Source organism: Aegilops tauschii, chromosome 4 (genome assembly GCF_002575655.3).
Source record: "Aegilops tauschii subsp. strangulata cultivar AL8/78 chromosome 4, Aet v6.0, whole genome shotgun sequence".
NCBI lineage: Eukaryota > Viridiplantae > Streptophyta > Magnoliopsida > Poales > Poaceae > Aegilops > Aegilops tauschii.
The window spans coordinates 33,472,782-33,544,870 of record NC_053038.3 but is presented as its reverse complement, the minus strand read 5'-3'; the positions used below and the strand labels follow the sequence as shown (position 1 = coordinate 33,544,870).

The 72,089-nt window shown below is 44.8% G+C and overlaps 2 protein-coding genes, 3 non-coding genes and 1 pseudogene across 5 annotated transcripts; all 6 read right to left on the bottom strand.

The window, feature by feature from the left end:
- Nucleotides 1–34,889: 34,889 nt before the first annotated feature.
- LOC109737640 (chlorophyll(ide) b reductase NOL, chloroplastic) lies at nt 34,890–41,080 on the bottom strand. Its single transcript, XM_020296766.4, has 10 exons — nt 39,500–41,080; nt 39,347–39,395; nt 39,186–39,259; nt 38,706–38,763; nt 38,116–38,166; nt 37,827–37,877; nt 37,685–37,726; nt 36,959–37,069; nt 35,193–36,854; nt 34,890–35,095 (listed from the first exon to the last, which is right to left on the bottom strand). Exons 2-9 carry the CDS (start codon nt 39,362–39,364, stop codon nt 36,807–36,809), a joined length of 453 nt encoding a protein of 150 aa, XP_020152355.1. The 5' UTR covers nt 39,365–39,395; nt 39,500–41,080; the 3' UTR covers nt 34,890–35,095; nt 35,193–36,806.
- A 7,554-nt stretch (nt 41,081–48,634) lies between these two features.
- LOC120963214 (uncharacterized) lies at nt 48,635–57,575 on the bottom strand. The gene is made up of 7 exons (XM_073497485.1): nt 57,135–57,575; nt 53,683–53,865; nt 52,286–52,381; nt 52,046–52,202; nt 51,837–51,971; nt 51,704–51,762; nt 48,635–48,978 (listed from the first exon to the last, which is right to left on the bottom strand). The coding sequence occupies exons 1-5, from the start codon at nt 57,573–57,575 to the stop codon at nt 51,883–51,885; spliced, it is 966 nt and encodes a 321-aa protein (XP_073353586.1). The 3' UTR covers nt 48,635–48,978; nt 51,704–51,762; nt 51,837–51,882.
- On the bottom strand, nt 52,664–52,751 carry LOC120963712 (small nucleolar RNA snoR118). The gene has a single exon (XR_005755460.1). It is a non-coding gene; the product is annotated as a small nucleolar RNA snoR118 (small nucleolar RNA).
- LOC120963646 (small nucleolar RNA R66) lies at nt 52,864–52,935 on the bottom strand. Its single transcript, XR_005755397.1, has one exon. It is a non-coding gene; the product is annotated as a small nucleolar RNA R66 (small nucleolar RNA).
- Nucleotides 53,147–53,243, bottom strand: LOC120963616 (small nucleolar RNA SNORD96 family; annotated as a pseudogene).
- On the bottom strand, nt 53,346–53,437 carry LOC120963615 (small nucleolar RNA SNORD96 family). Its single transcript, XR_005755372.1, has one exon. It is a non-coding gene; the product is annotated as a small nucleolar RNA SNORD96 family (small nucleolar RNA).
- Nucleotides 57,576–72,089: the final 14,514 nt, after the last annotated feature.

Sequence of the window (72,089 nt, the reverse complement as noted above, 5' to 3'; positions counted from 1 at the left end):
GGAAGGCAAAACAAACATAACTTTAAAACTTTAAGCACATAGAGAGGAAACTTGATATTATTGCAATTCCTACAAGCATATGTTCCTCCCTCATAATAATTTTCAGTAGCATCATGAATGAATTCAACAATATAAATATCACATAAAGATTTTCATGATCTACAAGCACAGAATTTTTATTACTCACCACATAAGAAAATTTCTTCTCATCAATAGTAGTGGGAGCAAACTCAACAAAATAACTATCATGTGAAGCATAATCCAATTGAAAATTGAAATCAAGATGACAAGTTTCATGGTTATATTTATTCTTTATAGCATACGTGTCATCACAATAATCATCATAAATAGGAGGCATGCTATCATCATAATAAATTTGCTCATCAAAACTTGGGGGACTAACAATATCATATTCATCAAACATAGCTTCCCCAAGCTTGTGGCTTTGCATATCATTAGCATCATGGATATTCAAGGAATTCATACTAACAACATTGCAATCATGCTCATCATTCAAAGATTTAGTGCCAAACATTTTATAGATATCTTCTAGCACTTGAGCACAATTTTCCTTTCCATCATTCTCACGAAAGATATTAAAAAGATGAAGTGTATGAGGCAAACTCAATTCCATATTTTTTTGTAGTTTTCTTTTATAGACTAAACTAGTGATAAAACAAGAAACTAAAAGATTCGACTGCAAGATCTAAAGATATACCTTCAACCACTCACCTCCCCGACAACGGCGCCAAAAAAGAGCTTGATGTCTACTACGCAACCTTCTTCTTGTAGACGTTGTTGGGCCTCCAAGTGCAGAGGTTTGTAGGACAGTAGCAAATTTCCCTCAAGTGGGTGACCTAAGGTTTATCAATCCGTGGGAGGCGTAGGTTGAAGATGGTCTCTCTCAAGCAACCCTGCAACCAAATAACAAAGAGTCTCTTGTGTCCCCAACACACCCAATACAATGGTAAATTGTATAGGTGCACTAGTTCGGCAAAGAGATGGTGATACAAGTGCAATATGGATGGTAGATATAGGTTTTTGTAATATGAAAATATAAAAACAGCAAGGTAACTAATGATAAAAGTGAGCACCAACAGTATTGCAATGCTAGGAAACAAGGCCTAGGGTTCATACTTTCACTAGTGCAAGTTCTCTCAACAATAATAACATAATTAGATCATATAACTATCCCTCAACATGCAACAAAGAATCACTCCGAAGTCATTAATAGTGGAGAACAAACGAATAGATTATGGTATGGTACGAAACCACCTCAAAGTTATCCTTTCTGCTCGATCTATTCAAGAGTCCTTAGTAAAATAACATGAAGCTATTCTTTCCGTTCAATCTATCCTAGAGTTCGTACTAGAATAACACCTTAAGACACAAATCAACCAAAACCCTAATGTCACTGAGATACTCCAATGTCACCTCAAGTATATGTGGGTATGATTATACAATATGCATCACACAATCTCAGATTCATCTATTCAAACCAACACAAAGTACTTCAAAGAGTGCACCAAAGTTTCTACCGGAGAGTCAAGATGAAAACGTGTGCCAACCCCTATGCATCAGTTCACAAGGTGAACCCGCAAGTTGATCACCAATACATACATCAAGTAGATCACATGAATATCCCATTGTCACCACAGATAAGCACGGCAAGACATACATCAAGTGTTCTCAAATCCTTAAAGACTCAATCCGATAAGATAACTTCAAAGGGAAAACTCAATCCATTACAAGAGAGTAGAGGGGGAGAAGCATCATAAGATCCAACTATAATAGCAAAGCTCGCGATACATCAAGATCATGCCAACTCAAGAACACGAGAGAGAGAGAGAGAGAGATCAAACACATAGCTACTGGTACATACCCTCAGCCCCGAGGGTGAGCTACTCCCTCCTCGTCATGGAGAGCGTCGGGATGATGAAGATGTCCACCGGTGAGGGTTCCCCCCCTCCGACAGGGTGCCGGAACAGGGTCCTGATTGGTTTTTGGTGGCTACAGAGGCTTGCGGCGGTGGAACTCCCGATCTATTGTGTTCCTTGATGTTTTTAGGGTATATGGACATATATAGGTGAAAGAAGTCGGTCAGGGGAGCCACGAGGGTCCCACGAGGGTGGGGGCGCGCCTCCCTGCCTCGTGGCCACCTCAAAGCTTCCCTGACGTCTACTCCAAGTCTCTTGGATTGCTTCCATTCCGAAAATAACTCTCCCGAAGGTTTCATTCCGTTTGGACTCCGTTTGATATTCCTTTTCTTCGAAACACTGAAATAGGCAAGAAAACGGCAATTTGGGTTGGGCCTCCGGTTAATAGGTTAGTCCCAAAAATAATATAAAAGTGTATAATAAAGCCCATAAACATCCAAAATAGATAATATAATAGCATGGAACAATCAAAAATTATAGATACGTTGGAGACGTATCAGTAGCACACAAAGTGTTCCTCCGGTATTCGGGAGTTGCATGATCTCATAGTCATAGGAACATGTATAGTTATGGAGAAAGCAATAGCAACAAACTAAACTATCATCGTGCTAAGCTAATGGATGGGTCAAGTTAATCACATCATTCTCTAATTATGTGATCCCGTTAATCAAATGACAACTCATGTCTATGGTTAGGAAACATAACCATCATTGATTCAGCGAGCTAGTCAAGTAGAGGCAAACTAGTGACACTCTGTTTGTCTATGTATTCACACATGTACTAAGTTTCCGGTTAATATAATTCTAGCATGAATAATAAACATTTATCATGATATAAGGAAATATAAATAACAACTTTATTATTGCCTCTAGGGCATATTTCCTTCAGTTGTCATAACGGTTCGACCGATAAAGATCTTCGTAGAATATGTAGGAGCCAATATGAGCATCCAGGTTCCGCTGTTGGTTATTGACCGGAGAGGTGTCTCGGTCATGACTACATAATTCCTGAACCCGCAGGGTCGCATGCTTAACGTTCGTTGACGCTAGAGTAGTATTGGGATATTTGATGAGTGGTAAACAAATGATGTTCGGAGTCCCGGATGAGATCTCGGATGTCACGAGGAGTCTCGGAATGGTCGAGAGGTAAAGATTTATATATGGGAAGTCATATTTTGGGTTCCGGAAAATGATGCATTTTTTCGATATTGTGCCGGGAAGCTTCTAGAAGGTTCCGGAGGATTCCAGAGGGGTCCAAAAGTCCAAAAGTGGTTCCACCACGACCCAAGGGCTAGCATGGGCTGCGGGGAGGCGCCCTGGCCTTATTGGGCTAGGCGCACTAAGTCCTCAAAAGCCCATGTGGCCAGGGAAGGCATAAAAGGAAGGAGTCCTGGTAGGAATAGGATTGGACTTGGAGTCCAAGTCCTCTCCCCCTTAGTTGTGCCCTAGGGCTTGGAGGGGCTATTTACCACGCCCCTCCACCTATATATAGAGGGAAGGGGTGCCCCAAGAGAACGCACCAATCCCTTGGCGCCCCTCTCTCTCCCGTTACTCCGTAGTTCCACCGCCTCGTCCCGGCGACGCTTAGCGAAGCGCTGTCGGTGTTCCATGACCACCATGCCATCGTGTTGGTTGTGATCCCATCTACTTCTCCTCTCCCGCTTGCTGGATAAAGATGGAGGAGACGTCATCGAGCCACACGTATGTGTGCTAAACTCGGAGGTGCTGTCCGTTCGGCACTAGATCGGTTGGATCGTGATCGGATCATGACGAGTACGACTACATCAACCTCGTGATAAACGCTTCCACTTTCGGTCTATGAGGGTACGTGGATACACTCTCCCCCTCTCGTTTCTATGCATCTCCTAGATAGATCTTGTGTGATCGTAGGAATTTTTTTGAAATTGCATGCTACGTTCCCCAACAGCAGGTTCACGCAAAGATTCTTCGTCACGTGCATCACGTCAATTGCAGAGCGGACCTCTAGGTCTTTCCAATAGGGTAGGTCCCAAAATATAGATTTATTCTTCCACATGGGTGCGCGTCCCTCAGCGTCATTCGGAACAGATAGTCCGACGGGACCCTTTCCAAAGATTACTTGTAAATCATTGACCATAGCAAGTATGTGATCACCGGTACGGACGACGGGCTTCTTCCGGTGATCTGCCTCGCCTTTGAAATGCTGGCCTTTCTTTCGACATTGATGGTTGGTCGGAAGAAATCGACGATGCCCCAGGTACACATTCTTCCTGCATTTTTCCAGATATATATTGTCGGTGTCATCTAAACAGCGCGTGCATGCGTGGTATCCCTTGTTTGTCTGTCCTGAAAGGTTACTGAGAGCAGGCCAGTCATTGATGGTTACAAACAGCAACGCATGTAGGTCAAATTCCTGCTGGTCTTGCTCATCCCACACATGTACACCTTTTCCATTCCACAGCTGCAAAAGTTCTTCAACTAATGGCCTTATAGGTACACATCAATGTCGTTGCCGGGTTGCTTAGGGCCTTGGATGAGAACTGGCATCATAATAAACTTCTGCTTCATGCACAGCCAAGGAGGAAGGTTATAGATACATAGAGTCACGGGCTAGGTGCTATGTTTGCTGCTCTGCTCCCCAAAAGTATTAATGCCATCCGCGCTTAAAGCAAACCATACGTTCCTTGTGTCACCTGCAAAGTCCCCCCACTTTCTCTCGATTTTTCTCCACTGCGACCCGTCAGTGGGTGCTCTCAACTTCCCATCTTTCTTACGGTCCTCTTTGTGCCATCGCATCAACTTGGCATGCTCTTTGTTTCTGAACAGACGTTTCAACCGTGGTATTATAGGAGCATACCACATCACCTTGGCAGGAACCCTCTTCCTGGGACGCTCGCCCTCAACATCACCAGGATCATCTCGTCTGATCTTATACCGCAATGCACCGCATACCGGGCATGCGTTCAAATCCTCGTACGCACCGTGGTAGAGGATGCAGTCATTAGGGCATGCATGTATCTTCTACACCTCCAATCCTAGAGGGCATACAACCTTCTTTGTTGCGTACGTACTGTCGGGCAATTCGTTATCCTTTGGAAGCTTCTTCTTCAATATTTTCAGTATCTTCTCAAATCCTTTGTCAGGCACACCATTCTCTGTCTTCCACTGCAGCAATTCCAGTGTGGTACCGAGCTTTGTGTTTCCATCTTCGCAATTGGGGTACAACCCTTTTTTGTGATCCTCTAACATGCGATCGAACTTCAACTTCTCCTTTTGACTTTCGCATTGTCTCTTTGCATCAACAATGACCCGGCGAAGATCATCATCGGGCACATCATCTGGTTCCTCTTGATCTTCAGCTTCCCCCATTGCAGCATCACCGTATTCAGGGGGGCACATAGTTGTCATCATCCTCTTCTTCTTTATTGTCTTCCATCATAACCCCTCTTTCTCTGTGCTTGGTCCAAACATTATAGTGTGGCATGAAACCCTTATAAAGCAGGTGGGTGTGAAGGATTTTTCGGTCAGAGTAAGACTTCGTACTCCCACATATAGGGCATGGACAACGCAGAAAACCATTCTGCTTGTTTGCCTCAGCCACTTTAAGAAAATTATGCACGCCATCAATGTACTCGGAGGTGCGTCTGTCACTGTACATCCATTGCTGGTTCATCTGCTGCATTATATATAATTAAGTGTGTCAAAAACCATTACAGAACATCATGAATACAGAAGTGACCAAATTAATAGAAGTTCATCATCACATTAAAACCAAAGTACAGTAGTGATCAAATGTTATTACTAAAAAAAATAAATACATAAAGTTCATACATATATAATTCTCATTGAACAACATATATATAGCTCTCTAGAGCATCTAATTAAACCATACATTGAAACTATGTAAAACATTTCAATGCAACAACAAATGCGATCATAATCGCAACTAAGGTAACAATTGATCCAACGGCATAATGATACCAAGCCTCGGTATGAATGGCATATTTTCTAATATTTCTAATCTTCAAGCGCATTGCATCCATCTCGATCTTGTGATCATCGACGACATCCACAACATGCAACTCCAATCTCATCTTCTCCTCCTCAATTTTTTTCAATTTTTTCTTCAGGTATTTGTTTTCTTCTTCAACTAAATTTAACCTCTCGACAATAGGGTCAGTTGGAATTTCCGGTTCACATACCTCCTAGATAAAAACATATATGTCACGTTGGTCAGCTTAATTGTCATAAACACTAAATGAACCAAATAGTTTATAAAAGATGATATATACCACATCCAAATCATAGACAGGACGAGGGCCGACGGAGGCGGATACCAAAACCATCGCACTATATAATAACAAACAATAATAAAAGTAAGAAAATTACACAAGTATCTATCTAAATCATACAAGTAAGAACTTTTTTCTTTTAGAAAGAAGATAAGAACAAGAGGCTCACCACGGTGGTGCCGGCGACGAGATCGGCGCGGGCGATCTACGGCGGTGAGGATGGGGACGGGACAGGATGGACCGCCAAATCTAGACAAATCTTGAGGAAAATGGAGCTTGGACAAGGAGCTTCGAGAAGAGAAAGCTTATGTGTGGCTCGGGCATTTCATCGAACACCTCGTGTGCATAGGAGGTGAGCTAGAGCACCACAAAGCTCTCCCGCGGCCGGCCAAAAAAACAGAGCAGTGCATGATACGTCTCCAACGTATCTATAATTTTTGATTGTTCCATGCTATTATATATTCTGTTTTGGATGTTTAATGGGCTTATTTATACACTTTTATATTATTTTTGGGACTAACCTATTAACCGGAGGCCGAGCCCAAATTGCTGTTTTTTTGCCTATTTCAGTGTTTCGCAGAAAAGGAATATCAAACGGAGTCCAAACGGAATGAAACCTTCGAGAACGTGATTTTTGAAACAAACGTGATCCAGAGGACTTGGAGTGGACGTCAAGCAACCAACGAGGAGGGCACGAGGCAGGGGGCGTGCCTACCCCCCCCCCCAGGCGCGCCCTCCACCCTCGTGGGCCCCTTGTGTCTCCATCGACCTACTTCTTCCTCCTATATATACCTACGTACCCCTAAACCACCGAAGAGCACCACGAAAACCTAGTTCCACCGCCGCAACCTTCTGTACCCGTGAGATCCCATCTTGGGGCCTTTTCCGGCGTCCTGCCGGAGGGGGCATTAATCACGGAGGGCTTCTACATCAACACCATAGCCTCTCCGATTATGTGTGAGTAGTTTACCTCAGACCTTCGGGTCCATAGTTATTAGCTAGATGGCTTCGTCTCTCTCTTTGGATCTTAATACAAAGTTCTCCTTGATTCTCTTGGAGATCTATTCGATGTAATCTTCTTTTGCGGTGTGTTTGTAGAGATCCGATGAATTGTGGGTTTATAATCCAGATTATCTATGAACAATATTTGGATCTCCTCTGGATTCTTTTATGTATGATTGGTTATCTTTGCAAGTCTCTTCGAATTATCAGTTTGGTTTGGCCTACTAGATTGATCTTTCTTGCAATGGGAGAAGTGCTTAGCTTTGGGTTCCATCTTGCGGTGTCCTTTCCTAGTGACAGCAGGGGCAGCAAGGCTTGTATTGTATTGTTGCCATCGAGGATAAAAAGATGGGGTTTATATCATATTGCATGAGTTTCTCCTCTACATCATGTCATCTTGCTTAAAGCGTTACTCCGTTCTTATGAACTTAATACTCTAGATGCATGCTGGATAGTGGTCGATGTGTGGAGTAATAGTAGTAGATGCAGAATCGTTTCGGTCTACTTGTCACGGACGTGATGCCTATATACATGATCATACCTAGATATTCTCATAACTATGCTCAATTCTATGAATTGCTCGACAGTAATTTGTTCACCCACCGTAATACTTATGCTATCTTGAGAGAAGCCACTAGTGAAACCTATGGCCCCCGGGTCTATTTTCCATCATATTAATCTCCTGTTATTTCCATTACTGTTTACTTTGTTTTCTTTACTTTTACTCTTTTTCACAAAATTACCAAAAATATTATCTTATCATCTCTATCAGATCTCACTCTCGTAAGTGACCGTGAAGGGATTGACAACCCCTTTATCGCGTTGGTTGTGAGGTTCTTATTTGTTTGTGTAGGTGCAAGGGACTTGAGTATGACCTCCTACTGGATTGATACCTTGGTTCTCAAAAACTGAGGGAAATACTTATGCTACTTTACTGCATCACCCTTTCCTCTTCAAGGGAAAACCAACGCAGTGCTCAAGAGGTAGCAAGAAGGATTTCTGGTGCCGTTGCCGGGGAGGTGTGCGCCAAGTCAAGTCAAGATTTGACTCCCAACAACAAGCCATTTTTGGCGCCGTTGCCGAGTCTACGCAAGTCAAGACATACCAAGTACCCATCACAAACCCTTATCCCTCACATTACATTATTTGCCATTTGCCTCTCGTTTTCCTCTCCCCCACTTCACCCTTGCCGTTTTATTCGCCCTCTTTTTTCGTTCGCCTCTTTTTCGCTTGCTTCGTGTTTTCTCTTGTGTTGGATTGCTTGCTTGTCACGATGGATTTGCCTAGATTTGGTGATCTTCACCTTAAAAGGTTAGAAGAGATTGAAAGCAACGTCAGAAGTTTTATGACTCTACAATTTGAGCATAATAATCTCTTTAGAAATGAGCTTAAGGAACAAAAAGGCTTTATGGGGTACATGAATAAAGAGCTCGATGATATGTCTAAAGAATTTTATGGTTTGAAATCTCAGATTGCCCATCTCGAAATATTAATAGCTAAAATCTCGGATAAGCAGGCCACCTTAGTTAATAAGATGGCCGCTAAACCAAAAGGTTTTTATGAGAATAAAGATGAAGATCTAAAAGTTATTGATGTGTCCACTATTAAATCCTTGTTTTGCAATATGAATCTTGATAATGATGGGACTGGAGATGAGTCAACTTTAGTTAAAAGGCGTCCCAAAAATTTGGAGTTTTTAGATCTTGATGCAAAAATTGGTAAAAGTGGGATTGAAGAGGTCAAAACTTTAGATAGCAATGAACCCACTATCTTGGATTTCAAGGAATTTAATTATGATAATTGCTCTTTGATAGATTGTATTTCCTTGTTGCAATCCGTGCCAAATTCTCCTCATGCTTATAGTCAAAATAAAGCTTTTACTAAACATATCGTTGATGCTTTGATGCAATCTTATGAAGAAAAACTTGATTTGGAAGTTTCTATCCCTAGAAAACTTTATGATGAATGGGAAACTACAATTAAAATTAAGATTAAAGATCATGAATGTTATGCTTTGTGTGATTTGGGTGCTAGTATTTCCACGATTCCAATAACTTTATGTGATTTGTTAGGTTTCCGTGAATTTGATGATTGCTCTTTAAACTTGCATCTTGCGGATTCCACTATCGAGAAACCTATGGGAAGAATTAATGATGTTCCTATTGTTGCATATAGGAATTATGTGCCCGTAGATTTCATTGTTCTTGATATAGATTGCAATCCTTCATGTCATATTATTCTTGGTAGACCTTTCCTTAGAACGATTGGTGCAATTATTGATATGAAGGAAGGGAATATTAGATTCCAATTTCCGTTAAGGAAAGGCATGGAACACTTCCCTAGAAAGAAGATTAAATTACCATATGAATCTATTATGAGAGCCACTTATGGATTGCCTACCAAAGATGGCAATACCTAGATCTATCCTTGCTTTTATGCCTAACTAGGGGCGTTAAACGATAGCGCTTGTTGGGAGGCAACCCAATTTTAAAAAAAAAATTGCTTTTTGGTTCTGTTTAGTAATAAATAATCCATCTAGCTTCTTTTTAGATGTGGTTTTGTGTTTTAATTAGTGTTTGTGCCAAGTTAAACCTATAGGATCTTCTTGGATGATAGTTATTTGATCTTGCTGAAAATTCCAGAAACTTTCTGTTAACGAAAACAATTATTAAAAATCACCAGAATGTGATAAAATATTTATTCCAATTACAGAAGATCAATAAACAAATTTTCTAGGTCGTCCTATTTTGGTAGAATTTTTTGAGTTCCAGAAGTTGGCATTAGTTACAGATTACTACAAACTGTTCTGCTTTTGACAGATTCAGTTTTTCGTGTGTTGTTTGCTTACTTTGATGAATCTATGGCTAGTAAAAGAGTTTATAAACCATAGAGAAGTTGGAATACAGTAGGTTTAACACCAATATAAATAAAGAATGAGTTCATTACAGTACCTTGAAGTGGTGTTTTGTTTTCTTTCGCTAACGGAGCTCACGAGATTTTCTGTTAAGTTTTGTGTTGTGAAGTTCTCAAGTTTTGGATAAAGATTTGATGGACTATGGAACAAGGATTGGCAAGAGCCTAAGCTTGGGGATGCCCATGGCACCCCAGGGTAAAACTCAAGGACAACCAAAAGCCTAAGCTTGGGGATGCCCCGGAAGGCATCCCCTCTTTCGTCTTCGTCTATCGGTAACTTTACTTGGAGCTATATTTTTATTCACCACATGAAAAGTGTTTTTCTTGGAGCGTCTTGTATGATTTGAGTCTTTGCTTTTTAGTTTACCACAATCATCCTTGCTTTACACACCTTTTGAGAGAGACACACATGATTCGGAATTCTTTAGAATACTCTATGTGCTTCACTTATATCTTTTGAGTTATATAGTTTTTTCTCTAGTGCTTCACTTATAACTTTTAGAGCGCGGTGGTGGTTTTATTTTATGGAAATTATTGATCTCTCATGCTTCACTTATATTATTTTGAGAGTCCTTTAGAACAGCATGGTAATTTACTTTGGCTATAAAATTCCAAGGTAGTTATAATAAAAACTATCATAAAAAGTGCATTGAATACTATGAGAAGTTTGATACTTGATGATTGTTTTGAGATATGAAGATGGTGATATTAGAGTTAGGCTAGTTGAGTAGTTGTGAATTTGAGAAATACTTGTTCTAAAGTTTGTGATTCCCATAGCATGCACGTATGGTGAACCGTTATGTGATGAAGTCGGAGCATGATTTATTTATTGATTGTCTTCCTAATGAGTGGCGGCCGGGGACGAGCGATGGCCTTTTCCTACCAATCTATTCCCCAAGGAGCATGCGCGTAGTACTTTGTTTCGATAACTAATAAATTTTTGCAATAAGTATGTGAGTTCTTTATGACTAATGTTGAGTCCATGGATTATACGCACTCTCACCCTTCCACCATTGCTAGCTTCTCTTGTGCCGCGCAACTTTCGCCGATACCATATACCTTCCTCAAAACAGCCACCATACCTACTATTACGGCATTTCCATAGCCATTCCGAGATATATTGCCATGCAACTTACCGCCGTTCCGTTTATTATGACACGCTTCATCATTGTCATATTGCTTTGCATGATCATGTAGTGGACATCGTATTTGTGGCAAAGCCACCTTCATAATTTTTTCATAAATGTCACTCTTGATTCATTGCATATCCCGGTACACCACCGGAGGCATTCACATAGATTCATATTTTGTTCTAAGTATTGAGTTGTAAGTAAATAAAAGTGTGATGATCATCATTATTAGAGCATTGTCCCAAGTGAGGAAAAAATGATGGAGACTATGATTCCCCCACAAGTCGGGATGAGACTCCGGACGAAAAAAAAAAGAGAAAATAAAAGAGGCCATAAAAAAGAGAAAAGGCCCAAAGAAAAAAAAGAGAAAGAGAAAAAGAAAAAGAATGATGAGAGAAAAAGAGAGAAGGGACAATGTTACTATCCTTTTTCCACACTTGTGCTTCAAAGTAGCACCATGATCTTCATGATAGAGAGTCTCCTATGTTGTCACTTTCATATACTAGTGGGAATTTTACATTATAGAACTTGGCTTGTATATTCCAATGATGGGCTTCCTCAAAATGCCCTAGGTCTTCGTGAGCAAGCGAGTTGGATGCACACCCACTTAGTTTATTTTTGAGCTTTCATACATTTAGCTCTAGTGCATCCTTGCATGGCAATCCCTACTCACTCACATTGATATCTATTAATGGGCATCTCCATAGCCCGTTGATACGCCTAGTTGATGTGAGACTATCTTCTTCTTTTTTGTCTTCTCCACAACCACCATTCTATTCCACATATAGTGCTATGTCCATGGCTCACGCTCATGTATTGCGTGAAGATTCAAAAAGTTTGAGAACATCAAAAGTATGAAACAATTGCTTGGCTTGTCATCGGGGTTGTGCATGATTGAATACTTTGTGTAATGAAGATAGAGCATAACCAGAGTATATGATTTTGTAGGGATAACTTTCTTTGGCCATGTTATTTTGAGAAGACATGATTGCTTTGTTAGTATGCTTGAAGTATTATTATTTTTATGTCAATATTAAACTTTTATCTTGAATCTTTCGGATTTGAACATTTATGCCACAATTAAGGAAATTACATTGAGAATTAGGTTAAGAAGCATTCCACATCAAAAATTCTGTTTTTATCATTTACCTACTCGAGGACGAGCAGGAATTAAGCTTGGGGATGCTTGATACGTCTCCAACGTATCTATAATTTTGGATTGTTCCATACTATTATATATTCTGTTTTGGATGTTTAATGGGCTTATTTATACACTTTTATATTATTTTTGGGACTAACCTATTAACCGGAGGCCGAGCCCAAATTGTTGTTTTTTTGCCTATTTCAGTGTTTCGTAGAAAAGGAATATCAAACGGAGTCCAAACGGAATGAAACCTTCGGGAACGTGATTTTTGGAACAAACGTGATCCAGAGGACTTGGAGTGGATGTCAAGCAACCAACGAGGAGGGCACGAGGCAGGGGGCGCGCCTACCCCCCCCCCCCCCCCAGGCGCGCCCTCCACCCTCGTGGGCCCCTCGTGGCTCCACCGACCTACTTCTTCCTCCTATATATACCTACGTACCCCCAAACCACCGAAGAGCACCACGAAAACCTAGTTCCACCGCCGCAACCTTCTGTACCCGTGAGATCCCATCTTTGGGCCTTTTCCGGCGTCCTGCCGGAGGGGGCATTAATCACGGAGGGCTTCTACATCAACACCATAGCCTCTCCGATTATGTGTGAGTAGTTTACCTCAGACCTTCGGGTCCATAGTTATTAGCTAGATGGCTTCGTCTCTCTCTTTGGATCTTAATACAAAGTTCTCCTTGATTCTCTTGGAGATCTATTCGATGTAATCTTCTTTTGCGGTGTGTTTGTAGAGATCCGATGAATTGTGGGTTTATAATCCAGATTATCTATGAACAATATTTGAATCTCCTCTGGATTCTTTTATGTATGATTGGTTATCTTTGCAAGTCTCTTTGAATTATCAGTTTGGTTTGGCCTACTAGATTGATCTTTCTTGCAATGGGATAAGTGCTTAGCTTTGGGTTCCATCTTGCGGTGTCCTTTCCCAGTGACAGCAGGGGCAGCAAGGCATGTATTGTATTGTTGCCATCGAGGATAAAAAGATGTGGTTTATATCATATTGCATGAGTTTCTCCTCTACATCATGTCATCTTGCTTAAAGCGTTACTCCGTTCTTATGAACTTAATACTCTAGATGCATGCTGGATAGCGGTCGATGTGTGGAGTAATAGTAGTAGATGCAGAATCGTTTCGGTCTACTTGTCACGGACGTGATGCCTATATACATGATCATACCTAGATATTCTCATAACTATGCTCAATTCTATGAATTGCTCGACAGTAATTTGTTCACCCACCGTAATACTTATGCTATCTTGAGAGAAGCCACTAGTGAAACCTATGGCCCCCGGGTCTATTTTCCATCATATTAATCTCCTGTTATTTCCATTACTGTTTACTTTGTTTTCTTTACTTTTACTCTTTTTCACAAAAATACCAAAAATATTATCTTATCATCTCTATCGGATCTCACTCTCGTAAGTGACCGTGAAGGGATTGACAACCCCTTTATCGCGTTGGTTGCGAGGTTCTTATTTGTTTGTGTAGGTGCAAGGGACTTGAGCGTGACCTCCTACTGGATTGATACCTTGGTTCTCAAAAACTGAGGGAAATACTTATGCTACTTTACTGCATCACCCTTTCCTCTTCAAGGGAAAACCAACGCAGTGCTCAAGAGGTAGCAGTGCACTGCTCTGCTCGTGGGCAGGGGGTATATACATGCATTTCCTTGCTCCGGGTTTGTGGCTGGAACCGGGACCAAATGGTCCTTTAGTCCCGGTTCCAGCCACAAACCGGGACCAATGGTTGTGGGCCAGGAGCGAGGACAATTGGTCCCGGTTCGTATCTGGAACCGGGACCAAAGGGATCAAAATAGCCACGTTTCTGATGAAACACGGACTAGCGAGACGCTAATTGGCGCGTGTAGATGGCCCGATCTTTCACGGCGATGCTTGATCAACAGTTTGTCCCCCTGCTCCTCCTCGCAACCTTCAAGATAATTTTCACCCGCATACGAAAATACACGAATAAAAATAATGACCCCCTTGGATCAGCACGTAGGCGTCGATGTGATGATCAACCCTCCGTCGCTAGTAAATTTCCACGATGAGAAAATCATAAATAATACACAAGATATGGCCGCCCATAACTCGGAAGTTTTTCTGTATATCCCATACTCAAAATAAAACTGAAAACTGATCTCTCGTACAAGGCCGAAGCCTGGCTTTTATATGCCAAAGAGTACGTAGCTTGACTATCAAAAGAAAAGCTAACGTAACTACCTAAGACTCTTCCTAAAATAAACGTGTACAGGTGGACTACCTAATAAACTGGAATATAAACTGACCGGTGGATTTTCTAGCAACTAAATCAAACATTTAACCGTCGAGGTGGCGTTCTGAAGTTTGGCTCCACTTTGGCAGGTGCAAAATCCTTTTTGATCTCCTTTCTCTCACCAAAGCGTACATGCATTACGTGGCAAGGTTGTTCCCTTATAAATACATCAAAAGGATATAGTTCCTTCGTACTTGATCTGTACCATGTGTGTATTCTTGATTTTGAACGATCAGAACATGCCACACTAAGACATCTTTTGCTAGATTTCTTGGGACGCCATACTAATTTATTTGTATCACTTATTTCTGGACCACATAATACCCGCATCTTTCCGTCGGTTCCTCGGCGAAATCTCACCGCCTGGAAAATATTATTTTCTGTAATTTCTTCATTGCTTGATTTTTTAACTGACTCAACTTCAGTAGCATCAACAATCACCATGCCTATATCATCCTCCCTCTCTTCAAACGAAACCGTCCTCGGTTTCAAGTCTAATTTTTGTATAACCTTCCTCTCTGGAACTTGCATCTCTTTTGTGATTGCACTGTCTGCCATTGGTTTCAGCACGTGCTTCCTTCCGTCATGCATGAATGTGTATGTGTTGGATCTTCCAGCATGGACTGCATCATGATCAAACTGCCATGGTCTACCCAATAGCAACTGACAAGCATCCATCGGCACAACATCACAGTCCACTGTATCAATATAATCTCCAACTGCAAACTTCACACGTACCTTATGGGTGATCTTTAATTTTCCGGAGTTGTATAGCCACTCAACGTGGTGCGGTTGAGGGTGCCGCCACATAGACAAACCCAATTCTTTCACAAAATCTTTGCTAATGGCATTGGTAAAAGTGCCACCATCAATTATCATCTTGCATGCACGGTCCTTGATCTTGCATTGTGTCAACACTCCACCGCTGCCCTTTTGCACCATCCCCTGTCACCTTTTCTATCAAAAGATTCAGCCCCTCTATCGGTGCATCAACTTCTTCCTTTCCTTGTTCCGGTCGTTCTTCTCTTTTTAGCAAACGATTTTTCCAATCTGTCCGGAACACATCCGTTGGCATGGGAACAAAACAGATTTGTTGGCCCTTCCATGGTAGAGTAACTATTTTTCTTGCAATCCCGAACAGCCCCTACACGTTTGCACCATGGGTTCCCAAGTAGCAGATGACATGACACCATAGGCACAGGACAAACGTGAAAAAATTCCGCACAACAATATTTCCCCAAAGTAAAAATTAGCAAAATCTGGTGCGTGATTTGGATTTCACCTTCGAACCACTTCAGCGTGTATGGTCTTTCAAGAGGTGTCATCTTCAGCCCCCATTTTTCCACCACCTCGATGCTCACCATATTGACCGCAGTACTCTCATCGATTGTCAGATTGACACGTCGTTCGTTCACAACGCAACGAGTGTGAAAAAGAACGACCTCACCAATGCCTTCCTCCTCCATCAATATGTTCCTGCTCAACATGTTGATGCTCGCCTCCGCAGACGATATTGCAAATTGAATCGCCGTGACTAACCTTAGCTCTGATACCACTTGATGAAACACGGACTAGCGAGACGCTAATTGGCGCGTGTAGATGGCCCGATCTTTCACGGCGATGCTTGATCAACAGTTTGTCCTCCTGTTCCTCCTCGCAACCTTCAAGATAATTTTCACCCGCATACGAAAATACACGAATAAAAATAATGACCCCCTTGGATCAGCACGTAGGCGTCGATGTGATGATCAACCCTCCGTCGCTAGTAAATTTCCACGATGAGAAAATCACAAATAATACACAAGATATGGCCGCCCGTAACTCGGACGTTTTTCTGTATATCTCATACTCAAAATAAAACTGAAAACTGATCTCTCGTATAAGGCCGAAGCCTGGCTTTTATATGCCAAAGAGTACGTAGCTTGACTATCAAAAGAAAAGCTAACGTAACTACCTAAGACTCTTCCTAAAATAAACGTGTACAGGTGGACTACCTAATAAACTGGAATATAAACTGACCGGTGGATTTTCTAGCAACTAAATCAAACATTTAACCGTCGAGGTGGCGTTCTGAAGTTTGGCTCCACTTTGGCAGGTGCAAAATCCTTTTTGATCTCCTTTCTCTCACCAAAGCGTACATGCATTACGTGGCAAGGTTGTTCCCTTATAAATACATCAAAAGGATATAGTTCCTTCGTACTTGATCTGTACCATGTGTGTATTCTTGATTTTGAACTATCAGAACATGCCACACTAAGACATCTTTTGCTAGATTTCTTGGGACGCCATACTAATTTATTTGTATCACTTATTTCTGGACCACATAATACCCGCATCTTTCCGTCGGTTCCTCGGTGAAATCTCACCGCCTGGAAAATATTATTTTCTGTAATTTCTTCATTGCTTGATTTTTTAACTGACTCAACTTCAGTAGCATCAACAATCACCATGCCTATATCATCCTTCCTCTCTTCAAACGAAACCGTCCTCGGTTTCAAGTCTAATTTTTGTATAACCTTCCTCTCTGGAACTTGCATCTCTTTTGTGATTGCACTGTCTGCCATTGGTTTCAGCACGTGCTTCCTTCCGTCATGCATGAATGTGTATGTGTTGGATCTTCCAGCATGGACTGCATCATGATCAAACTGCCATGGTCTACCCAATAGCAACTGACAAGCATCCATCGGCACAACATCACAGTCCATTGTATCAATATAATCTCCAACTGCAAACTTCACACGTACCTTATGGGTGATCTTTAATTTTCCGGAGTTGTATAGCCACTCAACGTGGTGCGGTTGAGGGTGCCGCCACATAGACAAACCCAATTCTTTCACAAAATCTTTGCTAATGGCATTGGTAAAACTGCCACCATCAATTATCATCTTGCATGCACGGTCCTTGATCTTGCATTGTGTCAACACTCCACCGCTGCCCTTTTGCACCATCCCCTGTCACCTTTTCTATCAAAAGATTCAGCCCCTCTATCGGTGCATCAACTTCTTCCTTTCCTTGTTCCGGTCGTTCTTCTCTTTTTAGCAAACGATTTTTCCAATCTGTCCGGAACACATCCGTTGGCATGGGAACAAAACAGATTTGTTGGCCCTTCCATGGTAGAGTAACTATTTTTCTTGCAATCCCGAACAGCCCCTACACGTTTGCACCATGGGTTCCCAAGTAGCAGATGACATGACACCATAGGCACAGGACAAACGTGAAAAAATTCCGCACAACAATATTTCCCCAAAGTAAAAATTAGCAAAATCTGGTGCGTGATTTGGATTTCACCTTCGAACCACTTCAGCGTGTATGGTCTTTCAAGAGGTGTCATCTTCAGCCCCCATTTTTCCACCACCTCGATGCTCACCATATTGACCGCGGTACTCTCATCGATTGTCAGATTGACACGTCGTTCGTTCCCAACGCAACGAGTGTGAAAAAGAACGACCTCACCAATGCCTTCCTCCTCCATCAATATGTTCCTGCTCAACATGTTGATGCTCGCCTCCGCAGACGATATTGCAAATTGAATCGCCGTGACTAACCTTAGCTCTGATACCACTTGATGAAACACGGACTAGCGAGACGCTAATTGGCGCGTGTAGATGGCCCGATCTTTCACGGCGATGCTTGATCAACAGTTTGTCCTCCTGTTCCTCCTCGCAACCTTCAAGATAATTTTCACCCGCATACGAAAATACACGAATAAAAATAATGACCCCCTTGGATCAGCACGTAGGCGTCGATGTGATGATCAACCCTCCGTCGCTAGTAAATTTCCACGATGAGAAAATCACAAATAATACACAAGATATGGCCGCCCGTAACTCGGACGTTTTTCTGTATATCTCATACTCAAAATAAAACTGAAAACTGATCTCTCGTATAAGGCCGAAGCCTGGCTTTTATATGCCAAAGAGTACGTAGCTTGACTATCAAAAGAAAAGCTAACATAACTACCTAAGACTCTTCCTAAAATAAACGTGTACAGGTGGACTACCTAATAAACTGGAATATAAACTGACCGGTGGATTTTCTAGCAACTAAATCAAACATTTAACCGTGGAGGTGGCGTTCTGAAGTTTGGCTCCACTTTGGCAGGTGCAAGGATATAGTTCCTTCGTACTTGATCTGTACCATGTGTGTATTCTTGATTTTGAACAATCAGAACATGCCACACTAAGACATCTTTTGCTAGATTTCTTGGGACGCCATACTAATTTATTTGTATCACTTATTTCTGGACCACATAATACCCGCATCTTTCCGTCGGTTCCTCGGTGAAATCTCACCGCCTGGAAAATATTATTTTCTGTAATTTCTTCATTGCTTGATTTTTTAACTGACTCAACTTCAGTAGCATCAACAATCACCATGCCTGTATCAACAACGTCGTGGGCGACACTGATGAGAGGCAAGTGGGAGCTCTACTCCTGCACGAGTTGGACGCCTCCGCAACTGCTCGATGAGGAGGTCAGGCCGCACGACGGGGCGGAACGGCGGAGGGAGTGGTGTAGGGTGAGGTGGCGGGGTGGCGTGGGCTAGACCATGTGCTGCCTGCTCCTCGCCATGGCTTTGGCGTCCACCCCGACGGCGGCGTCAACTATTTAGCATTGTCTCCCCAAATATAAATTACCTCCGTAGGTACATGGGCTGCCTCCAAACAGCACTCCCCATCCCGTCTAGCTTGCTGCAGGATCTACATAGTGGTGAATAACTGAATACTGAATCGAAGTTGCATATGTGATATGCCTTATGCGTTACTGGTGTTCCTTTGCGTGAAGCGTGCTGAATCGGAGAAATGGAGATGCATATGTATGTGTTTTGCTCGTGCGTGCCTGATGTATGTGCCCTGGTGGTCGGGCGCGGCTCCGGGACGAGGAGCTGCTGCAACTCTGCAAACTCTTCCTCTGCTTCAATATCGAGACTGCGGCACGGGGGCAGCAACTTGCTCGAAATAGCCACGTTTCTCTGCTCATTTGGCCCCTGCCCTGCCGCGAAGGATGGAATCAGCATGACGATGGGTAACGGCACCGTGGAGTTCAACTAGCTCGCGTCATCCCAATGGGTGGCGTGCAGCTACTCCTCTGGCCCTACCCCTCCTCCGTCGTCGACCACGTGCAGCTCGCCGAGGCCTTCGTCGTCTTCATCAGAGATGGCAGCAGATACATCTCAACTGCCGAGCTCGTGCACTCCATGGCACGCATGGGGCATCCCAACTGTTACACCGAGCTCACCTATATGATGCGGACAGCCCACCCAGTCCTCGCGCGAACGACAACATCAGGCTGCCGCCGCTGCCTACTCGACGCCAAATACGATTTTGTTACTTATTCATCAAGGTAGGTTGCTAGCTAGGTAGTCACTGAAACAAGACCAAGTGATATTTTTAAAAATTATTTAATTGTTCCAATCATAATTAAGTTCATCATCAGGTAAGCCAGATTTGTATAGTTGGTGCTAGGGATGATAGGGGCGTTAGTAAGTGTTTGAGTAGTTGTTGATTTCTAGCACCCCTTGATGGAGATCACAGTCAGGGGCGCCCTCGCAATCAGTTATCCTTTCATTTAGTCTCACAATATGAAATATTATTACAACCAATACATGAGCATATTGACTGTAATATAACATCTCATGTTATGGGGCCCCGGTGGTGGTTTTTACGGCGGGGCAAAGACTCTGGCTTTACTCAAATAACAAATCTTTCTTTTAGTCACTTATGTTGTATGATTTGCATTGGATGCTAAGTAATACAATATTGGTTGTATGATCTAAAGTGCTCCCTTTGTAAGAAAATATAAGAGCGTTTAGATCAGTAAAGTAGCGATCTAAACGCCTTCATATTTCTTTACGGAGGGAGTAGTTTGTTTTGGTGGTGATGTGCTACACTAGCTAGATATTCTCTCAGGTTCTCCTACGTACACTAGGTAAGCTGTCATTGTGAATTAATATGTAGGTCGCACAAACCTTGTGTTGGATGCTCGAAAGAGCAGTCAACTCATGAGCCAACACTTTTGATCCCAAAAATATTCAGATGGAGGGTAAGTGTTCACATGCGAGTGTCAGAAATTTATAATGTGACTTATAATGTTCTTTAGTGGCTCAATTCATCCACTTACGTGTGTCCATTGAAAAGGACACTTAGCCGGTTCAGCCCTAAGCATGCTCTTTTCATGGTGAGTTACTTCTAAACATTTTATTTTTATTTGCTTGGTGCTCTTTGAATTATGCAAATTTTGTTTGTAGTTTTTTGTCAAGGTAAGTTGAGGCAGACAACAAGGACAAAGGTTGAAAAAAATAGCCGTTGTGATGGTAAATAAAATGTTAGGTTTTTTGTTTGTAAATGACTACACAATTTGAACACGGTTTAGTTATGTCTCCCATTGCAACGCACGGGCATATGTGCTAGTATATAAAACAAAAATAACAAAAGTTCATCATACACAGATCATCCTACTCCAGTTTTCTCTAACATAGATGACAAATTAAAAGTTATTCAACACCCACTGATTAAAAGCAGTGGAATGTTTATCTTTGATCTTGTGCTGGAGAAGAAGCAGCTCTGCTTTGAAAGATATCTTCCAAGCTTGAGGACTGTGTTGAATGTTTCTGAAGACCTTTCCATTTCTCTGAGTCCAAATGACCGGTTGCTCCATCCTATATATAGTGCATGCGTGGGGCATGCTTAGCTATCCCATTGCACCATCACGATCTCGTCGCCAGCTACACACAAACGCAAGCACTCCGCGTAGATCATATACAGAGAGAGTTGGACGACCAAAACTATCTCGCTGCAATCAAGGCCATCATGGCTTTGCTCAAGTCTCTGTGCACCTTCCTCGTGGCAATTCTTGTGATCTTGTCTCGGCCGGGAATTCCCTTGCTGCTGTGGAGGCGAGGCCCATACCACTCCACGGTGCCGACACGGAGGCGTCGCTCGGTGAACGAGGTGGCCGGAGGCTGCTGCTGGCGAGGAGGGATGCCGAGACGTTCAGGGCGTCCAAAGGCGCTACACGATCAGATACTTCGAACAGCGGCAACAACACGCCAAAGAACCACCCATGAATCCTCAATTCAAAGATTCACCTATAAATTAGCTCTTCCCTCCGGCACCATCAAGTCTATTCTTTTGCTCTTGCTCGGGACCTTAGGATAAGGGAACAATTTCATTAATTTCATGGTGTCATCTTCTTGTTCGTGCTGACTGCTGTGGCCTGCTAATCAAGCTAGCTACGTAGTACATCCACATCAATCAGTTTCCACGTGCTTTTGTTACCATGCATTTTCAAGCATTTCAACGGGATGCAATTCCAATCTGTGCACTCTTGTACGGAAAAATTTACTTAAGCACTCTCAAGCTCCATATTTCCTAGTCTACACTGCATACATGATTTAGCTTATCCTCTCTATATGGATCTTTTGATACTTTCTGTTTTGTCAGGATAGGTTATTGGTGGATAGATCAACTTCTTGCCCACCTAATATATGGAGTTTTACTTATGTCTGGTTTGAGAAGAGGTATGTGAAAATCAACTTTACCTTTCATCTCATATGAAAACATCATTGCAACATATTTCTTGCAAGTGAGTAACTTATGTTTCTCGAAAAAATAATTATCCTATACATATTTATTAAATGCAATTTAGGCATGCTTATTATTATTTCGATGTTATATTAAGGGCCCCGAGTTCTAGTTTCGCCCCGGGCCCCCCAAATCTCAGGACCGGCCCTGCCCATGATCGATCGATCGGCTATACTCTGGTGGCGCGCGGTCGGCTCGAAACTTATTTGCGTATGGTGATTCAGTGTATAATCGAACTATGATGCATGCATGCATGCATGCTAACTCGTACTATAGCATTTACATACTGTATATGTTCGTGTGTTGGTTTAGCTTTGTGTATGATCACGCATGCATGGACATGTACGTGAATATGTACACAAATATTAGTAGTACGCATGCGTGTTTCATTATTGCTTGTACGGTTTGGGATTGAGATTACTTTGTAAGCTGGACTTGCTTGAGTTAAGTTCTATGTAATATTGCCCGAAAATTCGCAGCCTGTTGCATTCTTCTACAACTGTTGATCTGCGCCGTCATCCAAAAAGTTGTTCCGACAGAAATTGGTTAAAAATGAATGCAAATTCTCAACACTCTCAATACGAGACAATATACAATTTTTTATCTTGTACAAATACTTCGGCGGACTGTTCTTGTACTTCTTCCCTCCTATGTACATGGTGCATCCCCTGTCCTATTAGATACCTTTTTTCTTATTTCAACTCTGTTCGAGCCGTCCACTTGCACTGTTCACCATCTTCTTTCTTGGTTTCAGTACTATTCCACTCTAAGTGAGGTTTCAACACTCTTTGATCGTCTTGTTTCTCTATCCGATTTCCTTGTGTGCAATTAATTTCTTTTACCTGATGTGAACTCATCGGTTCATCTTATTATGTCGCTTTGCAAGTTTATGTCATCGTTTTCCCATTAAAAATTGCTACACTCTTTGTGCCAATTTTTTATTCCTAAGATATGTGATGTCGTATCTCAAATATCCACTCTTTGATTCAACAATTCTATCCTTGTACAACCAAACCTCAATTTCTAGACTGAAAGTGCTAGTTATCGACTAGAGGGGGAGTGAATAGGCGATTTTTATGAAAGTCTTCAAAACACGAGGGCTTTGAAGACAGGCAGTAGAAATGAACCTATTGATATGCAGCGGAAGGTAGACTACACTAGACAAGCCATAGTCAAGTAAGCAATGAAGTGAAAGCACGAGGACTATCAGCAGCTAGGCAGTATGGATCGGGATGGAAGATAGTATGAAGTTAAACAACAACAGTCTTCACACAGTGAAGTCAATCAGATCATGCAAGCAGGCAATCATGAAGACAAACTGTAAGTAAAGAGAGGTAAAGGATGGAACCAGTTGCTTGGTGAGGACAAGAATTTGTTGGACCAGTTCCAGCTGCTGTGATAACTGTACGTCTGGTTAGGGAAGCTGAGATTCAACTCGGAAGACCGCGTCTTCACCTTATTCCCCTTGAGCTAAGGACACACAGTCCTCGCCCAATCACTCTGGCAAGTCTTCAAGGTAGACTTCCAAACCTTCACAGACTTCGTTCACCGGCGATCCACAATGACTCTTGGATGCTCAGAACGCGACGCCTAACCGGCTGGAGGATTCACAGTCCTCAAGTGTAACAAGTCTTCAGATCACGCAGACAGAAAGACTTCAGCGATGCCTAACACTCTTTGGCTCTGGGTGTTTAGGGCTTTGTCCTCGCAAGGATCTCTCTCTCTCAAATGCTTCGGAGGTGGGTTGCTCTCAAACGACAAAATCCGTGCACTAACTCTGAGCAGCCACCAATTTATGGTGTAGGGGGTTGGATATTTATAGCCAGGAGACAACCCGACCTGATTTGTCTGAATGACCCTGGGTCACTAAGGAACTGACACGTGTCCAACGGTCAGATTTCAAACACACGCGGCAGCTTGACTTGGGCTACAAGTAAAGCTGACACATCCAGCTCTGGATAAGTTTTGCTCTCCTTGTCTTTGCTCGAAGATATAGGATTTGGTTGAGCATCACTTCAGTCACTCTGACTTTGTTCACTTGGACCCCACTTAACAGTACGGTGGTTCCTATGACTCAACAAAGAAGAAAAGGAAACTACGAAACAACTATGTCTTCACAATCCATAGTCTTCATGCGATGTCTTCTCATGTCATAGTCTTCAATGTGAATCTCTTCACAGACCACCATTGTCTTCAATGTCTTCACACATTTTTAGGGATCATCTCTGGTAGGTAAACCGAATCAATGAGGGACTACTACCCGTGTTATCCTGCAATTATCACAAACACATTAGTCCCTCAACCAAGTTTGCCGTCAATACTCCAAAACCAACTAGGGGTGGCACTAGATGCACTTACATGGACGGATTTGGATGGTTTCCTTCTGATTTTTTTCATACCAGCTATCATTACGATTTTGTGCTTCCAACCGCAATGATTTTTCGTACCACTTGATTTAATTTTCACTTCTAAGATTTTAGTTCTTATTCTAATAAGTTACGTACTATGAAACTTAGTTTTCGTTTCCTCGTGATCTTATCTCGTCCCTTAAGTTCTATCCCTCGGAACTTGCATCCGCCCGGTTCTCTAGAACTTATCAAGACATGACTGTCTTCGTCAATATCGTAACTCTCCTTAAATTTCTAATATTTTATTCCTGCGTGCATCCAAGAGGTGGTCACCCGAGTTACTACCTAACATTTATTTCGCGGTGCGTAGTCCGCAGACACATCAACTTCTTTCTCCCCGTTCTTTCCCCCTCGTCTTCTTCCTTTCTATTATCATCTTGTAGATCTGCTCTCTTCTGACACCTACCGGACATTGCTATCATAGGTTGTTGGAAGTTTACAGTCCCAACCATCGATACTGACTACAGGTACTCCCAGTGATCGTCTGCATTGCCCTTCCAACTTGCCCCACGCAAGATCTCAACAATCCTCAATGCAGTTCATGAAATGGAGGTAAATTACCATGTATCCCTTAATCTCGTCCAAATCATGTCCAAATGCTTATTTTCCACTAAATTGACTATTGGTACTTTTCCAGTGCTCAATTTGTTATGACTCTAGAGGATTGTGTGGCGGTGACAATTTTGTGAAGAACAAGTGCTTCTTGCTCTTTTTTCCACAAGACTGCAAAGAAAGAACGCCAAGTTTGAAATAATTATTGATATCTTGTTCATGAGATATTTGATTAACTTGTTAGTTCGCTATAGATTATTCACAACTATGTGGGCCCTTGTTGACTGAACAAGATGTGGATCCAACTTATGTCCAATTCATTTCATATGAAACATTCAATCAAGTGCTTTTCATTAGTTGCTCAAGATTGCAGAATTATCCTGATTAGTCCAACACACATTTCCTTTAACATATACTCATTTCATATATATTTGAAGCTACCACTCGTACCAGTATTTTACTATTGTCGCATCAGTACCTAACGATGCATAAATTTTGTTCTGCATACCAATTTCATTATCATATCTACCTATCTGTAATTTTCACCTTTTGTAACATCACACTTCTTCCATTTCAAAATTAAGGCTACATATGCTTATCGCAAATACACTCTCTAAGCAAAATAATCTCACCAAAATATTAAGTCAACGCTATCTCATTGAGAAAGTTCATTAGCAAGTCTTGGAAAGAGTGAGATTATCCAGCTTAAAGAGTGACATTATGTTTCACTGAAATATTAAGTCATTGACTTAATATTTCAAAAAAGTGTTATAAGAACATTGACTTAATATTTCTTTGTGAGAACACTTCTTTATTTGCTTTCATTTTTTCAGGTCATCCCTTATTTTGCAAGAAATGATTTCTTAAGATGATCGACACTACAAAGTCAGACATAACTCAAGTTACAACTGTGCTTGAGACAAAAGAAGGGTTCACTTTCGTTGTGAAAGTCTGCAATAAACAAGAAAAAACCTATTTCACTAGCAAGTCTTGGAAAAAGTTCTTGAAATTGTATCACGTGTGAGTAGATAAGGAAACACATCTCTCTTTAGCTGTTGATCCTGATCGCTCCATATCTTTCCAGCTGCCCAATGATCTAGTTAGTCATCCATGTATGTACCTTTTTAACCATAATTTTATCTAATTTTCGTCCCTATTACATCCATCTTTGTATGTGTAACCGTTACTTACTATTTGTATTGATTCCACATTCATTACTACTTGACCTGAACTTGCACCTTACCATGTGACTAACTTTCCTTATGTACATGTCATAGCTAATTTCAAACTAGATAAAACACACTAGGAAATTGCGAGGAGGATTGATACTACATGGGACAACTAAAAATTCGGAAGACATTGTTGTGCAATTAAGTTTATTAAGCGTATTTAATGGTTTCTAAAAAACACAAACTGGATACCCTGATCATCCATACGTTTTACTGAAGGAAATATGCCCTAGAGGAAATAATAAAGTTGTTATTTATATTTCCTTATGTCATGATAAATGTTTATTATTCATGCTAGAATTGTATTAACCAGGAAACTTAGTACATGTATGAATACATAGACAAACAAAATATCACTAGTATGCCTCTACTTGACTAGCTCGTTAATCAAAGATGGTTAAGTTTCCTAGCCATAGACATGAGTTGTCATTTGATGAACGGGATCACATCATTAGAGAATGATGTGATTGACATGACCCATCCATTGGCTTAGCACTTTGATCATTTAGTTTATTGCTATTGCTTTCTTCATGACTTATACATGTTCCTATGACCATGAGATTATGCAACTCCCGAATACCGGAGGAACACTTAGTGTGCTATCAAACGTCACAACATAACTGGGTGATTATAAAGATGCTCTACAGGTGTCTCCGATGATGTTTGTTGAGTTGGCATAGATCGAGATTAGGATTTGTCACTCCGATTGTCGGAGAGGTGTCTCTAGGCCCTCTCGGTAATGCACATCACTATAAGCCTTGCAACCAATGTGACTAATGAGTTAGTTGCAGGATGATACATTACGGAACGAGTAAAGAGACTTGCCGGTAACCAGATTGAACTAGATATGATGATACCGACGATCGAATCTCGGGCAAGTAACATACCGATGATAAAGGGAACAACGTATGTTGTTGTGCGGTTTGACCGATAAAGGTCTTTGTAGAATATGTAGGAACCAATATGAGCATCTAGGTTCCGCTATTGGTTATTGACCGGAGATGAGTCTCGGTCATGTCTACATAGTTCGAGAACCCGTAGGGTCCGCACGCATAACGTCCGATGACGATATGTATTGTGAGTTATGTGATTTGATGTACCGAAGGTTGTTCGGAGTCCCGGATGTGATCAGGGACATGACGAGGAGTCTCGAAATGGTCGAGACATAAAGATTGATATATTGGAAGGTTATGTTTGGACACCGGAAAGGTCTTGGATAGGTTCGGGCATTTTCCGGAGTACCGGGGGGTTACTGGAACCCCTTGGGGGGTTAATGGGCCTTCATGGGCCTTAGTGGAAGAAAAGAGGAGGCGGCCAGGTGGAGGCGCCCCCCCCCCCCCAAGCCCAATCCGAATTGGGGGGGCTTTCCTTCTCTCCCTCTTCCTCTTTCCTTCCCCTCCTAGTTGGACTAGGAAAGGGGGAACCTACTCCTAGTAGGAGTAGGATTCCCCCCCTTGGGGCGCGCCCCATGAGGCCGGCCGGCCCCCTTCTCCCCTCCTTTATATACGGGGGAGGGGGCATCCCATAGACACACAAGTTGATTTCTTAGCCGTGTGCGGTGCCCCCCTCCACAGATTTCCACCTCGGTCATATTGTCGTAGTGCTTAGGCGAAGCCCTACGTCGGTAACTTCATCATCACTGTCACCACGCCGTCGTGCTGACGAAACTCTCCCTCGGCCTCAGCTGGATCTAGAGTTTGAGGGACGTCACCGAGCTGAACGTGTGCAGATCGCGGAGGTGACGTGCGTTCGGTACTTACTTGATCGGTTGGATCGCGGAGACGTTCGACTACATCAACCGCGTTACTAAACGCTTCCGCTTTCGGTCTACGAGGGTACGTGGACACACTCTCGCTGCTTGTTGTTATGCTTCTCCTAGATAGATCTTGCGTGATCGTAGGATTTTTTTTGAAAATACTACGTTCCCCAACATCTACTCCTTCATAGCTTGACGAAGTCTAACATTAAGAACAAACTTCTTGCAAGATTTCTATTTAATATTATGTTTTTATCACATTTGTCTTAGAATATATATGATTGTTGCTTTCTTACACTACTTTAATTGTAACAGAAACTGCCGAAACATGCCATGCCTAACCTGATAGATGAAGTAGGTTTGGTCGGGATAATTCTGCATCCCACTACCAGCTTCCTATGTACATGCATGTCTTCTGTAGATGATCACATAATCATCAATGGCGGGCCACAAGTACTGAATAAGACCAAATTTAATTACAAATTACAAATACATCAATTATGAATCCTCAAATCCATACAAGTATAGGCAATGTGAACCTAATCTTGAACAAAGCTCGCCCGGCTCTGCCGTGTCCATGTACGGTAGTCGGTTGCGCCCCTCGGAGTATTGGTGTTGTCACCGGCGAGCTAGAGTAGGACATGGGACACACATTGGCTCACGGGACTCGAGGCGTCGTCGTCCCGCCGTCTCCCATGCCCTACTCTTTCTCGTTGGAGCCGGTGGCCTGCACATCGTCGGTCGATGTGAGGTTGACAATGGATCCATCATGGTTGGAGCCCGACACGTCCACCATGACGTGGTTGCGGCGCAAGAGGATAGCGGCCACCTGTACCGGTGCCAGGGAATGCGATTCTGCCTCGCCGACGTCTACCGCGAGGGTTGCCGCGGCCTCCCGCCCCTCTTCCTCGCACGGCGGGCATGCCGCGTCATAGCCTCAGCGAACGGGTCAGTGAGGGCCTCTGAGTCGGCGTGCCAACGAAGGGGCTTCGTGTTCGCCACATCGTTCTGACGCCAGACGGACCACGTCACCCATGTGAGGCAGCGGTGATGCGCCTCACGCCATTTCCAAGTGCCATTTGAGCGGATGCTCTGGATTCCCGTCGGATTGAGTTCGGCCGCTGTTGGGCATTTTCCTCGATGGCGCGGCAGAGCGCAATGCAGACGGCCACCTCGCCACCTCCGGCCAGGGATGAGGTCCCAGTTACTAGATCGGGTAACAGAGAACTCGGATCCACTGCTCGTGATGCCGAAGAGGCCCAGAGATCGCCGAAAGGGAGCTTGGGGGCGGAGCGAAGTGGAGTGGAATGGTTAGGGTTTTATCTGGGGTGTGAACAGGAACAAATATATGTGGGATCAGGATGAATCAGCATGGGCTGGATCCGATGTGGCGGACGCGCCCGGACCTTCCCTTATTTGCCTTGGATTTGAGCTGCATATAAGGGCCGCCATTGATGATTATGAGCCTGTATGGGTCACAACTTTTTAATCGGGCCGTACCTCGGAGCGTATAGAAAACGTTTGAGGAGTCGGACTATAAATATTCTTACGAAAACACTAACGCCCACACGTGTGGGCGTCTGGCAACTCGCCCACACGCATGGATTCTCGTTCAACCAACTCTGCACGAATCTTGGCGCGTTCTAGCAGTTTTTGTGTGCCACGTAGGACTAAGCTGGTGTGTGGGCATTCATCCGGTCGTCCACAGGTCCTTTTTCACCACACGGGGGCTAGTGTGTGGGCGTTTAGCAATTCGCCCACACACCTGTTTTCACGCACGCAGAGGGGGCTGGTGTGTGGACGTTTATCACTTCGCCCACACGCCCGTATCCTCGCCCACACCCAAAGCGGCAGTTGCCATGTGTTTCTGCAGGGTACATGGCAACTGCCCTAGCTTTGCTTATAAGCAGATGGCAACTCTCTTTTACCCGAGTTGCCATGTGTTTTTGCATGGTACATGGCAACTGCCCTAGCGTGCACGTAAGCAGATGGCAACTCTTTCTTTTTACATGGCAACGGCCCTAGCGTGCTTGTGAGCACATGGCAACTCTCTTTTACCCGAACATGTTTTTTTGCCATGCCTTTTTGTAGTGCTATATGGCAACTGCCTAATGTTAGTGGGTGGCAACTCCTAAAGTTTTGAAATCATGACAACTGCAGTAGACCAGACCATACATGACAACTGTAGTTGAGCAACCATGGCAACTGTAGTTGTCCGACATGGCAACCGAAGTTCAGCGACATAGCAACTACAGTTAAACGAACATGGACGAGGGTCTGGACCATGGCAACTGCGGGACGCGCGGTGACTGTCACGCGGGACGCGCGGTGACTGTCACGCGGGACATGCGGAACCACGAGGTACGAGGCCTGACGTATGTGGCGTGTGGGCGTTATCTATTTCGCCCACACACACGCGTGTGAGAGGGATCGGGAGGAAAAAAAGAGATGTGTGGGCATTACTTGTTTTGCCCACACGTAAATGTGTGGGCTGTTCCTCTTATACACCACACAAAATGTGTGGGCAGATCCCCTAACTCCCGCACGTGTAGCACTTATCGGCGTCCATATTCTTAAATTTAGAGAAAGCAGCAACACGGCAGGGCTCGTGTGTCCAGCTATCGTCATCGGCAAAGGAGCGAGATTAGGGATTCCGGAGTACTGAAACGATCAACAATTCAGCTCGTGGCTCATGTGTGCATGCATATGCCTTAGCTAAGCCAAAAAGGGCATGCACTTTAATTATCATACGTGATCGTTGCCACACACGTCCATATATGCGTTCACAAATACTAGATCAGACTAGTGCTCCATCGTTGGATTGATGTCATACGTGGGGAACGTTACGTACGGAGAAGGGCGGTTGGTCGGTCGGTCGAGGAAGGAAGGAGGAGCCAAAACGGTCTCCAGACACCGACTCGTTTACTGGCACGGGGAAAAGGAGGCCGAGTCAAGGACGACGAGACGAGCGAGGGAAAGAATATATATATATATGGTCACGGGGACAAGGAGGCAAGTCGCGACCAAAAGACGAACTCATCCCACTCCATATATATATATATCTCCCCACCCTATCGACCGACTCGATCGATCTGCTCTTCTCCCCGCAAGACGGTCGACGACGCCCAGAGAAAAACGCCAGCTCCGTCCGCCGTCTCTGCTCGCAGATGGCGTCTGGATCCACTTCTTCCGGCGGCTCCGTTCCACTTGGGTCCTTGTCTGGATCCACTTCTTCCGGCGGCTCTAGCTCTCGGAGGGGGCTCATCTCGTGCTTGCACAGCCTCAACTGCCGCCACGAGTATGGGCCTCTTCCCCACGACGACGATTTGCGCCAAGCCACGCGCAAGCTCATCGTCGGTCTCTACGACGAGGCGTTCCGCCGGCTCCGCCTGCCCTGCAAGGCCATGCCCGACCTTTACGGCCTCCTCAGCACCGACAGCCTCTGCCTCGGCCCCCTCGACCCCGTCTCCAACATCATCCCCACCACCCTCGCCCTCCTCCCCACCACCCTCGTCGAAGTCGAGGCCAAGACGGAGTCCGATGAGACGGAGTCCGACGATGAGAGCACGAGGTCCAAGAGAAAGAGACGCAGACCCGGTTTTGACCCCTGGCACGAGGTTGCATGCAGGTCCGCCCACAGTCTCATGGCTTTCCTTGTGGCATACTTCGGATGCATCAACGAGGCACAGGCCTTCCGCTACCTCTACAGGGCCGGCGCCAATCTCCTCCTCGCCGTCATGCTCGTCCAGCACGACCTCTACCATACCAAGGAGGAGGCACTGGACCCTGAATCCGACAGGACCAAGGCCGCCCTCGAGTGGGCGGCCACCAGCGCAGGCCACTGTTCGCCCGCCACCTTTGCTCAGGTCATGGCAATCCGGCTCAAACAGGGCGACCTCGACCTCTTCAACAAGCATCTGTTTTCGGCCAATGACCCTCTCACGGCTGAGGATGCCCAGGAAATCCACCGTGGGTTGCACATGATGATGACCCCGATGTGTGTTGCCAACATTAGCAACACCAAAGATGGGCTGGTTGTCCATGTCCGTCACAACCTCGACGACAGCGCTATCTGGTCCGAGACAAAGCCCCTTGTCTCTTCTAGTGCAGCAGCTGACACCAGGATCACCTCCACCACCTTCCGCTGCGATGGGACCGCCATCACGTCTCTGCAGTCCGGACTGCCTAGCAAGCTGCAAGATTGCCTGACGATAGCAGATTTCCAGAAACACATTCTCATCGCCTCGTGCGGTGGCGACAACTGAGATTACCTACGGTCTCTCAAGATGTACCTCTATGGCATGATTCACAACCTGTACGTCCAGGCCTTCAAGATGCTGCACGCACCCTCGGGCTCCATCATGCGCAGCATCCTCATGGCCGGCCATTGCTATGGCCCCTGTGACCCTCTCTCCAACATCATCATTAACTCAGTCTGGCATGAGACGTGTGGCTCCATTCTCCCGGCTTCTGACCGCATGATGTTGAAAGAGTACAATGACATCCTGGACCCCCTATCTCTGCTCCGCCTAGTTGTTCGTTCCCTCGAGGGGCTTGCAAACCTTGCCTTGTCCGTCGACCCCCAATCCTCAATTGCTCGTGCTCTGGAGAAACTCTGCAGTGCAAGATGCGACCTTGTTGACATGTTATCGTCTGCACCAAAGATTGATGAAATCCCCTTCCACGAGGCGGCCATGGCTGCTAGACAGCCGCTGCCCCTTCAGCTAGGTGAATTTCACCGGATGCTGCTGCTCGATCCCGAAGGCCGAAAACTCCTGGTCTCACATATAACCAAGGCGCAAACCAGCGGTGTTGTGTTGTTCTATGATAAAATCAGAGAAGATGTTGTTGCGCTGTGGCGTGATTACAAAACAGCACCCTGGTATCAACCCCCCGTGCAAGCTCCTGCTCCTGAACTTAGTGTAGAGGCCTTGAGGCGGGTATCAAGCGTGAGATCACAGTATGAGCATTGGAGGAGCTGGCTGCGTTCAAAGATTGAACAGGTGCTCAAGGATTACACGGACCATCATTTTTGGGTAGGCATTGGACTTCCTCTGTTTTCAATCATTAGCTGCTACTTACGTACGTATATTAGCTTTAACTTGATTTGACCAACAAACACTCTTGCTTCTTAATTTCTTGCTTGCTGTAGGGACCAAAGTATGAACTTGATTTTATAATTGGTATGGATCAAAGACGGGAAGGCTGCGCCCCCTTCACTGATACGTGCTACCTAGTGAACTTCATGGCAACTTCTGATGAGAATGTTCCGAGGACCCTATTTTACGCCGAGTTGTGGGGCGTAACACGCAAGCCAAGGACAGCAGCATTCTGCTGCCCTCTGCCCTATGCATATGCGGGTAAGTCCATCTACTTCTCTACCGCGGCACGGCTGATTAGCAAGTGATAGCATTTGATTAGTACTTTGAGTCACGGCGATCTGCTTCTCACGATGCTTGAATGCACTACTCATCATAAATCTGAATTGGCTTATTATCATCTTACTGATCCGGGTTTTATTTTGTTAATAGGACGTTGCTACTATGACATGATTTGCGCAAGGAAGATTGTGTATCCAGATGACGCCAAGTACATCCGTGATGACGACATCACCCATAAGGGAACCCGCAGCGTGGATGGCATGCTAGAGATGGACCTCGTGCACTTCAGTTCCGAGTTGGATGTGGAGCTCGCGCGGAATTTGAACATGTCGGATTCACAGGATGAGCCGAATGAGCCCAGTTCAGATTCATGGGCGCCGGATGAGAGCAGTCCAGATTCAGATTCAGAGGATGAGTCTGTGTCTCGGGATGAGCGAGTCTTCTCTCCTCCGTGGCTACGGCTAGATAGGAGTGTGTGATGCTATCAGCTGTGAAGTGAGACCATATATGATGCTTCCTGCTGTGTGTGTTATGATGTCCTAATTAATTAGCGAGCATTCTGCCATTAGCAAGTGGATGACATTGCGCTGTGACATTCTGTACTGATGCACGTTTGGTTTCCATAAACTAGCTAGCTGCTACTACTGTTATGCGTCGCTGCCTTAATTTGTTCACTGCTTGGCCTTGTTAAATGCGCTATTCTTCAGTCGTTGGATTCACATTTCCCCCTTCTGTTGACATATATCCTTGTTTGGCGTTGTGGTGCTGGGATTTTGTTGGGCTGGGGGCTTTTTAGAGTGGGTGGCCAGCTGCAGCGCCGCGTCCACCGCCGGGATCAGGTGGCCGTGGTGCATCAGCGGGACGAACACGAAGTGCGGCGTCGTGGTGGCCTTGGCGGCAACGTCGTTAGAGCTTGCTCCCTGGCGTGGCACGCCATCCTACTACTAGAGCGTGACATCCTACTCCTAGAGCGCGACGGTGAGGCAACGACGGTGTGCCCTCGTGCTTAAAGATGGCCGGGTCTGGGGTTGGGTTGCCACAGATACAGATACCTGCAGGCGGCAGCCATACTATGATCCTAACCTTCCTGGCATGGTATGGCAAGTGTGTTCCCTCTACTGTTATATGGCCCTGAAATGTACTAAGACTGACCAGGTCTTGCCTTTGGATGATAGTATATGCTTGTCCACTGTCCAGGCCAGGCTATCAACGATGATGAGGAGTACCTCCATTTCAGTCAGATTCGTTGCTGCATCACTGTCCACCACTGTCTCGGTCTCAGATGTCCTACACACCAGAACAAGTTACAGAACTTATGAACAAGCTCAATAATCAATCAGTCAGTCAGTTCTAAAATACAAATAAATAAATAGAGAACACAAAGGCATGCAGATCCAACAATTCCATTGCATCAGAGAACCATACACATTATCTCCAGCCTTCCTTGGTGATGCAGTGCCTCGGACATCCCGAGGAGGTTCAGGTCCTAAATTGCACTTCTCCCTGTATCTCTGGCACACAAGAGCAAGCCAAGTGCGTTGAGACCCCGCACCGCAGAACGAAAACCCTCAAAGTATCTATGAAGAGCTGCAAGAGGGCAGGAGGTACCTGGAGGTGGCTTTTTATGTTCCAGATTGTGAGGCCTGTGACTCCCATAGCTTCCATTTTCTCCTTCACCGCAGTTGGCTTCACCTCTAAGGAGTTGCGACGGTTGAGTAGCACAGCATCAGTTTCATCGAGAAGTTTCAGATCCAAGTAACAGAGAATGAATTGTTTGACATCGTATGCTCAAAGTTCAAGAAACCAAACCATAGGGGCCTCCTTGATACTCTACAGCTTCCAGGAAGATCTTATGGAGATCATCGGTCCAGCGAAGTAAACTACTTGTCGGCTGCATTGCCCTGAGAAAGCAACAGACCGGTATGCTCGACATGTAAGAAGAGTCACTGATATGTCGGCTTGCCGTTGGACATCAGTCAGCAAATCAAGCTCACACCTGTCAAAGATCAAGGAAATCAGAAAGCTTGAGACACCTTTTAAAACCAAGGCAATGCAAACCAGCAAAACGACAATACAGCAGCTCGTGTAACTACAAGAGACAGAATCCATCAAAATTTGTTTATTTTTTAAATGTGCACATATGCCCATATAGATACAGAAAAATATTTTCAAATACAAATTGGAGATCAAGCAGGCAAATCAATGCTCTGGCCATCCTACATTAGAAAAAAGAATGCACAAAAATACCAAAAAAGAAACTAAAATCATTAACATGCGCATACTGGTATGTGCGAGGAAGCAAAAGGAACTGGGAATGTATGTCATATCTTTTAGTGAGAAGAGAGAGTGATAGTCTCCTTCTCTATCAAGCCAGTCATCCCTTTATACAGTTCTTGTAAGAGACTAGAGATACTGCACTATCTTTGTGTAGCCAGCCATATTCTATCACACTACATAACACGTCACAATTCACAGTTGGTTTGTATGGGTGGAATGATTTGCAGAGAAATAAAGCCTTCTGAATGGCAACAAACCAACAAGAGTTGATGTTGCGATAGCACGAGCAGACTCTGCCAAATCCACGAATGGTGCACATCACATTAACTTATCAGGAATGTGACAGAGAAGTAAATAACCAGAATGATAATTTAGGTGCAGTAGTAAGTGTTGAGGTTGACTTATCAGGCAATCTGGATGTGTGAGATGTGATCAAAGTCCTACCCTATGCTGCCAAACACCAAGCAGCAAGGTAGCAGCATGAGTGCATGACCATGTCTTGTCATTGCAATGCCATCTGCATGCCTTTCAATGAAGAGGGAAAAAAAAGTTGTACAAACACAATAAATCTATCATAGGAGCTTAATTGCACGACGAACTTGTCCCAACAGATAAGTTAGGCAAGACTACACAAGTTATAGGAAGTAACAAGGAAAAATGGTTTTCAGCCTTAATGTGTAGGTGCATAGATGTATCATGGGCTCCTCTTGCATTGAAAATGCAACATGCAACTAGATCATAAGGTCCATAAATAATCCAGATGAACTGTAATTTGATGAGGTGTAATCAAATTACATGTATTGTATATATGAGGAGTACATTGCTGTGTTCTCAAGATGCCCTCAGTGATACATCCTATTTTTACAGGAAAAGAATGGACTTCTAAAATATGATAACAAGAATATCCCTAGGTTTCTTCTGGGTTGGAAGATGGCAGTAAGAAAACTAATCCTCGGCAACATACTTGTTCCTACGAGCACCAAAAGCAATTCTCTGCAAATAAAATCAGGAAGAATGATTATTACAGTAAATTTGACATTGGTTGGGGATGTCCAAGATTAATAAAAGACCCTCCCCAGGTTTCAGAGAGTTCTTACTGAAAATATTCTGGAGTAGGCTTTCAAGCCTGTGAGAAAGCGAATGTAAGTCGGCTTCATGGATTGCTTGGTAGGGATTTCTCTGATGTTTGGAACAAGGTAATCCGCAACCTGTTTTAATAGTCAACATTGATTATTATATTACCATATTACCAAACAGATAATATGATTAAAAAGTGTACATAAATAACATTAAAGGCAGGTATGCTGAATCATTAACAGATATCCATCGCAAATGAACCTAGAGGCTACCGGTCATTCGCTGTACAAAGAAAACGTGCCTGTCATGGATAGACTGTAAGATTTTTAAGCAAAGTTATAAGCTTCGAAAGCTAACTTTGTCAGTTTATATTAGATCAACTATTTATTTTTTGTTCAGAACTTCAGATCGACACATTTGATAACACATGTCTACCTTGCGACATCATATGAAGAACTTCAAGTTGCCATTTTTTTAACTTTGTTAAAGCAAGCACAAAAGGTTAACAGCCCTTCGACAATGACCAAATCACAAATTTTAGGAACGTATAAACAAGTCTGGAGACCACGTTCAAGCTAAGTGGTCGGACGGTTCTACACGCCAAATGGACACAGGCCTAAAGCAGCTAAAAATTATTACTACTGCTGCCAAACATAAGCTTTAGAGTTTAGAAGAAGAGTCAACATTGTTCTGGAGGAAAAGGACCAATGGCCCTGTAAAAGAAGGAACAATGGCGTAGCTCTCACCACATCAGGAGTTTCAGCTAATATATTGATGAAAAACTTTGCCTGCCATCAGTAAAATTTACAATTTAGTAACCATGAATTATCTTATCAACAATGGCAAAAAGAAAAAGAATGTCAGAAAGAGATTGTGCTTATCCCTTACTTGCTTTGCGGTAGCACCAGACATAAGAAGATCAGTCGTAACCATGCCAGGCTGCACAAATTAGTTATGTACTTACTGTTAGTGTGTGACTATCCTTTTCAGAGTTATAAACAGAACTTAGAAACAAAAGGCGATCATTTACTTATACGGATATTCCATGGACCAATGCTTAGAACCTTACACAAACTAGTTAGTTAAACCACACCAACTTCTAATTATCTTTATGCGAGAGAATAGTTAGGAACTCTAAAATATAAAAGATAACTAAAGAAAGGGTGGAGCTGTATACCGATAAATTATGCACCACGACATCATTCACTTCATTCATCTGCAACTCAGCCTGCAATAAGAATCATGTTATCTTCTCCACACAGTTTCTAATAAAGCTGCAAAGCTGTGACCTGCACCAGTATACTGCCTTGATTTATTTTGCTTGTTTGCACTTTCTGTCTTCTCTTTTGGGTTCTCACAGTTTTTGTGGGGTTTCATCTCTAGCCTGCCCCAATGTGCTTGGGACAAAAGGCTCTGTTGTTTTTCTGGAAATAAATGTAAACTTAATAAAAATTTGTGCCACTGAGCCAAGTTCAAGCACATAGCAATAAATCGCCTATTATTTTCTCTATGGATGATTACAGCTTTACGATGTCCCAAATATGAGTTTGAGGGAGCAACTACTTGGGAATTTAACATGACTCTAACTAAATATTGATAAAACAGTAGTTATCTCATTGTACTGTTGAATGTTTGTGCTTCGGGTCTATCGACAATTTCATGAGGTTACAATACAGCAAAGAGTTCGTTATTTCAAAATGCTTCATTGGAACTGCTCAAACAGAAACTAATCATTTCAGGTTAAATCGTCACACATGTTACCTTTACCTGTAGAGACTTTGTAAGGTGCACCACACTTCTCTTCGTTGCACCATAAGCTGCAAACCTGGTGATTATAATAATGATTACCTAGAATTCAAGACTAATACTCCCTCCGTAGACAAATATAAGAGCATTTACATCACTAGTTTAGTCATCTAAACGCTCTTATATTTCTTTACAGAGGGAGTAGTTACCAAAAGATGATTGAGTTTGTCTCCTTAGTATTTCGTTTTGTGCACAACTTTCATTTAATACAAATAACTGATACTGCCATATGGCCATGCAAATTCAGTATGTCAAGTACAATGCACACATGTGGAGAAGAACGAAAGGAGATACTTATATCAGCGTCAAAAGAACAGGATATATCAAACTATGTTCAATTCCACAGATTTAAACTATATGAGCAGTTAAACGAAATCATGTGACAGCACACTCAGCTGAGTATCCAGAATTACTACATATGAGAACAAATGGAAATGGTACCTTGGGGTTGGCCTTCCATCATCAATGTTAAATATGTGACCACCTCGAGGTTGGTTCCACATCATATTTATTGCCTAAGATAGCAAGACGATGAGTGTTGGAATTCTTCAGCAGTCACCATGCTATACGACAAATATCTAATATTGAGTGGAAAGCAATACCTCACGACAACATAGCATCAATCCAAGAGTGTTAGTGGTGATCACCTCACTGTTAAATCAAAGAAAAAAGTCAATGAACTATTGGCACTCGAAACTACGACTGAATGAAGGTGTGCATGTTCAAGCCTTGCCAATATAGAGATAGAGAATTACTCCCTCTGTTCTGAAATAGTTGTCGTTGAGGAACTTCTCCGACCAGGTGAAAACAGGAAAAAGTACCAAACTACCCTCAATTTGAAATTCTTGTCGCCGGGGATCTTCGTCTTCCTCCGTCGCTCCTCCCCTCCGCCAAGCTCCACCCCACTGCTGCAGCTCCGGCGTCCGTCCGCGCCGGCCGCCTTCCTCCGCTCCAATCAAGAGCCCAAACTCGTACGCAGGTCCCTCGCCGTCCGCCACAGCCTCCAGCCGCCCGCGACTCCTGGCCGTCGCGCCGCCCGTGCTCCTCCTCCTCCTGCCTGAGCCTTCCAGCTCCTCGATTCAGGCACTGGAGCTCCGGATCCGGCCAATTGACCTCCGTCCGTGCTCCTCCCCGCACTGACCAACAGCAGCAGCAACGCAGCCTGTGCTCCTCCTCCTCCTGCCTCAGCCTTCCAGCTCCTCGATTCAGGCACTGGAGCTCCGAATCCGGCCAATTGACCTCCGCCCGTGCTCCTCCCCGCACTGACCAACAGCAGCAGTAGCGCTGCCTGTGTTGCTGTTTGAATTGATCAAAATTGTTAATCGCCAAAGAAATTGATCGCCGGAGTTGTACCACTTCTTCTCGCCACAGACAGAAATTGATCAGATGTGGTGATTGACCAGGACGTCTTCTCGCCAGTCACAGCAAGCTTGAATTGATCGCCAGAGCAATTTTGAATTGATCAGCAAGGAGCAGCCACTGTCCATCTGTTCACCTGTCAAAACTAGCAGATCAACAGTAGGAGCAAGGATCAGCAAGGAGCAAGGAGCAGCAAGGATCAGCAAGGAGCAGAAAATTGACTAATTAGCAGATCAACAGTAGGTGAGCTACTCCATTTTTATGTGCTCCATCTGCTACAAGAAATTCAGTGTACTCATGCTTGTAATTGTACTCTTGCAAAAAAATTACTCCATGCTAGTACTCCAGATCATGATTAAGTACTCAAGAAAACAATGTTAGTTCTGGCACTAAGTGTGGCTCTGCATCTGTGAGATCACTTCTGGTGTTAGTATTGGGTCATGCAACTTCGGCTAGGATGTTCTTGGTTGCTTCCCTGCTTGCAATTCGTAAAGACCTTTTCAGTCATTTTGAGATCTTGTGAAATATGCTGATATCAGAATGAAGCAAAGATGTTTTGCTGTGAAAAAAGAACTGAATATCATCTAGAAATTGAAATGAAGTGGGTACTTTCCAATAACCAGGGTCTAACTTGATCTGAAAAAGATACCAGGTTTAGTTGGTCTCCGTACATTGTTAGTTGGTCCTGCATATGCTGCCATTTAGTGGCAGAATGCTGTTTGGCAAGGCGGTGCTGAATTTTGAACAACAAAACTGAAAGTTATCTGGAGTGCAGATGATATCTGTAGTCCTCTCTGCAAGGAAGTCAAGATCACTCGCACTAGTAAAACCTACAGCAACAACAAAAATCAGTATTATTTCCCTGCTTTTGCTGAGCTAGGAGCATTCTGAAACATGCTTGAATTCCAGCAATCAGTAAAACCTACAGTAAAATTCTGTTGCAACAAAGTCATGATGCACAACAAAGTCTGTCAGGATCATAACTACTACTACTACTACTACTACTACCACCACCACCACCACCACCACCACCACCACCACCACTACCACCACTACTACTACGACTACCTTTATAAGGCCAGCACCCCGTGAGCCAGGCCACCATGGCCGAGCATGTATACCGCCAGACGTGTGACATGGTGCCATGTCTTTTAATCTACTGATCTCTTTTTGTCGTCGCTGAGCTAGGGTTTGGAATGTAGCTAGTAAGGGCATGTACAATGGTCCTATCTTAAGCATGTCACGTATGATAAATGATGAGGTGGGGAAGAGAGAAATCATAAGGAAAGGCTTGTCTTCTCTTATTTAAGAGAAGACAAGAGATGATCTCTTAGCACAATGTCTCACCAGTTTTTAGGAATAACTAGTTATTGAAGATAAGGCTAAGAATGCAAAGGTTTTCTCCAGGCTAGGCTTTCCAGAACAGCCACGGCCCTCAAGAAATGGAGCGGGGATATGAGAAAGAAGGCTAGCTTGGCCACTGAAATTGCAAATGAGGTGATATTCCAACTGGACCTGGCAATGGAGCATAGAGAGCTCACTGCTGAGGAGTGGGCCCTTAGGAGGAACCTTAAGTCCAAACTTGTGGGAATCGCCGCCTTAGAACGGATCAGATGGAAACAGAGATCCAGGCTAACCACCATCAGATCGGGTGATGCTAGTACAAAATTCTTCCACCTAAGGGCTAATGGCAGACGCCGGAAAAATCATATTGCCACTCTTATTGGGCAGCACGACGAGACTTCTGACCACAAGGAGAAGGAAAATATTCTACTAGACCACTTCAAGAACCTCATTGGCAAAGCTCCACCCAATGTTTCGCATCTGAATTGGGACTTCCTAGGCATTCAGCGGGCTGAGCTGCAACACTTGGATCAGGCCTTCACTGAAGAAGAGATCAAGGCTGTTGTTTTTTATGGGCAAGCTGAGAAGTCACCTGGACCCGACGGGTTCACTGGGGCTTTCTATAAGAGGTTTTGGCTACTAATCAAAGATGACTTGATCGAGGTTTTCAAGAGCCTTTTTCCTTCTAAAGGGGAACCAATGGAAGATTCTTAACTCTGCCAACCTGGTGCTGATACCCAAGAAAGAGGGAGCGACAACACCTTCTGATTATAGACCGATCAGCTTGATGCATAGTGTTGCTAAAATCATCTGTAAGGTGCTTGCTAATCGGCTGGGGCCTGAGCTACACAAACTCATTTCGGTCACCCAAAGCGCTTTCATTCGAGGCAGATCCATCCGAGATAACTTTCTCTATGTCAAGAATGTAATCAAAGATGCCCACCAAAAGAAGAAGAAGCTGCTATTCCTCAAGCTTGACTTCGCAAAGGCATTTGACTCTTGGTTGGGGATACTTGTTGCAAGTTTTGGAACAATATGGGTTTGGGCAAAAATGGAGGGACATGATCTGTATGTTGCTGGCCTCGGCCACTTCTAGGGTGCTGCTCAATGGAGCTGCTGGCTTGCCTTTTCAGCACCGACGAGGATTCCGGCAGGGAGACCCCCTGTCACCGATGTTATTCATCCTAGCCCTGGACCCCGTCCAAAGAATTTTGAACAGAGCCACGCAGTTGGAGATCCTCTCCCCCCTGTCGACGCCCTCTGCTAGGCTAAGGGCAAGTTTCTATGCTGATGATGCTACTCTTTTCATTCAACCGTCTAGTTTGGACATTCAAGCCGTGCTACAAATTTTGGAATTCTTTGGTGACGTGTCCGGGCTCAAGATCAACCAAGGAAAGTGTGTGGCTTATCCTGTCCGGTGCGAAGGGATTGACATCGCCTCTCTCCTGGAGGGTTTTGGAGGAACTCTTGGGGCCTTACCGTGTCGCTACCTTGGACTGCCGCTCTCACTTAGAAAGCCGAGAAGGGTTGAGGTACGCCACTTCTGGATAAGATTGCCGGATGCCTACGACCGTGGAAAGGAAGGTTCTTCACCAGACCTGGCCGACTACTCCTTGTTAATTCGGTCCTCACCTCTACGCTTACGTTCTACCTCACTGCGTTTGCACTAGATAAATGGGCTGAGAGGCAAATTGATAAACTGCGAAGAAAATTCCTTTGGAATGTTGAGGATGAGGCTTATGGTGGGAAATGCTTGGTTAACTGGAAGCGCATTTGTGCTCCAAAATCGGTGGGGGGCCTTGGTATCAAAGAAATCGCCGCATACAGCAAAGCCCTTCGTCTGCGGTGGCCTTGGTATGAGTGGGACTGTGTCGGTCGCCCTTGGAAAGGCACCCCAACCCCTTGTGACCACACTGATCGTCAATTATTTGCTGCATGCACTAGCATTCAACTGGGGGATGGTAGGAAAGCGCGTTTCTGGTCGGATAGATGGCTGAATGGAATGGCTCCGATGGATATTGCCCCTACTCTGTACAAGTTGTCTCGTAGAAAGCTTGTGTCTGTACGGGACGGCATGCATGATAATCAATGGATGGCTGGGCTGCAAAGGATCAATGACGCTCTGACTCTAGACTCCCTTCTGAACCTCTGGACGGCCCTACAGCAGGTCCTTCTCACTGATCGGGAGGACGAAATCTCTTGGATTCACTCCTTGAATGGAAGATACAGCGCCAAATCCGCTTACAATATACAGTTCATCACTCGAATTGCAATGCCGCAACTTGAACAGGTTTGGAAAATCAAGGCTGAGCCTAAGATCAGATTCTTCATTTGGACCTTGCTCCAAAACAGGTTGTGGACTGCTGATGGCCTGTCGGCTCGAGGATGGCCACATAACGATCGCTGCAACACTTGTGATCAGCTTCCGGAGTCTGCGAGACACATCTTGATCGATTGCCCTTTTGCGATGGAGATTTGGCAATCCTTTCACTTTTCCCACCCTGATGTTGCTTCTGCTGCCCTTGCTGCCACTTCTATTAAATCCTGGTGGACGACTTCAATCAGATGCAAGATCTTGCATGACAATCTTCATGCATCTACCGTGGCGGCATACATCGCTTGATATCTTTGGAATGAGAGAAACAGAAGGTTTTCCAACAAAAGACGGCATCCGCGCCGGGAGTACATAGGATGATTAGAGATGAGATTGGCCTCTTTGCTGGGGCTTGGGAGATTTAGTCGATCCTTTTCTCCGGGTCTGGTTGCCTCCTGGTAACCTGGCTCCTCTTTTTTTTCAAACTCCGACCTTCTCGGTGTTAATATGTACAGTTTTTCCCTCTACTAAATGAAAAAGCAGAGCACCTGCCATTGCCCGTCAAAAAAGAAGATAAGGCTAAGAGATGACTCATTGTAGACATTTTTGTCATCTCTAAATCACATGCAAGACTTAAGATAAGACTATCTTATCAACCATTGTATATGCCATAAGTCGTGTTTCGTTACCAACTTAGTTATCGCCGTTACGCAGGCAAGATGTCGGGCATGTATGCTGAGCACCTTGCGGTCTCGTGACATGATGTAGATCCTGTTCATGGCCCTTGAAGCATTATTATTATTGTCATATAGCGGTCGGTTTCTTAGGTTTGTGAAAGATATATTATACTCCCTCCGTATCAAAATTCTTATTTTTGATTTGTCTAGAAACGGGTGTATGAAATCACGTTTTAGTATTAGATTCTAGACAAATTTAAGACACAAATTTTGGGACGGTGGGAGTACTACGGATTGCCTAATGAAAACATGACGCTTCACATGTTTCGATGAGTTTTACTGCAAGTTTTCAGTTTTTGGACCTCATGCCAATGCACCTGAAATGAAATTTTTTTTGCTGAAAATGAAAAAAAATCCTGAAACTTTTTGGAAACACACATGATGTAGTGTTACACTCATGTGAAAAGTTTCGTGAAAGAATGACTTCCATGGTAATCTGTGCGAAAGAAAAATAAAATCGACACTACGTTAAAGTTATACTACCTCCGTTTCAGTTTACAAGTCCTGCGCGTATACCTAGATTACCAATTTTATCACCCTAATATAAACTATATAACACAAAAATTATACCTTTTGAAAGTAGAAACTCCGTAGTTTATGTTGGTATATTTTTTGTAATATATGACTTGTATTAGGTTGGTCAAATTGACGACCTAGGGGTACGTGCACGCCCTGTAAACTGAGAGAGAGGTAGTATAAAAGTTTCTATTTATGGTTTTGTACCAACACATTTTTATGGCCTTGAAGTCAATGGAAGTCATTCCTTGGACAAACTTTTTCCTTGTTTATTTTTTTTGCAAAAAAAAAATCAATTCAGGTGCATTGGGACCCGAGACCCACAGAATATTTCCACGCAGTAGCGGACTTTTCTCGAGAGACGTTTTGGGGGCTTGCGGCTGTGGATATGGAATAAGTGCTTTTCATCGTGTACGCATGTCGACATGGAATCCGATTCGATTCTACTCCCCAGTAATAGTTGTGTCGAAACGAATCTTTTTTGAGAATCGAAAAGAAGGGGAACGACAGGAGAAAACAGGAACAGAATATGGAGAGATAGTGGAGCGCAATTTGCATCCCATCCTCTCGCTGAGTTTGTATGGGGACGACGATGACGGGGTCAGTACGGGGGATCGCTATACCTATCATGGGAGCATCAGTACAGATTCTAACTCCCTTGAAATCCTGCGTTTTGGTGAACTGAGGCTTTGAAGGCCCAGTTGTAAGCGAATGACTCGCTGCTGTTACCGCTCGGGCCCCACCTGTAAGTTGTTGACTCGTGCTTGCCATCCGTGTGAACTTCCTTCCCCAAACGTGCCCCACCACAGCAACCCTCCCGATGTCTCTTTCTCCTCCTCATCCAGCGCCCCCTGCCACACTAGGGTTCCGGCCGCCGCCCCAACAACTCTATTGCTCCACCTTCCGCCGGCCTATTCTCCTCCCCATGTGTCGCCCCGATTGCGTGCTGCACCACCCTTGGTCCCAGCGCGATGCTTGACTCCCCGGCCGTCGCAGCCTCACAGTCACACCGGTCATCGGTGGAGCTTTGGGAGGGGCGACGACTGGTGTTCTGGTCTAGAGCTCGCGAGCTCGAGGTGGGAATGGACACGGCGGGCGTGGATTGCGTGCGGCCAACGGTGGAGCTCGGGCGGTGCCGACGACCTCATCAATGAGACGACAGTGGCGCGCCGCAGATCGGGTACGGCTGGCGCTAGCGAGCTCCGGACGGGGGTGAGGTGGAGTCGTCCACGGATGACGGTGCTACCGGTGGATGGGGTAACAAGTTGCTGATTTGGATCTTCTTATTTATTTCCTTTTGAGGTAAATATGACACAAGTACATAAGCTTGCGCGGAATGCTCAAATTAGTCACAAAGTTACAAAATACACATCTTTGGTTCAAAAACTTGCGTGTACAGTTGACCGTGAGTTCAGAATATTAAGTTATGACAATGTCAAAAGTTTAGGAGATTCAGTTATGACAGGAGAAAAGTTCAGAAGGTTCAGTGTGCATAAAATTCATAGAATCATTTAGCAAAACTCAGTTCACAATCAGTACATTCAGTTAAAAATGCAGCACATTCACTTTATCATTTAGTTCTATCAATGTAAAAACTACAGCAATTTTAGTTAACAAGTTCACAGAATTCAGATATCTAGCTCATTGAGTTTACATGACCGATTGACTTCACCACTACATATGAACAACAGGGTACAATCAAACACCCAATGCGTGACCAGATTTGACAACTTTCAAACACATGGCACGGTATTTGGCCACCTCACAAACCCCCTATAAAACGGTAAAACCTAGCACTATTCAGTACAGGCACAATCAGTAGCGGGAGGAAATGCTTACAACGAATGTAAATCACACGAAGCACAACAGGACATAGATACGAACCACAAATGCATTGGACCGAAACTTCCTAACCAAAATTTAAGTCTCTCTTTTTTATGTCAGCGCAATCCATACTTTGATTTCTCCATGGTCTGTTTGAAAATACATGCAAGAATTGCTTTGCCGTGATGAATAATATGCAGAACGGGAGGAGCAAAGTCTAATAGATGTCAGCTTACTGATCAGAACTATGTACATGATTGTTGAGCTGGACAGATCATGTAGCATTGCCACCTAGCAATGATTAGTTATAAGAATAATGTTAATTTTGACAGCAATAGATGTCTATTTTGGTTTGTGTCAATTTTCAGTGTACCAGCCACCAGAACACTTCTGCTGCATCTACTATTTTGATGTTGCCTGAAAAGGAAACATTTTAGTGAACCAACATATTATATGGCTTTAAATACAGTTACTACTAAGTTTTCTTTGCTGAAGTCAAAAGATAGTTTTCTGAAATCTTGGAATCTCTAGGCCCCAGGTTACTTCTGTTATAGCAATTGCAGTCTTATAAAGGTTGGATGAAGTGAGAACTTCAGAAAGTATATGACTAATATAGTTAACCGCTATATCCTTCTTTTTCTCTTCAGCGTAGATGTGATAATAGTTGATTGTTATCCAATCTTTGTTGCCATCACAATTTTTTTTTTCTCTCTCGACCGCACATCTAAGAAAGTGTCATTGTATATTAGAAGTTATCAGCTTCAGTTTTGTTTTCAATCCACTTAGTCACCACATCTCAAATACCCGTTGCTTCTCTTCATCTCCGTCTCTTCCTGCTTTTGCCTTTGGTGCATCTATGATCAGTAATTGACAATGACCATCTCAAATGTTTTAAGCTTCATACAGTTGCATTTCAAAAATAGACCTTTAGTAGATTGCCAAATATTGGTATCAGTTTGCCATTGTTTATGCCATGCAACTTAGGAAAATGGGAAAAGGTGCTGTAAAAATAACAATAATTCACTCATAAAACTAGTACAACACAAAGGAATTCTGGTCCAGTGGGAATAATATTTTTTGACCAGGTCATAAAATGTTGTGTGATAATTCCTAAAAGAAAGATAAGAATATAAGATGTCGTCTTAATGGTTATTTTCACATACCATTGAATATAAAACTTATTTAACATTTATTTGGATTTGTAACACAAGTGTGTAACCTCTTTCCACTGAAGTACAGTCGGAAATTGGAGAGCAGGTATCGATGGAAGCTTCATCACAACTAGAACTGGGGAGGTTGTTCACCGGTCACTATCTTCAGAATATATTCCATTTACTTTTGTTATTTTTTCCTAATACATAGAAGCATGCCTAATTCCCTAGGGAAGACAGAAATTTGTAATACAGTTGTATCAAGTGGCTTGTGTTCCATAATGTGATGTATTAATAAAGATTGTCATGTGGTAGTGTTTATTTTAGCACTGCTGCTTGCAGATCTTCTTATACCGATGCTCTCTTTGTATGCTGGTTATTTTGTTATGTACAAACCATTTACCAATTGCACAGTGGTCAACGTAGGTCTGAAGTACTGGTATATCAAAAATAGGCATTATTTCCAGTTCTAAGCCTCTCAAACAAGCTATAGGTAGAATTTGGTCTGATCCATATCTCTGTTTTGCTGCGATATTTACTTTGAGTTTCTAAAGGATGTCAAACCTACATCTATATGTTTCCCGGCGCAGCAAAAGCGCGACTAATCATCTAGTCTTCAATGGCACACACAAAAAAATGCATCCATTTGGTAAAAACTGAAAATTTGGGTTTCTGGGATAAAAAACAGCTTCAACAACAGACCAAACCTGCATTTCGACCAGTTTTTTTTTAGGCTATAGCATATATGCTTGGAAATCTAAACTTGAATAAAAAAGACTACGAATACTTCATGCATGTCTATTGCACAGTAAGCTCTAGGAGACAGCAGCTCTACCAAAAAAAAAGTAGTGAAGGGACGAATCCCACAATTCCACAAAAAATGCACTTTTCTTTTAAGAAAAGAGAGCCTTGAATGTCTTGTTTCTCGACAAGAGAAAGAGAGCCTTGAATGTCTTGTTTCTCAACAAAAGATTCTTCTACTCCTGGAGCTGCAAACATGTTGAAATGCCATAATAAGTCATTCACGAAACACAAAAATCGCATGTAAGAAGAAAGCAAGCAAGCAGCAAAGCATAAAGGGGGAATGACGTAGTACTAGATACAAAAGGGACGCAGAGTATGTGAACTCGAGCACACTGGCGCTCGTTATCTGTCCCGTTGGTCACGTCTTTGTGATTCGTTGAATTGAAGCATGTGACAGGGCCAGGGTCCACCAAGAATTAGAAAACTCAGATATACACAATGAACGTTGAGACGCCGTGGAGAGAATGGGACAGGGCCGTGGCTCGAGTGGGCTCGAGACGTAATTCCCTTCCTGATCCGTGGATCAGATTTGGTGCTTTCCGGTAACGGCGGCAGTGACTGAAGTAAATGCAGCCATGGGTCGCTGGAGCACCTGTCTCCTAACTGCCCGAGCATGGATCTTCTTTTGGTGAGAGCGGCGACCGGTGGAGCCACCGTCTGTGACAAGGCGACTGCCCACTCCGGCGTACATGGAGTTCTTGATGCAGCAGATTAACAGGTACAGATCTGTTCCTTAGTTCGAGTTACTCCGCAGGGTTTGAATTGGGGATTTCTAAAGATCTAATTGACGCTTGTTGGTATGCAGCAGAACTCCGCTAGAGGAGGTGAACGACAGCGACATACCTATCACCTATGGAGCCCCTGCACTAGGGGCGAGCTGCCGGCCACGACGGCGTCAACTGTGGACGCCCAGATCTGTGCTGCGGTCGCGGCTGCAGAGCCAGCGACGGGAGACAAGGCACAGACATCTGAGCAACCCATACATCAGATTGACCCCAAAAGTCCTGGGTGGATGCGAAGGTATGCAGAATTGCAGATTGACAGAAGATATGATTTGTTGGTAATTATATCTCGCAAATTTGAGTAGTAAAGAATTGCTGGCTTTGGGATTCAGCAAGTGTGGGCAGAAAACATCTGTAAAAATGAGTCATTTACCATGGCTGCTGCAGGAAATAAGATTTGTTGGTAATTAAACGTTGCAAATTCCAGTAGTAAAGAGTAGCTCGTTCTGCGATTCAGCAAGTGTGGGCAGAAAACTTTTGTAAAAATGAGTCATTTGCCATGGTTGGCTATATTTTCCATGCAACTGTATGTCTAAATTAAGCTTGGGAGCTTGGAGCAAAATATTTGAATTTGTGTTATTGTCTGTTGGTCAGCCTGGCATCGACACAAGCTGTATGTCTAAATTAAGCTTTCGAGGTAGTACTAGTACCGGAAGTCCGGAACTGACACAAGCATACGGTGTACTAGTACCGGAATCGACATAACCAACAGAATTGACGCTTTTGTTTTGCAGGAATTTCTTTGTGCACGAGAATCTAAGGTTCGTATGGATAACAGGGGTGGCGTTGAAGGAGCAGCTTGGTGGCGACGCGCCAATCGACCACGAGCTGATGTTAGTTATTCTTCGTCGGTATTGTCAGGCTGGCCAGGAAGCAGACGGAAGGATCGCCATACCTAACCTGGAGGCACCCACTTGAACCTGAATTCTTGGTGAGTGAAGTTCTGCTGGCGACATACTGACAAATAGCTAACATTTTTGAATCAGCTGCTGACATATTGATGCATTATCCACCAGACACTTGTGTTACCTGATTGCGACTATGTGCACACTTTATGCGTTTCAGAACCAATTAGCAGCTCATGCACTGAAGTATGACATCACATCAACACAACTGCTATGGGAAATACAAGCTTCTTGCACGTCGTATCGGCTTTCCCCTTTACATTATTCTGATGCGGGTCACATTTATGTGGTTATTGTTTTTGTTCTTCACTCCTAACCTGTATATAACCTGAAGGTTGGATGGTCATATTTCGGGACATTGTTACATGATCGATGACAGACATTGATCCGATGTACACAGAGAAATGTCCAGGCCTACCTACTCAGCAATGAGACGAGATCCTAGCATGAAAGCTACATTATGCTTTGTTCCAGTGCCTAACATACTACTATGCCGGATGGCCAGCAAGCAAACAAGGCTGGAATGTGAAGTTCCCAGCACTCGCTGAGACCAAATTCACATGGTACTACAGTAAACACCATTATGTTTGCATTCAGGCGACCAGTTTAACATTTGTTATGTTTGCATTCAGACGACCAGTTTTAACATTTGTTATTTTGATTTTGTTCGGTCCAGCGATGAAAGCGCTGCTCACAGGCGCTATCTTTGTAAACAGAACCAGAACGAGTTACTTAGTTCTGATTCTGTTTACCATCATCAAGTAAATCTAGAAGATATTCAAGTATAAATATAACCTGTTGGTTTTAGCTACAGTACGTGTTAATGAATGAATTTACTTTTTTTAAACAGCCATCAAATTGATGGTGACACGAGATAGCAAGGTCATTGCGGCGGCTGGAATGTACGTGTGACATCCTGGGCAGGGGCTTTATTGCGGTGGTGTGGGCAATGGCTGCATGCATGCCCCCGCGTGAAACGGCGGCAGCGCCACCGCGCTGGTAGCTGTCTCATTTGCTGGAGGGCGGCATCCTAGCAGGGCCTGGCGCCGGCGCCGCGTGCTTTCTGGCCGGCGAAGGCACTCCTACTTGATCGGCGACCTCTCATTTACTATCTCGTTGCAGGGAAGAACACACACGACCAGCAACGAATACGAGGGAGATACGCATACATGCAATACGAAGGAACATGTGCTTAATTTAAAAGTTGTGCTCGAGCTGTTTACCAGAATGTTAAAATCATCGTAGTCACACCTTGGTGGGTCATACGAAATTTGTGCTGGTCCTGTATTGACAGAAGCGAATTATTTCTCGTGAAACCAATAAGCAGGCTCAAGATTTACTTATACTTATCATTACCTGTAAGTGGATTGTCTGATATGTTTGCTTCAGACCAATAAGCGAATTATTTAAAAGTTGTGCTCGAGCTGTTTACCAGAATGTTAAAATCATCGTAGTCACACCTTGGTGGGTCATACGAAATTTGTGCTGGTCCTGTATTGACAGAAGCGAATTATTTCTCGTGAAACCAATAAGCAGGCTCAAGATTTACTTATACTTATCATTACCTGTAAGTGGATTGTCTGATATGTTTGCTTCAGCCCATTCAATGGTCATGTTTGGGATTTTGCAGTTCTGCAATGCATCTTCAGCTTCTTCTTTAAAAAAGAACTCTGCCTCAAAGTAGTCTCGCTGACGTCCCTCTGGACTCGTCAAACGAGCTGTCTGAAAATAGAACAGGAAAACCATTCAGCCTGGGGAATTGTAATGCGAACAACTGAACATAGAAATGTAATCAAAAGGGATACCCTGCCAAAAGACTTTAGATAAAGCTGAAGAACATCACAGGTCCGCCAGATCAGGGGAAAATTCTTCTTTGGTGTCAATTTCAGAGTCCTTAGCCCCTGAAGTAAGAAAACAAAAGAAAAAAAATCAGAGTCCGCCCAGGAGAAATAATCTGATCTGAACCTCTCTAGATGCCAAAATATATAGCTAATCAAACACCCTAACCGTAAAAAAATCAAAAACCGGAACTAAGAATCAGGCCACTACTTTTTAACATCACAAGTCATCACCGGGTTCCATAAACAATAATCTCCAATTAGGAAAGAAAAATCAAACAGAAACGTTACACAGATTACTCAGTTAAGGTAAGAATTTGTAAAGAGTTTAATAACACAGTTGACACGTCAGACAATGCTTTCTAGGCAAATGCATCTCCATCAGACTGCAGCAATGTTCACTGCTCGGAGCCCAGTGCATATCATCATCCATGACATCAAGACATATACAACCAAACAATAGCCGAAGAAAAGTGAAGGAATAGAATCAATAAACAATAGAAATCAAATCAGTGGACCAGGAACAACAGAAGATCAAATCAGTAGCCCTCGGGGATTATGCTTATGATTTTCATCAAGGAAGAAATCTCAGGTCTCAAAGATGTGCCATCCCTGGACTAAAAGAACTGAACTGCAGAGAAGGCAAACTAAAAAGCCATAAAACACATTTCTGATAAGAACAACATGAGCAACTTTTGGAGAATGCTATTCACCTCACCTCACCTCACAAGTAGCAGTAAGCAATTCAAAATTGCAGTCTCTAAATTTCTAGCCTGATTAACATTTCACCATAAAATTCAGTCTCTAAAATTATAGCATAGCCAATGTGGACATCAGAATTGCAGATTTTCACAGCATGGCACACAGAGTGCACCTATCAGTCCCGAAAGATGGTGTGTTTTGTTCATGGTTTTCATCATTGTCCAGCCATATTCTATCCATAGTAAACAACAGAATAGAAAAACTGAAAAGTAAATGACATGTAAGTTCAGAAGTATTTAGAAAAATACACTAAAGCTGTTCAATTTGTCCTCAGAATTGCAGAATGACAGCATGGGCGCACAGCGACCAATCAGTCCCGAAAGATGGTATGATTAACAGGTTTTTCATCACCGGACTAACAGAAACAGAAACAAAAACAAACAGGTCTACAAAACAAAACTTAAAATTACTACAGAAAACAAAAGAAGACAAAAGAAGACGGGAGAGGAATGACACTAACAGTGAACTAACATTATGACCTCTGACATCAAAGGAAGGATCTAACAGCATTAGCTCTCAAGCCTGGCAAGGCGAAAGCTCTTAGATCCAAGGAAGGAAGGAATTAGCAGCATCAGATCCAAGGAAGGAAGGCGACGGCGAACCTGAGGCGGCGGCGGAGGCGGCGGCGGAGGCGAGGAAGAAAAGGCGACGGCGGCGGAGGCGAGGAAGAAAAGGCGACGGCGGCGGGACGCTTCCGCGGACGGGAGACAGAGGAGGAGGAGGCCATTGCGAAGGGCGAGGGCAACAGATGCTCGCTGCGCCGCCGCCGCAAGAGCTCCTGTGACCTGTGAAGCGAGGTGGGACTCCTCGTTTTAGGGCTTTTATAATCGGGGGATGCCCAAACGGGCCGTCGAGTGGGCTGGGCTGGGCTGGCAAACAAGCCTGAAATACTCGGTTAATGAATGGGGGGAGGAGTTGGGGATGTTCCTATTCGACGCATTCTGCGTCAAATTCTCGGGGAACCGCACATGCCTCGACAGAGACGGGCCGGCCCAAAACCGAGGCGTGCGCTACACCGAATCCCGATTTTGGGAACGTTCTGGAAGGTTCCAGCCGGTTTTCTCCGGTTTTTCTGTTTTTTCATTTTTTTTCCTTGTTTCTTTTTTCTGTACCCTCCTTTTTTGTTTTCTTGTTTATTTCCCTTTATTTTCTCTTTTTATTTTTCATTTCCTTTTCTTTCCTTTTTATTTTTTTACTTTTTCTTTTTCAACAAATGTTCAGAAATTTTGGAAAATGTTTGCATTTTTATTTTGTTCATAGTTTAATTAAAAGATGTTCCTATCTTGAAATTTGTTCACAAATTCCAAAAAAGTTCTGATTTTCAAATATTTGTTCGCTTTTGACACAATTTTTTCCCAAAATTTAAAATATATGTTTTAAAATTTTAAAATGTTTGCATTTTTATAAAATCAGAAAATGTTCCCACTTTCAAAATTTGTTCACAAATTGTTGAAATGTTCATGTTTTGAAAATTTGTACGTAAATTAAAAAAAATCCCACTTTATAATTTTGTTCAAAAGAATTTAAAAAAGTCATGTTGCCGAACAATTTTTTAAATGTTTCCACTTTCAAATTTTGTTCACAAAGAAACGCGAACATATTTTGCAAATTCAAAAAATGTTCAGAAATTACAATAAATGTTCCGGCTTTCCAAATTTGTTCACAAATTGAAAAAAAAAGTGCTTTCGAAAGAAAATCATAATTTCACAAAATGTTCCTGTTTTCAATTTTTGTTCCTGTTTTTCAGAAAATGTTTGCGTCTTTTAAAAAATTCTTCATAATTTCAAAAAATGTTCTAGTTTTAAATTTTGTTCCTTTTTTAAAAAATGAGAATCCCAAAAATGTTCACAATTTCACAAAATGTTCGAGGTTTTAATTTTTTTCACAATTTTGAAATGTTTGTGTTTCAAAATATATCTACCATTTTCAAAAAGAAAATCACATTCAAATTTTCAGAAAAAAAAATACTGTTGTTGCTCTTATAGTTCATATATAGTAGGTTTGGTTTTCAGATGTAGACACCAGAGTCACAGTGGCTAGCGAGCTTGTTCACCTACAGGAGGTACTTTGTTCGATCCCTCAGATATACTGTACTTTATTTTTGGGAATTTTTTGAATAGTCAAGTTTTTGCCGCTGACTTGTTTCTTCAAGTGTTGTGATGGACAACTAGCACGGGAACCAGCCTGGCGCAACGGCTAGCATAGTGCGAGCACGACTACGTTGTCAGCGGTTCTAATCCTCAGATATCGCTCTTTGTTTTTCGCATTTTTCACCTCGCGAACGAGAAATGGGGAGGCTCAGGTGAGTCGCCCCTATGCGAAACCTCAGCTCTTTGACGCAAAGAGCGTCACATAGGACCTCTCATTGGTTGGTACGTCGTTCCTCCCCCACCTCTCACTCTCCTGTCGATCCATGGGCCTCCTAGACGCACGCCCCACCGATTTTTATTCTCTTTCTGGTTTTCCAGTAGCAAAACCCACCGATTTTTCTTCAGTCCATGTTGTTTTTTTTCCAAAAACCAAAACCCATGGGCAGTCTATATCACGTCACGATCCCCTCCTACGAAACTTTCCTTTCATGTAAGAGAAAAGTCTAAAATAAACCTTGAATTTGTACTTTGAGTTTGAATCAAATCTTGACCTTCAAATCCCTGAAATTAGCACCCTATTCTCTCTGATCCGGTCTATCCTAGCCCTTTTTGGCTAAGAGCTCGTTTGTGCCCGGGGGATTGCATAAGTGGTGGAAATTCGCTCCGCGTCAGGTCGAGGCGTTGAGCGCCGCTTGGTGCGCGTTGGCTGGCGAAATAAGATGACTATAGTTGCTATCTATATCGTGTTCTGTTGTAATCAAAAAATAGGACGAGTTAAAGCAATACGAGCATTGCTAGAATGAGGTGATACAACTCTTTTCACTTTGTTGGAAACTAACACAAATGCCCGTGCGTTGCAACGGGATGAAAAATTATAGAAGACAGTTGGTTATGTCAATGAAACATGCCACTTTTTTTTGCTAATCTTTCATAAAACATCATGTATGTGGTTAAATACTACCAGTTCCTCTCTACCATCTGCATGACCAAACATAGGCCCAGTTCTTTTGCCAGAATCTGGGGATTCTCCTAGAATCCGACCCTACCCAACTTCTCCCAGAATCTTTGAGCCCCATTTGTTTTACAATCCTATCTAGTTAGGGTCTAATTAGATAGGATTGTAAAATAAATGGGTCTCAAAGATTCTGGGAGAAGCTGGGTAGGGGTTGGATTCTGGGAGAATCCCCAGATTCTGGCAAAAGAACTGGGCCATAATAGGATTTGGCATGACCAGGCAAAAACATACTCAAATAGTAAGTGGTAATTATGAAAAGTTCCTATAAACATGTAATCTGTAAAAATACCCGATCAACTAAAATTATGATAAAAGAGCAATCCAATTATGCATATGTGAAGTGGGTTATGGCCTGGATATACTGATTTAGATTCAGAATAGAACCACCGTTAAAGAGAGCGGTTTATTCCCTTTTATCTTCATGCTTCAAAAACAATAAATTGCAAAAAAATCACCTCTGACTCTGCTTCAGCCAGCAGACAGTTTCCACCACGTCATTCTCATTTGGGCTAATTTCAAGAAACATCAAGCTTTTGGAGTCTCCGCCTGTAGTGCCTTGTGAATTCTAGTTTGTTACATTTTGATAAACCTTCTATTGGATATCTTCCTTTCAAAATTAGAAAGATTTCAAATGAGAAATTTCTAGTTGAAAGAACAAAAAAAATATGGGGCATTTGTTAATTCTAAGCCGGACTAAAAAAATATGCATGCTCTCTAAAAACAAACAGATAATGACCATCACACAGGAGAAGCAAAATATATACCTGAACAGGGGCTAGTAGGTAATTTGTAGCTGATCGATATGTTATTTTTTTTATAATGAACCAATGCACGTAATAGGAGGTTCAGTGCCTATCATTGTGAAAAAGCCTCGTCCACGCACCTGCTTACCCCAACCCCGTGTCGCCTCTCTCTAGCGACACGGGGGGAACCACTCCGGCGCCGCCACCTTCCCTCCTCCCTCCACCCCACCTCGCCGCCGCCTGAGGAGACCGTCGGCGAAGCCCGGTCTGGCTCCAGGGAGGGTGGTGGTGGGGCATCTCTCTGCAAGGCGCGAGGGCGCATCTGGCGCGCGGGCGCGACGGGCTTGGACGGGCTCGCGGGCGCGGCTTCGGTGCGGGATGGTGAGGCTCCGGCAATCCGAGGGGTGACGCCGCGCGACGGCGGGCTCGCTCCAACGCGGGCGGTCAGAGGGGGCAGCAGGGGCGTCGTCAAGGGGGGCGGGGATGCGCGTGGGCGGGCGTCTTGCACGGTGCGAGCGCTGTGTGTGGCATGCGTCGGGCTCGCGGTCAGGAGGTGGTTCGGCTCGGGCGGCGCCGGGCAGGGGAGCTCGACAGGCGAGCGTGAAGCGAGGAGGAAGCCGGGGCGGCGACCCCGGGCTGGGAGCCATGGCGTGTTGGTCGTGGTGACGTGTGCGCTCGCTTCTCATTCGCAGCTTCAGGGGATGCTGTTGTGGGTGCTGCGCGGTGAAGCTTGGTGGTCGACGTTGGAGAGTGCAAGGCGCAATACGAACGGCTCCAACGATCTCCACGCTTTTGGGTGGATCAGATCTGCAAGCCTCCATAGGGATGTGTGTGTTCCGGAAGAAACCCTTGACCCGACTTTGTTGGTGCCGTCGACAGCGGCGCTTTCGGGCGTCGTTTCCCTCCTTGGAGGCATCGTTGTGGAACTCATCTTCTTTGATGTGGGGCTCGGGCTCTCCGGGTGAAAACCTAAACTCCAGATGTTTCCGGAGCGGGCGACGGCGGCGTCTTCGTTGTTTCCCTCTTCGCGGACGTTGCTTGGGAGAGTTAGCTTGTGCTTGGTGCGTCTGGTTTTCTCCTACGTCGGGTTTGGAGGATGCCGAGGCAGCGGCCCCGGACGGCTGATGTGCACCGAGGCGGCGGCCTTGAAAAGTGATGTGCGAGGTGGCTCCATGGGGCGGGGCGGCAGCTCGGCCTTCGCTTGGGTGGCAATCTTGGGCCACTTGGGTGCAGGCTTGTCGGTCCGGTCGACATGTTCCAGTGGGGGCGGTCTAACTTTGCGTCGGGGCGACGGCCCTGTTGGGGAACGCAGTATTTCAAAAAATTTACCTACGATCACGCAAGATCTATCTATGAGATGCATGGCAACGAGCGGGAGAGTGTGTCCACGTACCCTCGTAGACCGAAAGCGGAAGCGTTAAGTAACGCAGTTGATGTAGTCGAACGTCTTCGGGATCCAACCGATCAAGTACCGAACGCACGATACCTCCGCGATCTGCACACGTTTAGCTCGGTGACGTCCCTCGAACTCTTGATCCAGCTGAGGCCGAGGGAGAGTTTTGTCAGCACGACGGCGTGATGACGGTGATGATGAAGTTACCGACGCAGCGCTTCGCCTAAGCACTACAACGATATGACCGAGGTGGAAATATGTGGAGGAGGCACCGCACACGGCTAAGAATCAACTTGTGTGTCTATGGGGTGCCCCCTCCCCCGTATATAAAGGAGTGGAGGAGGGGGAGGCCGGCCTCCTATGGCGCGCCCCAAGGGGGGATTCCTACTCCTACTAGGAGTAGGTTTCCCCCCTTTCCTAGTCCAACTAGGAGGGGAAGGAAGGGAAGGGGGAGAGGAAGGAAAGGGGGGCCGGCCCCCCTCCCAATTCAGATTGGGCTTGGGGGGCGCGCCCCCCACTTGGCCTTATCCTCATCTCTTCCACTAAAGCCCATTAACTTCCCAGGGGGTTCCGGTAACCTCCCGATACTCCGAAAAATGCCCGAACTCATCCGAAACCTTTCCGATGTCCGAACATAGCCTTCCAATATATCGATCTTTATGTCTCGACCATTTCGAGACTCATCGTCATGTTCGTGATCACATCCGGGACTCCAAACAACCTTCGGTAAATAAAAACACTTCAACTCATAATACCGATCGCCATCGAACGTTAAGCGTGCAGACCCTACGGGATCGAGAACTATGTAGACATGACCGAGACTCATCTCCGGTCAATAACCAATAGCGGAACCTGGATGCTCATATTGGCTCCCATATATTCTACGAAGATCTTTATCAGTCAAACCGCATAACAACATACGTTGTTCCTGAAGGAAATATGCCCTAGAGGCAATAATAAAGTTGTTATTTATATTTCCTTATATCATGATAAATGTTTATTATTCATGCTAGAATTGTATTAACCGGAAACTTAGTACATGTGTGAATACTTAGACAAATGAAGTGTCACTAGTATGCCTCTACTTGACTAGCTCGTTGAATCAATGATGGTTATGTTTCCTAACCATAGACATGAGTTGCCATTTGATTAACAGGATCACATCATTAGAGAATGATGTGATTGACTTGACCCATCCGTTATCTTAGCACGATGATCATTTAGTTTCTTGCTATTGCTTTCTCCATAACTTATAATGTTCCTATGACTATGAGATTATGCAACTCCCGAATACCGGAGGAACACTTAGTGTGCTATCAAACATCACAACGTAACTGGGTGACTATAAAGATGCTCTACGGGTGTCTCTGATGGTGTTTGTTGAGTTGGCATAGATCGAGATTAGGATTTGTCACTCCGAGTATCGGAGAGGTATCTCTGGGCCCTCGCGGTAATGCACATCACTATAAGCCTTGCAAGCAATGTGACTAATGAGTTAGTTACGGGATGTTACATTACGGAATGAGTAAAGAGACTTGCCGGTAACAAGATTGAACTAGGTATTGTGATACCGACGATCGAATCTCGGGCAAGTAACATACCGATGACAAAGGGAACAACGTATGTTGTTATGCGGTTTGACCGATAAAGATCTTCGTAGAATATGTAGGAACCAATATGAGCATCCAGGTTCCGCTATTGGTTCTTGACCGGAGATGAGTCTCGGTCATGTCTACATAGTTCTCGAACTCGTAGGGTCCGCACGCTTAACGTTCGGTGACGATCGGTATTATGAGTTTATGTGTTTTGATGAACCGAAGGTTGTTCGAAGTCCCGGATGTGATCACGGGCATGACGAGGAGTCTCAAAATGGTTGACACATAAAGATCGATATATTGGAAGCCTATGTTTGGACATCGGAATGGTTCTGAGTGAGTTCGGGCATAATCCGGAGTACCGGGGGGTTACCGGAACCCCCGGGGAGTACATGGGCCTTATTGGGCCTTACTGGGAGAGAGGAGGAGGTGGCCTAGGAGGGGGCGCCCCCCCAAGCCTAATCCGAATTGGGAGGGGGGCCCGTTTCCTTCCTCCCTCTCTCCTACTTCCTTCCTCTCCTACTCCTACTTGGAAGGGGGGGAATCCTACTCCCAGTGGGAGTAGGACTCTCCTAGGGCGCGCCATAGAGAGGGCCGACCCTCCCCCTCCTCCACTCTTTTATATACGGGGGAGGGGGCACCCCATAGACAGAAGTTGATCATTGATCTCTTAGCCGTGTGCGGTGGCCCCCTCCACCATAATCCACCTCGGTCATATCGTCGTAGTGCTTAGGCGAAGCCCTGCGCCGGTAGCTTCATCATCACCGTCATCACGCCATCGTGCTGACAAAGCTCTCCTTCGACACTCAACTGGATCAAGAGTTCGTGGGACGTCACCGAGCTCAACGTGTGCAGATCGCGGAGGTGACGTACTTTCGGTACTAGGATCGGTCGGATCGTGAAGACGTACGACTACATCAACCGCGTTGTCATAACGCTTCCGCTTACAGTCTACGAGGGTACGTGGACAACACTCTTCCCTCTCGTTGCTATGCATCACCATGATAGATCTTGCGTGTGCGTAGGAATTTTTTTTAAATTACTGCGTTGCCCAATAGTGGTATCAGAGCCAGGTCTATGCGTAGATGTTATATGCACGAGTAGAACACAAAGGAGTTGTGGGCGTGGGTATATACATATTGCTTGCCGTCACTAGTTGATTCTTGATTCAGCGATATTGTTGGATGAAGCGGCTTAGACCGACATTACGCGTACGCTTACGCGAGACTGGTTCTACCGACGTGCTTCGCACACAGGTGTCTGGTGGGTGTCAGTTTCTCCAACTTTAGTTGAATCGGATTCAGTGAACAGGGTTCTTTCTGAAGATAAAAAAGCAATCACTATACCGCGTTGTGGTTTTTGATGCGTAGGTAAGAACGGTTTTTGCTCAGCCCGTAGCAGCCAAGTAAAACTTGCAACAACAAAGTAGAGGACGTCTAACTTGTTTTTGCAGGGCATGTTGTGATGTGATATGGTCAAGACATGATGCTATATTTTATTGTATGAGATGATCATGTTTTGTAACACAGTTATCGGCAACTGGCAGGAGCCATATGGTTGTCGCTTTATTGTATGAAATGCAATCGCCATGTAATTGCTTTACTTTATCACTAAGCGGTAGCGATAGTCGTGGAGGCAATAGTTGGCATGACGATAACGGTACTTCAATGGAGATCAAGATGTCAAGTCGGTGACGATGGTGATCATGACAGTGCTTTGGAGATGGAGATCAAAGGCACAAAATGATGATGGCCATATCATATCACTTATATTGATTGCATGTGATGTTTATCCTTCATGCATCTTATTTTGCTTAGTTCAGTGGTAGCATTATAAGATGATCTCTCACTAAATTTCAAGATACAAGTGTTCTCCCTAAGTATGCACCGTTGCTACAGTTCGTCGTGCCGAGACACCATGTGATGATCGGGTGTGATAAGCTCTACGTTCACATACAACGGGTGCAAGCCAGTTTTGCACACGCAGAATACTCGGGTTAAACTTGACGAGCCTAGCATATGCAGATATGGCCTCAGAACACTAAGACCGAAAGGTCGAGCGTGAATCATATAGTAGATATGATCAACATAGTGATGTTCACCATTGAAAACTACTCCATCTCACGTGATGATCGAACATGGTTTAGTTGATATGGATCACGTGATCACTTAGATGATTAGAGGGATGTCTATCTAAGTGGGAGTTCTTAAGTAATTTGATTAATTGAACTTTAATTTATCATGTGAAAGAACATGTGGTGCCCCATGTTTGGTTTTGGTAATTGACGACAATCTCTATGGACTAATGGTTGCCTTGAGTCATATTTGAAGGTTTTGTCCATAGGCTTTTCTTGGAGTACATGTGTTGGTTTCAAGGAGAGTTTGTGTTGACCAAGGTGCTATTAAGGAATTATCCAAAGATTGGTCATGTGAGAGTTGAGCTTATTGCAAGCATGTCTTGAAGAAGAAGATTGTGTGATCATTCATGTTTACCTTCAAGACATCATCCAAATGAAGAGAGTTGGAAAGATTCTAGGTTGATCAAGACTAAGTCAAGAGTGAACCAAGTTGATCAACTCACAAAGCGTAGAAGATGTACCGAGAGGGATCAAGTGATCCCATGGTATGGTAAGCATTGTCCATTGTGCTTTGTGTTCTAACCCATGGTCTATGTGAGAGTTCTATGTGGGGTTAGGTACGTGTTCATGGGCTTGCGTCAAGAGGAAGATATCACTCAACCCATGGAGAGGATGACATCAAGTGGTGATCGTCATCAACATTGTCGTGTGCAAGTTCAAGTAAAGCATCACGAAGAGATCAAATGCTTGAAGCCATTGTGGTGACAATGGACTTGTGAAGATGTGTGGAAGGGTGGCTCACCCATAGTGGAGTATGGGGGAGCAATCAACTAGTCTTCATCGAGCCAACGCAATCAAGAAAGGTGGTCCATCTTGAGGGAGTCAAGATCGTCATCGTCTAGCTCAAGTGGACCATGTGCAAGGCAAAGGTTTGCTCTTGATAGGTTTTCTTTTTTACCGGTCTCATGATGGTAGTTGGGAGACCGGGTTATAGGATCGATTGCCGTACTATCAAGGGGGGCTCTCGATGAGTAGCTTGATCGTATCGTTCATAGAGAGCTCAAACCATTGCATCCTTGCATCATCTTTATTGGTTCTTGTTTGGTTCTTCTCTTTGTGAGTTTTGGAGCTTATGGTCATCTTGATGACAAGCTCGAGTTCATCGAAAACGGAGTTCACTCGCATCTTCTATGATGTTTTCGATGTTGGAGGTTATGCCGGTTCTTCTCGGTTGGAGGTTTCACTCCTCTATTTGTCGATGTTTTGATGCTACTCGTCGTCTTGTATCCAACAAGCTTGAGTTTGCTCAATTCGGAGCTCATATGAAGAAGTTTTGGCAGTTTTGGTTTTCCTTGGAGTATACTTGTTTTCGTGGAAGTGGCTTTAGGATGGCGCCAGCGGTAGTACCGCGGTACCCAGCGGTAGTACCGCTTAGGAGTCACAGGCGGCAGTACCGCTCCGCAGCGGTAGTACCGCCGGTGGGTCCTCAGCAGTAGTACCGCTGCGGTACCAGGCCCCTGCCGCGTCGACTCGAGGGGTCTTTTTTTCGTGTCGGATTGTGCGGTACTTCGCAGCGGCAGTAGAGCGGCAGTGCCGCTCATGAGCGGTAGTACCGCCCTACCACCGCAGCAGTACCGCTCGAGTCTGTATCTCTCCTGCCCTCCTAACTCCACGGTAGTACCGCCCGGGGGAGCGGTAGTACCGCTGTTCTCAGCGGTAGTACCGCAGCCTTATGCGGTAGTACCGCCCTCTGCGGGGCTGTTTTGGGGGGTAACGGCTGGATTGTTCCCCCCACTATAAAAAGGGGTCTTCTTCCCCATTCTACCTTATCCTTTGAGCTCGTGTTCTTCCCCCATTGTTGACCTTCTTCGAGCTTGCTAACTCTCAATCCCTCCATGGATTCTTGCTAGTTTTTGAGGGAAAAGAGAGAGGAGATCTAGATCCACATTTCCACCAATCACTTTCTCCTCTATGTGAGGGGAACCCCTTGGATCTAGATCTTGGAGTTCTTGGTGTTCTCCTTCTTGTTCTTCCTCTCATTTTCCTCCCTAGAATTAGTTGCTTCGGTGTGATTTGAGAGAGAAGGACTTGGGCACTCCGTGTGCCCTTGCCATTGCATTTGGTGCATCGGTTTGAGTTCTCCACGGTGATACGTGGAAGTTACAAGTTGAGAAGCTTATTACTCTTGGGTGCTTGGTACCCTTGAGCTTGTTCCTCTTGGGTGCTTGGGCGCCCTAGACGGTCGGTGGTGTTCGGAGCTCAATCATTGTGGTGTAAAGCTCCGGGCAAGCGTCGGGGTCTCCAATTAGGTTGTGGAGATCGCCCCGAGCAATTTGACGGGTTCCGGTGACCGCCCCCAAGGGTTGCCAAAGTGTACGGGTTCGGTGACCACCCCCAAGGGTTGCCATTTGTACGGGTTCGGTGACCACCCTCAAGGGTCCCTTAGTGGAATCACGGCATCTTGCATTGTGCGAGGGCGTGAGGAGATTACGGTGGCCCTAGTGGCTTCTTGGGGAGCATTGTGCCTCCACACCGCTCCAAACGGAGATTAGCATCCGCAAGGGTGTGAACTTCAGGATACATCGTCGTCTCCGCGTGCCTCGGTTATCTCTTATCTGAGCTCTTTACTTATGCACTTTACTTTGTGATAGCCATATTGTTTCTTGTCATATATCTTGCTATCACCTAGTAGTTTATCTTGCTTAGCATAAGTTGTTGGTGCACATAGGTGAGCCTAGTTGTTGTAGGTTTTGTGCTTGACAAATTAACTGCTAGGTTTATTCCGCATTTGTTCAAGCCTAAACCGTAATTATTTTAAAGCGCCTATTCACCCCCCCCCCTCTAGGTGACATCCATGATCTTTCATCATGAACTTAGTACCTGGTAGTATTTTGCATGTCTATATTGTTGTAGATAGATGGCCCGTGTTGTTGTTCCGTTGTATTTTAATGCGTTCCTAGAGAAAGCTAAGTTGAAAGATGATGGTAGCAACTACACGGACTGAGTCCGTAACTTAAGGATTATCCTCATTGCTGCATAGAAGAATTACGTTTTGGAAGCACCGCTGGGTGCCAAACCCGCTGCAGGAGCAACGCCAGATGTTGTGAACACCCGGCAGAGCAAAGCTGACGACTACTTGATAGTTCAGTGTGCCATGCTTTACGGCTTAGAACCGGGACTTCAACGACGTTTTGAACGTCATGGAGCATATGAGATGTTCCAGGAGTTGAAGTTAATATTTCAAGCAAATGCCCGGATTGAGAGATATGAAGTCTCCAATAAGTTCTACAGCTGCAAAATGGAGGAGAATAGTTCTGTCAGTGAACATATACTCAAAATGTCTGGGTACCACAACCACTTGACTCAGCTGGGAGTTAATCTTCCTGATGATAGTGTCATTGACAGAGTTCTTCAATCACTGCCACCTAGCTACAAGAGCTTTGTGATGAACTATAATATGCAAGGGATGGATAAGACAATTCCTGAGCTCTTCGCAATGCTAAAGGCTGCGGAGGTAGAAATCAAGAAGGAGCATCGAGTGTTGATGGTCAACAAGACCACCGGTTTCAAGAAAAAGGGTAAAGGGAAGAAGGGGAACTTCAAGAAGAACAGCAAGCCAGTTGCTGCTCAAGTGAAGAAGCCCAAGTCTGGACCTAAGCCTGAGACTGACTGCTTCTATTGCAAAGGGACTGGTCACTGGAAGCGGAACTGCCCCAAGTATTTGGCGGAGAAGAAGGATGGCAAAGTGAAAGGTATATTTGATATGCATGTTATTGATGTGTACCTTACTAATGCTCGCAGTAGCGCCTGGGTATTTGATACTGGTTCTGTTGCTAATATTTGCAACTCGAAACAGGGGCTACGGATTAAGCGAAGATTGGCTAAGGACGAGGTGACGATGCGCGTGGGAAATGGTTCCAAAGTCGATGTGATCGCCGTCGGCACGCTACCTCTACATCTACCTTCGGAATTAGTTTTAGACCTAAATAATTGTTATTTGGTGCCAGCGTTGAGCATGAACATTATATCTGGATCTTGTTTGATGTGAGACGGTTATTCATTTAAATCAGAGAATAATGGTTGTTCTATTTATATGAGTAATATCTTTTATGGTCATGCACCCTTGATGAGTGGTCTATTTTCACTAAATCTTGATAGTAGTGATACACATGTTCATAGTATTGAAGCCAAAAGATATAAGTTTAATAATGATAGTGCAACTTATTTGTGGCACTGCCATTTAGGTCATATTGGTGTAAAGCGCATGAAGAAACTCCATGATGATGGGCTTTTGGAATCACTTGATGCTTGCGAACCATGCCTCATGGGCAAGATGACTAATACTCCGTTCTCCGGAACAATGGAGCGAGCAACGGACTTGTTGGAAATAATACATACTGATGTATGCGGTCCGATGAGTGTTGATGCTCGCGGCAGGTATCGTTATTTTCTTACCTTCATAGGTGATTTGAGCATATATGGGTATATCTTGATGAAACATAATTCTGAAACATTTGCAAAATTCAAAGAATTTCAGAGTGAAGTGGAAAATCATCGTAACAAGAAAATAAAGTTTCTACGATCTGATCGTGGAGGAGAATATTTGAGTTACGAGTTTGGTCTTCATTTGAAACAATGTGGAATAGTTTCACAACTCACGCCACCTGGAACACCACAGCGTAATGGTGTGTCCGAACGTCGTAATCGCACTTTACTAGATATGGTGCGATCTATGATGTCTCTCACTGATTTACCGCTATCGTTTTGGGGTTATGCTTTAGAGACGGTTGCATTCACGTTAAATAGGGCACCATCTAAATCCGTTGAGACGACACCTTATGAACTGTGGTCTGGCAAGAAACCCAAGTTGCCGTTTCTTAAAGTTTGGGGCTGCGATGCTTATGTGAAAAAGCTTCAACCTGATAAGCTCGAACCCAAATCGGAGAAATGTGTCTTCATAGGATATGATACGTCTCCAACGTATCTATAATTTTTTATTGTTCCATGCTATTATATTATCTGTTTTGGATGTTTAATGGGCTTTATTATGCACTTTTATATTATTTTTGGGACTAACCTACTAACCAAAGGCCCAGTGCAAATTGTTGTTTCTTTTTTGCCTGTTTCAGTGTTTCACAGAAAAGGAATATCAAACGGAATGAAACCTTGGCGAGGATCGTTTTTGGAACAAACGCAATCCAGGAGACTTGGAGTGGACGTCAAGGAAGCAACGAGGGAGCCACGAGGCAGGAGGGCGCGCCCCCCACCCTCATGGGCCCCTCGCAGCTCCACCGACCTACTTCTTTCGCCTATATATACTCTCGTACCGTGAAAACATCCAGGAGCACCACGAAACCCTATTTCCACCGTCGCAACCTTCTGTACCCGTGAGATCCCATCTTGGGGCCTTTTCCGGCGCTCCGCCGAAGGGGGAATCGATCACTGAGGGCTTCTACATCAACACCATAGCCTCTCCGATGATGTGTGAGTAGTTTACCACAGACCTTCGGGTCCATAGTTATTAGCTAGATGGCTTCTTCTCTCTCTTTGGATCTCAATACAAAGTTCTCCTCGATTCTCTTGGAGATCTATTCAATGTAATTCTTTTTGCGGTGTGTTTGTCAAGATCCGATGAATTGTGGGTTTATGATCAAGATTATCAATGATCAATATTTGATTCTTCTCTGAATTCTTATATGCATGATTAAATTGTTGGGGAACGTAGTAATTTCAAAAAAATTCCTACGCACACGCAAGATCATGGTGATGCATAGCAACGAGAGGGGAGAGTGTTGTCCACGTACCCTCGTAGACCGATAGCGGAAGCGTTAACACAACGCGGTTGATGTAGTCGTACGTCTTCACGATCCGACCGATCAAGTACCGAACGTACGACACCTCCGAGTTCAGCACACGTTCAGCTCGATGACGTCCCTCAAACTCCGATCCAGCCGAGTGTTGAGGGAGAGTTTCGTCAGCACGACGGTGTGGTGACGATGATGATGTTCTACCGACGCAGGGCTTCGCCTAAGCACCGCTACGATATTATCGAGGTGTAATATGGTGGAGGGGGGCACCGCACACGGCTAAGAGATCAATAGATCAATTGTTGTGTCTATGGGGTGCCCCCTGCCCCCGTATATAAAGGAGCAAGGGGGAGGCCGGCCGGCCCTTGTTGGCGCGCCAGGAGGAGGAGTCCTCCTCCTAGTAGGAGTAGGACTCCCCTCTTTCCTACTCCTACTAGGAGGGGGAAAGGAAGGGGGAGAGGGAGAAGGAAAGGGGGGCGCCGCCCCCCCTCTCCTAGTCCAATTTGGACCAGAGGGGGAGGGGGCGCGCGGCCCCTCCTGGCTGCCCCTCTCTCTCTCCACTAAGGCCCATAAGGCCCATTACTTCTCCCGGGGGGGTTCCGGTAACCCTCCGGCACTCCGGTTTTCTCCGAAATCACCCGGAACACTTCCGGTGTCCAAATATAGTCGTCCAATATATCAATCTTTATGTCTCGACATTTCGAGACTCCTCATCATGTCCGTGATCATATCCGGGACTCCGAACAACCTTTGGTACATCAAAACATATAAACTCACAATATAACTGTCATCGTAACGTTAAGCGTGCGGACCCTACGGGTTCGAGAACTATGTAGACATGACCGAGACACGTCTCCGGTCAATAACCAATAGCGGAACCTGGATGCTCATATTGGCTCCCACATATTCTACGAAGATCTTTATCGGTCAGACCGCATAACAACATACGTTGTTCCCTTTGTCATCGGTATGTTACTTGCCCGAGATTAGATCGTTGGTATCTCAATACCTAGTTCAATCTCGTTACCGGCAAGTCTCTTTACTCGTTTCGTAATACATCATCTTGCAACAAACTCTTTAGTTGCAATGCTTGCAAGGCTTAAGTGATGTGCATTACCGAGAGGGCCCAGAGATACCTCTCCGACAATCGGAGTGACAAATCCTAATCTCGAAATACGCCAACCGAACAAGTACCTTCGGAGACACCTGTAGAGCACCTTTATAATCACCCAGTTACGTTGTGACGTTTGGTAGCACACAAAGTGTTCCTCCGGTAAACGGGAGTTGCAAAATCTCATAGTCATAGGAACATGTATAAGTCATGAAGAAAGCAATAGCAACATACTAAACGATCAAGTGCTAAGCTAAAGGAATGGGTCAAGTCAATCACATCATTCTCCTAATAATGTGATCCCGTTAATCAAATGACAACTCATGTCTATGGCTAAGAAACATAACCATCTTTGATCAACGAGCTAGTCAAGTAGAGGCATACTAGTGACACTCTGTTTGTCTATGTATTCACACAAGTATTATGTTTCCTGTTAATACAATTCTAGCATGAATAATAAACATTTATCATGAAATAAGGAAATAAATAATAACTTTATTATTGCCTCTAGGGCATATTTCCTTCATAAATATCTTTGCAAGTCTCTTCGAATTATTGGTTTGGTTTGGCCTACTAGATTCATCTTTCTTGCAATGGGAGAAGTGCTTAGCTTTGGGTTCAATCTTGCGGTGTCCTTTCCAGTGCCAGCAGGGGCAGCAAGGCATGTATTGTATTTTTGCCATCGAGGATAAAAAGATGGGGTTTATATCATATTGCTTGAGTTTATCCCTCTATATCATGTCATCTTGCCTAATGCGTTCCTCTGTTCTGATGAACTTAATACTCTAGATGCATGCTGGATAGCGGTCGATGTGTGGATGTCGGGGAAACGACACCTATGGGATCACAAGAATCCCTACTACGGTTGCCGGGGCGCGGGGTTGCGAGAAGAGCAGGATTAGTAACCAGCACGAGGATCGTTTACCCAGGTTCGGGCCGCGAGGATGCGTAAAACCCTAGTCCTACTTTGGTGGGTGTATTTCAGAGAGTTCTTGAGCTCTCGAACTAGCTGTGGTGAGTGTGTGGTTCCAAAGAGCTGAATCCCTCTCCAGTATGCCATGGGCCTCCTTTTATAATCGAAAGGGGCTGCCACAGTGGCACACAGGAGGTGGAAAGGCGCACAGTGCTGTGAGCTTATCGCTCGTATTACAGGACAAGACGCATTTAATGCGCAGCTTAGGTGTCCCCTTGCTTTATTGGGGACGGGGGCGAGGCCCGTCCTGTCCGTCGCCGCTCCTCCTCGCTTCGACACGCGCCCTGGCCAGTGAGGCATGCGGTGCCATGTAGGCAGGCAGGCGGCTGAGGTGGCGCGGTGGTGGAGCCTTCACGAAGATCTGCATGCTGCCACGCAGGCGCTTGACGAGTTGGCCCGGGAGCTGCATGTTGCCACGCGGGTGCCTGCTCAGCTAGGTGAGCTGGCAGCTGCATGCGAACGGGGGTGGAAACTTGGTTGGCGTGGGCCTGGCGGTGGCCCTGCTGGCGTCCTTGGTGAGGGCCTTGTCGGGTGGCCCGGCAAGGGTCTTGCCGTGGCGCGCTGTCGTCCCCGGCAAGGACCTTGCCGGGGGTCTGGTGGCCTTCCTCGGCAAGGATCTTGCCGAGGATCGTCGTCTTCTAATCCTCATCTGATCTTGAGTGTTCCTTGTCTTCACAAAGATCTGCATGCCACCATGAAGGTGCCTCCCGAGCCCTGGCCCAACGTGATGTTGGAGACCGTGGGCTCAAGGGTGGCTCGCTCTGTTGGTGTGGGGCGAGCTGCCCCGGCAAGGGTCTCGTCAGGGCTGCTGAGGCTGCCCCGGCAAGACCCACCTGCTTCGTCCCTTTGCTCTTCGTGGTCTTGGCCTTGGCGTTGCTCTGGTTATCTTGGGCTTCGGTTTTACCTCGGTTCACCTCCCCTGCCCTGCTTGGTGTGGACGCAGGCGCGGCTCCGACTGTCCGTGCGCAGGTAAAGGGGTACAAAAGTGCGCCCCTCCTTTTGTACACCGACAGGAGCCCCCGGGCCTGGGCCACACATAAGCGCGACACGTTGTTGGGCCAAGCCCAAAACGGTGCGCGGGCAGGCGGGGCGGTTTTTACCGCGGTAAAACTTTTCGTGCGCTGCGCTTCCCACGACCCGCGCGCGGCGTGGTGTGGCGTGGAGGGGCGCGCGTGACGTGGGCGGCATGCGTGGGGTGGTTCCCGCACGCAGGCGTCACATCGCAGTAAATGGGCAGCGCGACCCGCGACTTCCCCATAAAAAGGGATAATCGCGAGCGCACTGTTCCTTTTACCCTTCGCGCAATCCCAATCTCGAAAGCCTCCGCTCGTCTTCCTCTTCTCCTCCAAGCTTTGCCCCTGCTCACCGCCGTTGTGTTTCCGCCGCCCTCTGTCTTGCCCTTCTCCCCCAGCCACAATGGCACCGAAATCCGTCAAGGGCAAGGGGGTGGCCAAGGATGCCGGAGCGGCGGAGACGCCGGAGAGTGCGCTGGCGATGCAGCGGACGCAATTCGCCTTCTTCCCCTCGACAGTTGACGTGTTCGAGCTTCGGGAATCCTTCAGGCCCCTGTGGGGGGTGAAGACGGGGGGAGAGAAGTCGGGGCATCCAGCCACGCGCGTCATCCCTGCCGACTGCGCCGAGGCTGCCCCAAATCGGTACCCCTTCTTTGTCGATTATTTTTCCTTCGGGCTCTGTCCTCCCTTCTCCGACTTCTTCAGCGACATCATGCACACCTTTGGCTTCTGCCTCCTGGATTTTACCCCGAACGCGGTGGCGTGCATGGCCCTTTTCGCGCATCTCTGCGAGGGCTTCGCCGGGGTGCACCCCAACACGGCGCTCTTTCGCCATTACTTCTCCCCTCGGATCCAACCAGGGGGCGCCATCTCCAGTTGCATCGCCTGGGTCTCAAGGTCCAAGGGAGCGTATCCGGAGGGCGCCATGAAGGAGAGGTGGGAAGAATGGCGGGGCCGGTGGTGCTGGATCAAGGAGAAGGACCCGCCGGTGTTTTGCGAAGTTCGTCGGGCGCCGCCGGTCCGCAGAAGTGATTGTACTGACGTCGACGCTGACGACGAGAAGCTCACGGTCGCCACCACTAGGATCCTCCGGCTCACCGAGGCCGGGCTCACCCTTGAGATGATCGGGGCGGACTTCATCCGCCGCCGGATCGCTCCACTACATAACAAGGGGAGACCAGCCTGGCTCTTC

Excerpts from the sequence above, each read along its gene's own strand:
- LOC109737640 (XM_020296766.4), bottom strand. Across the intron at positions 38,167-38,705 it reads ACCTTACAAAGTCTCTACAG|GCTGAGTTGCAGATGAATGA; the intron begins GTAAAGGTAACA and ends TTCTTATTGCAG. Across the intron at positions 37,070-37,684 it reads TAGCTGAAACTCCTGATGTG|GTTGCGGATTACCTTGTTCC; the intron begins GTGAGAGCTACG and ends CTATTAAAACAG.
- LOC120963214 (XM_073497485.1), bottom strand. The coding sequence starts at position 57,575 with ATGGCTCCCAGCCCGGGGTCGCCGCCCCGGCTTCCTCCTCGCTTCACG. Across the intron at positions 52,382-53,682 it reads CGCCTCCGCCGCCGCCTCAG|GGGCTAAGGACTCTGAAATT; the intron begins GTTCGCCGTCGC and ends TTCTTACTTCAG. Across the intron at positions 52,203-52,285 it reads ATCTAAAGTCTTTTGGCAGG|ACAGCTCGTTTGACGAGTCC; the intron begins GTATCCCTTTTG and ends TTCTATTTTCAG.